The following is a 72,089-nucleotide window of genomic DNA, read 5'->3' as shown; positions in this document are numbered from 1 at the left end:
TCTACCAATCACTCTGCACAGGAAATTGATCCCAAGGCAAATAATGATGGGAGCTTAGAACATATCTCTCAAAATCAGGACTCTGACATAAATGTGCCAGTAGCTGAAGCAACTAGTTTCTGTAACATCAAATCCGAGCAACCCATGACCAAAGCAATAAGAATGGCTATCATTATCACAGTGACTCTAGCTTCAGAGGGCTGCATGGAGTTATCATACCATTCAATAGTACCTCCTTCAAATACAAGAAGTAGAGCCCAAACAATAGAGAAAATCAAATTTGCAGAACCAACCATAAACGATAAGGTTCTGATGTCTAGAAAATTACCTCTGAATGTCAACACTTGGCAAACATCTGTGTTATTGGAATTTGACTTCACCATGGCTTTGGTTTTAAATGCATTGGCAGTGAACCCACTTCCTTTGTTGTCCACAACATAGTCTCACATTGCCCTTCTTTAGTACTAGATTATATGTCTTCCAACTCTTGAGTGGACAGATGTCAGTGGCAAGCCTGGGTGTGAGTGTTCATTTCACTACTTTCTATGATTACATTCCATTTCAATGGGGAAGAGGAGGCAGCATTCCATTTCCACATTTCCACAACTATACTTTTGCTTCGTGACACTAGACCATTAATTATTTATTTATTTTAATTGAAGTTAGTTCTTACAACCATTTTTTCTGTGTTTAGCTTTTGTTGCAGGAGGGAGACTTCCACCACTGACTCCCCTGAAGACCACTGCCAGGAATTTGTGAGTTTCAACTCTACCAATCACTCTGCACAGGAAATTGATCCCAAGGCAAATAATGATGGGAGCTTAGAACATATCTCTCAAAATCAGGACTCTGACATAAATGTGCCAGTAGCTGAAGCAGCGGGTTTCTGTAACATCAAATCCGAGCAACCCATGACCAAAGCAATAAGAATGGTTGTCATTATCAGAGAAACTCTAGCTTCATAGGGCTGCATGGAGTTATCATACCATTCAACAGTACCTCCTTCAAATACAAGAAGCAGAGCCCAAACAATAGAGCAAATCAAATTTGCAAAACCAACCATAAATGATAAGGTTCTGATGTCCAGAAAATTACCTCTGAATGTCAACACTTGGAAAACATCTGTGTTATTGGAATTTGACTTCACCATGGCTTTGGTTAGAAATGCATTGGCAGTGAACCCACTTCCTTTGTTGTCCACAACATAGTCTCGAATTTCCCTTCTTTAGTACTAGATTATATGCCTTCCAACTCTTGAGTGGACAGATGTCGGTGGCAAGCCTGGGTGTGTGTGTTCATTTCACTAATTTCTGTGATTACATTCCGGGGAAGAGGAGGCAGCATTCCATTTCCACAACTATACTTTTTCTTGGTGACACTAGACCATTAATTATTTATTTTAATTGAAGTTAGTCTTTACAACCATTTTTTCCGTGTTTAGCTTTTGTTGCAGGAGATATACGAGGGCTTTCCCTAGATATAGTTTTAGTTAGAGGAGGGATAGTTGTATGTCTAGGAGGGATAGAAAGGGTATGAGGGCTTTCCCTAGATATAGTTTTAGTTAGAGGAGGGATAGTTGTATGTCTAGGAGGGATAGAAAGGGTCCAGGGTGGGGTGGGATTTGGATTTAAAAATTGCCTCAGAGGTGGTGTTGGGTTTTAGATTTAGTTTTACATTGGTTAATGGTATTTTTATGTAGTTTGTAGATTTTAATATATTTTAGAGATTTGACAATTTACTCGTTTTTATCCATTTTTCATTTGCAAACTACATACGATCAAGTCAAAATTTGTTCTTATTTAAAATAGTGAAATGTGGAATGTGTGTGATAGACTACTCTCATGCAAATCAGTGGAATGAATGTGATGGTCTAGTGCAAAATAGTGGAATGAGTATGATAGATTAGTCTGTTGATAACAGTGGAATGAGTATGATAGTTTAGTCTGTTGATATCTATAGTGGAATGAGTGTGACAGTCTAGTGTGTCGATATGATTTTGATAGCAGCATTTTGAGTTGATATTTAGTCTGTATGATCTTGATAGGAGTATTTTATAGTTGAGTATATTATTTTTCCATCTAATATAAAAATTAGATTAATATCAAATCAAAATTTACTTTATATCTAGTCTTGCATGATCTTGATTCTGTTGATTTTGATAGCAACATTTTACAGTATGATGTATTTAACATTAAAGCTATTTGCTTGCTGAAAAAGAAAGAACACTGTACATAAACACTCACAGTGTTACTGTCAGCATTGTGAAAAAAAAAAATACAAACTTGTATTTTGATTGAATGATATTCAATCTTGAACATTCTTAGAAAAGTTAGGCATTCTATGTAGATTGCAGATTTTGGGAATATTCTAGAATTTGATAGTCTCGAAAGGGTAAAAAATTCACTCATTTTCTGATATTTTTCAGCATAAATTCAATTCAACAATAACAACTTAATTCCAGAAGAAAAACTAAGAAAAAAAATCATACTTAGTGATATGGTATACAACCTTGACTATTCATATTTTTCAGCATAAATTCAATTCAACAATAACAAAAAAATCATACTTAGTGATACAGTATACAACCTTGACTGTTCATATTTTTCAGCATAAATTCAATTCAACAATAACAACTCAATTCCAGAAGAAAAACTAAGAAAAAAAAAAATCATACTTAGTGATACGGTATACAACCTTGACTGTTCAAATTGCTGAAAAACTCCTCATGAAGAACACTTATGAAGAGAGTAACCTCCAAAATAGCTTAAGAAAAATAATTTGTTATACCAAATATCATCCAAAACTGTCAGTACATGATACATCTAGATTAAAAGAATTCTGAACTCTACTAGAGTACATCAAAATAAAAATTACTTTTATAGCATACATGTTGCCCTCATAATCACTGACCATCTTATATCCTATAATTGTAAAATGCTTTCATCTTTAACCTACAACGCTATTATCTTGACTTGGAGATGTATTAATGATTGAACCGTAGTAATACTTTGCAGAGGCTTAGCTTTAAAATAACTACACCACATCTTTGATGGCTCACAAACGCACATGATGGTTCTCAGGTGGTAAGATAATGGATGGAGTTTTTTTATGATTACACCAATTGATTCTCGCAGGATAGCGAGTGTAGAAAGTTATGCTTGAAGAAGAAATATTTGGAGAAAGTGCAATTGCCCAATATAATATTGGTTTGGTTTTGGTTTTCAAAGGGAGTTAGTGAGGCTTGCACTTTCTTATTATGCTTGTCACTGGAAAATATATATAATTCAAATCATAATCTACATAATGTAATAAAGACAACCATAAGTGAGGCTTGCACTTTCTTATTATGCTTGCCCACTGGAAAATATATATAATTCAGATCATAATCTACATAATGTAATAAAGACAACCACAAAAATCTGTATTTTATTATTATATCTTATATCATCTAGAAACATGTAAATATCCTAATATCAACATCATGAATCATTTGACAACCTAAATAGCTTAGATGATTTATTAGCAAAGTCCAATATATTCATCATGTCAAAAAAAGTGCAAGTTAGATTTTCCCATTACCATTTCTCGTGCAAATGCTAGTAATATTTAACAATTAGTTTTAAATATTATTATATTAAAATATTGTAGAATATCTTAATAGGAAAGTCATATATATATATATATATATATATATATATATATATCAAACAATTAATCCAACTATATTGGATAATGAAAATCTTACTCGTGATATCCATGTTCGAAACTCATAACTTGGAAGGCCCCCAACAAACCCAACAAGATAAGTTGAGTCTCGAGGACATTCAACGGAATTAGATTCATTACAAGTCCAGCTGTACCATCAGAATGTCTACCTTGGCCGCATGGAAAAACAGCTACAAAGTCTACAACAAAATGAAATTCCAGGGTCGAGTGCAAAGGACCCTATCGCGGTAGCATCGTTTGATGATTCACCACTGGGAAGTCATGGTATTTTTGGAAGTTTCTAATGTCTTTTGTTTTTATGATTTGATTGGATAACATTTATTGTGAGTAGTAAATATAGACAAGTGATAGATATGGTAGCTCATAAATCTTGGATGGACATACTCAAACTGTTTATGTTTTGGATGACTTATGATGTTGATTGGTGGTTAACAGACCTGGTTTCCTTTGGGGAGGTTGAGGCCACTGGGCATATATTATGTAAACTACTTTACATATGATTAATAGAAAGGTACTGCCAAACTTACAAAAAAAAAATAAAAAATCTATGAAAAGAGGGCAGATATCTGCTTCTACTTAACTTCCAACACCATCCCTCTTAAGATTAATAGTGTGATTTTAAATTTCAATCGCCTCTCTAAGCTTCTTTCGATTGAAGTGATCAAGCCTAGTGATGGCCCAAGAATCCTCAATGCAAACACGATGTTTGGATTTCACCGCATGTTTAGCTTCCTGTGATTGAAGTGATCAACACTAGAGATGATCCAAGAGTCCTCAATGCAGACATGGTGTTTTGGATTTCACCGCATGTTTAGCTTCCTATAATTAAGTGATCAACCATAGAGATGAACTGATGGCCCAGCCCCCCAACGTTTACAACCGTGTGGAATTTAATGTGTAGTAGTTGGTAACTGTGTCAAACGTTACAGGCCCTCTCGACCCTTCGGTGATTAACCTTTGGTTAGGTTAGTTGTCGTGTCTATATGTAATGATATTAACCCTCCGTAGATCTTAACTCGTTTGCAATATGTTGGTATTGATTGTTGTCCCTCCTCACCGGTTAAGGGACGCCACCTGTCGGTCTTCTCGGTCTGGTCGCTCCCGCCTTTTGACAACCCTATTCTCGTTTATTGTCACTTTGTTATTTCACCATGCTCGACTCTGAGCTCTGCTCCATTGTGGTTTTCAGGTGGTTCACTGTGCTCGACCCTGAGCTCTGCTCTGTTGTGGTTTGCTGGAGGTTCACTGTGCTCGACTCTGAGCGCTGCTCCGTTGTGGGTTCTGGTGGTTCACTGTGCTCGACTCTGAGCGCTGCTCCGTTGTGGTTTGCTAGTGCCTTCGTGCTTTCTTGGCTCTGTGCGTGAACTTTCTATGAAGGCGATAACCCTGTTGGTTCCCTGCTCTGTGCGATGGTAGGTTTGTTGTTCCTATGGACAATTTCTGTCACATGGGTTGTTTCTCGGCTCTGATAATTAGTTGGCTTGTAACTGTGACAGGGTATCCTCCATTTCTGCGCTTCCGGCTTGGTTCGTTCGTCCTCGCCTCCAAAGGTATGCAATGGTTCTATGCTTTACTCTGCCTTCTCACCTGTTACAGTCTCTTACAGTTCCGCTCCTTGTCTCAGGCTCTGTTCGTCGGGTTCGGTTTTTGCTGAGTCGCCTTATCAACTACAGGTAAGAACTGTTGGGTTTCATGGCTTGTTTCATCCGTTGTTTAAGCTCGTCTTTCGTTCCCGGCTATGCACTAACCCTCATCCACTTCCACTTGCAGGTTGCTAAGGTGGCTGGCCGCCGAGGGTTTGCTCACTCTCAGTCTTTGGTCATCAGTTCGAAACCCACCCAGTCTCATATAACGGGTAGGGTCTTTCCGACCACAATTCAGTTGTTAGGTTATGGAGGGTTCTGATGTTCTGGGTTCTGGTTCCGTTATGATTGCAGTCACTTGAGTCGTAGATGGACTGTGCTCCCTTCTGTCTTTTGTGGCTCGTATAGCCCTGTTCTGTTGTATTAGTTTAAATGGCTACGTTTGTGAAAGAGTTTGTTTTTCGGCGAGTGCTATCTGCTCAGAAAATCTTGTGGTGTGCTCTGGCTTGTAATGGACGGTGATTATTTGATGAATTAAATCAAACTGCTTTTCTCACTTGCTTTCTGTACTTGTATTAACTTATAAATAGAATGAAAGTGTTGTATCTTTGTTACCTGGTCATTCGTTGGCGACGGTTGAATGATTCTTCTCTCCTTGCTGGAATTGGTTACCTGTAGCAACACCTTTGTCTTCTCGTTTCCTGTTACAGCTTGATATCTTGTCGCTTCAAATGCTTTTTAATCACAACAGAAAGAAATATGAAATACTTATGAAATAATTAACAATGGACCATTAGTTGGCAAGGCAAATGTTTTGTTTGTTTTTATTACAGAGGATTGTTTCACTGTTCGTTTCTTCGTGCCGGAGGTTCTCTCTCCCTGTAGCTATTTTTTTCTTTGTTTTTAATACTTGGAAAGCATAACTGCTTCCTTTTTCAGTTGAACTGTTCAACCAGAATTGTCCAACTGCTACCCAGTTTCTTTTTACAAAAATGATAACTATCTGTTAATTATTTCCTAAACTAAAACAATTACAACAGTAATTCTACGATCAATAACGGCCTTTTGGAAAAATGAAGACAAATAATAAAGAAAACAAAAAAAAACGACAAGTCTAATAACCTGTCCAGCTATGCATGTAGTCTTCGGCTTGTTCTTGTTTCTTGTTCTTGTTTTCTTCATGAGACAGTCAACCACCTTCTGTCTCCTCGGAGCTGGATGCTCCTGCATCATGACCCAAGAATCCTTAATGCAGGCATGGTATTTGGATTTCACTGCATGTTCAACTAAAGTTGAAGCTGGATCATTGCCCTTTCTTCGTAAAAAAAAAAAAAATATTATTTTATTTTTTATTTTTTTGTTAATATATATATATATATATATATATATATATATATATATGGTTTAACTTTCCTATTAAAATATTTTCCAATCTTTTAGCATAATAACATTTAAAATTAATTGTTCAATATTATTAATTTTATTTTAAAACTATTTGATACAAAGAAAAATCCTATAACATTTAAAATTAATTGTTCAATATTATTAATTTTATTTTAAAACTATTTGATACAAAGAAAAATCCTATTAAAATATTTTCCAATATGTTAATATAATAACATTTAATCCAATATTTTAATATACTAACATTTAAAATTAATTGATGAATGTTATTAATTTTATTCAAAAACTATTTGATATGAAGAAAAAAGAAAAAGGAGAAAGATTAAACTTATTTTTAATTACGAATATACATTCACAAATATACATTTCTTATTCTATTATTATTAATTTAATTTAATTGATTTGAATTCAATATTATTTTAATTAAAAAATAAAATAAAACAAAACAAAATGATGATAATAATAATAAATATATAAATATATTCAACTAATTTTTGCAGGCTAATTCCTAACAGCTAATTAGATGCATCTCTGTTACTTCTTAATGGTTAACTATGGAACCAAATGTATCTCTGCTATTTAAACATTATGGTTGATTGATTTTTTCACCTTTGTCTGAAAATAAATCACACATTATATTATGGTTGATTGATTTTTTCACCTTTGTCTGAAAATGAATCACACATTATGATTGTTTTTTTCACCTTTGTCTAGGGTGAATCATATTAGATGGTTCGAAACATTATCAAAATCAGTATGGATCACAAAAGTGTAAAATCAAGGATTTTGATGCTTTTTATACTCTAAATTATAGAATAGTATTATAAAATTTTAGTTTTAGTTTTTTTTTTTAAATTAGGAAAATTGATTTTATTATTTATTCTTTATCTTCCTCATTTTAAATAAATTAATTTTCATTTCAAATTAAATATTTGTTTATATTAATATTCTTTTTATGTAGTTAATTATATTAATATTGTAGTAGCTAGGTTAACGAACAATATCTACTTCCTATTTTGATTGTTACATAGTCAAAAATCTCATAACATGGAATTCAAAACGAAATAAGGAGAAAGACCTCAAATAAACCCTACCACGCAATTTACACTCAAATAAATAATTGAAATAAAAAAGTTTTTATATTATAAATAATTATAAAATAAATTTATTTTAATATTTCTTATTTTTTCATTGTATTTTACTTCTCCACATCTTTAACATAAAATAGCTTTAAGTTATTTTATAATATTCTCAATATAATTTATAACGTATATATTTACCGACTTTTAACCTTTTTATTTAATACTTTTGATAACTTATATACTTTTGAATACCAATCTTTTCATCAAAGGCTAATTCCAAATTTTATAAATATTCCTAATTTTTTTAATAATTTTTCTTAAATATCTTTATTAAAAAAAATTCTTTACATTTAATTTAAACTAATACTTTCATTCACATTATTTAAATTAAATAATTTAACAATATATAAAATAAATCTAATTGAAAAGCTCGAACTAAATAAATTTTATAACTATTTAAATTGTTTTTATAATAATTAGAAAATATAAATTTTTCAATAAAATTAGAAATTACTTTATATATCTTTACAATTTTATCTAGCATTTGGACTTTATTATACCTTTGAATGGCAATAGGGCTTAGTCTCGTACTATTAGGTATGGTAATAAGCTCGAATGAGTTGGAAATTAAAAGTGATTCAAACTTAGGGAGCCTTAAACAAGGATTTCAAAACAGAAATTGAGTTGAACTCAAAACAGAAATTGAGTTGAACTCAACCTTTGATATGGAGTAAATTTGTAAACTATTTCTAGTGGGCTAACCATAGTTGGACTTTCTAGAGTATAAAAAGGTTTATAAGGCATTAGTTATCGAGTAAGATAGAGTAGCATATTTAAAGGTATTAAAAATCTGTAATAAACATTGATTAGTTTTTCCTAAAATTTCAATGATCACTCAAGTCATTGTTCTAAATGCAACAATTGTTGGGTGGGGTGGGATGCAAAAGGTTTTTTCTTACATGTGTGTGTGCACACACACAAGTATATTTCATTAAATGAGGGCTCTGAATCTTTATGCTCATTTTCATAGATAGTAGTTTTGCTTATTGCCTCACCCCAATGTTATCATTGTTGGGTGTTTCAATAGGATGTCTTGTGGGCCTTCTTTGGCTTGTAGGTTTTGCTTACTCATTCGCTCTAATGATATCGCCATTAAGGGTTTTGATGTGATTCTTTGTAGGTGCTTTTTGGCATGTTAATGTTATTCAATATAATATTAAAACTTGTAAGTTATCCATTTAATAAAAGAAATCCCTATTCCGAGGAAAAATTTGAAGGATGGAAATCTATTCAAAAGTGTAGAAATGTTGGAAAATCTTGATAATCCTGAATACACAAATTATAAAATGTTGGTGACATTTTTGTAAAAAAATTCAAATTTATCCTTGTTCTATATAGTTTCTATGAAATTTTGGCACTTTTTAAGGTAAAATAATTTGACTAATAGAGTTTTCATGAATAATTTTTAATGAAAATGAAAATTAGTGAATTTTGGTAGGAAAAAACATGGAAATTATCCCATTGACAAAATTTTCCCTACACATTCGACAGTAAGATACTTCCTCTTACATTTTGACAATTTCATGTACTTTAAGGAGATTTAGCATGCAAAATGAACCAACATAATATTATGAAGAATACTCTTAAGGCAAGGAAGCACCTACAAGTACTCCTCAACAAAGGAACCATTTCACAAACAATGTTTATTACAACACAAATTCAACATGCTTAATATAATGATATGCATGCATATATATGCTTTCTCATGCATATTCCTAAAGGCCCATGCCAAATTCTCCTTATTATTATATTTCATAAATTATTACACACCAACCACCTTGTAGAACTTGTTGAACGAGTATGGTCACATTACATTAATCAATGAGTTCACACACCCCATTTAATGTGACTTAATTCAATAAGTATAACCAAGCTATATTAATTAACCTCTCTGACTAATAAATAATTTTCATTTTCCTTTTTAGATTGAGGCTAATATTGTTTTTTTTATTAAAAAATAATGACAGTTTTTGTAGTAGATCAAAATATATGCCTAGTTCATGACAAATACATCATCAAAAGTTCAAATCTTTTAGACTTATGTCTCTTATCCAAAATCAAAAATTTCCTCTCGAGAGTTACATTATTCACACAGACATAGGGGGTTTTGGGAGGTGAATACCTCCCAATGGAACCCTAAATAAAATAAAAATTACAGTACATACACTCTTGGTTTATGGTGCAACTTGATGATGCATGACTTATCATTGGAAATATTACTAAAGAATGAAGGATGACCTTAATTGGACATTAACCATCAATTCATCAAATTTCAGGTTGCATCTCATATTGGCACATCTATCTACTTCCTTATTATTATCCCGTAGTATGTGCTTATAACTCATAATATGGATATCTTTTGTTTCCTTCTTGACAAATTTTAAGAGATTATCCATAAACTTCTCTTGGCGATAACTTTTTTAACCATGTGTTGAATGATAATAAGAAAATCCCAACACAGTGAGAGAGAAAACTTCATTTCTTTAGCAAAAATGATGCTCATAATAAGCCATACCTCATTTTCTTTAGCAAAAAAGATACTTGTAGTACGCCATAATATTTTGCATGATTATTTATCATCTTACCACTCTAGATTTCTTATTAATGCACCTTCAAAACTAAGTATGAAATCAAAAGAAACTTATCTCCAACTTTTGAATTATAATAATGAGAGATGAAGTTTCATGCATCTCTATTCATCCTTTTAGTTATCCTCGATATCTGAGTGCTAATAGAACTAAAAGAAAATTTTGTAAGCCAACCTATCTCCATAGGATCCAGCCTTTGTAGAGGAAGCTTTTAATGAATTTTTTGGATCAGAACTTAGAGAAAAAAATGCAAATCTTTCATTTCTCTTGATTGAGGAAACACTTGAAAATTATTAAAAATACAATTATTTCTGACCAGTCAAACTTTCCAACAAATAATATGAAGATAATATTGTTAAAAAAAAAAAAATTAGAACCGAATAACAACTAAGTAAACTCATTATTTACAGATTAAAAAAATTACAATGTGAATTAGAGAGTCACCTTGCAGATATGTTTATGAAAGTATTAATTTCTTGGATCCACTTTATGATTTAAACATTAGTTTTCTATGAATATGTTCATGAATATTGTTCTATTGGGAGTAAAGCGAACATAACATGGGAAAAAAGCAAAGATTACATGACCTTACTCTGCAAATAATTACGGATTAAAAAAATTACAATGTGAATTACAGAGTCACCTTGCAAATATGTTTATGAAAGTATTAATTTCTTGTGATCCACTTTATGATTTAAACATTAGTTTTCTATGAATATGTTCATGCATATTGTTCTATTAGGAGTAAAGCGAACATAACATGGGAAAAATGCAAAGATTACATGACCTTACTTTGCAAATAATTATGGATTAAAAAAATTACAATGTGAATTAGAGAGTCACCTTGCAAATATGTTTATGAAAGTATTAATTTCTTGTGATCCACTTTATGATTTAAACATTAGTTTTCTATGAATATGTTCATGAATATTGTTCTTTTGGGAGTAAAGCGAACATAACATGGGAAAAAGAGCAAAGATTACATGACCTTACTCTGCAAATAATTACGGATTAAAAAAATTACAATGTGAATTAGAGAGTCACCTTGCAAATATGTTTATGAAAGTATTAATTTCTTAAACATTAGTTTTCTATGAATATGTTCATGAATATTGTTCTTTTGGGAGTAAAGCGAACATAACATGAGAAAAAAGCAAAGATTACATGACCTTACTCTGCAAATAATGTATTAGGTACCAAATAAAAAATTCACGTTTTAAATAAAATGTTTATATTTTGAAATATGTTTATTTATATGTAAATTATTAATAACTAATTAAGAAAAATTTCAAAAAAAAACATATTTATTAAATCTATTATTGTGTAATTGAAAAAACAATAAAGATAACAAAGACAAGTTAATTATTTCTTTTTGGTTTTTTTCAAAGAAAAAAGTTGTATCTATTAATGAGAAGAAAATGTATGCATAGTTTTTCTATCAACTATATTTTTTAGACATATTTGTCTACTGTGGTAAAAAATCACAGATTGTTTTCCAACTGTCCAAAAAAACCAAAAATTTTAAGGGAGTAGTCTCTTGTAATCGCAATTTGAACCTGACATGCAACAAAAAATATTTACTATGGATAAAAAAAAAGGAAAGCTAAAAGGAGAGTTTGATCTCCATTGACTCAATATCTTCACCATTAGAAAATTCATAGTCTCCAATCAAGCCAAAATGTAGTTGGGGAGCTTCACTGGAGATACCATTAGTTTTGACGTTGAGCTCACACAAGATATGACAAAAAATTATGCGATGAATGGTGATTTGAACAATCTTGATGTCTGAGAGAATTATGTCAAGGCCTATAATATTGACTCTAGTCCTATGATTTCCCCAATCTATGACAAGTTTTGAGTGGCCAATCGTCTAGAGACTCAAAAATCCTCTTTTTCGGGCCACTTCCAATAGCACCCATAAGGATGCAAACTCAAATTTATTTTTTGAACCTTTGCAAATAGCATAACGAACATATAAGTAGTGACGCCACACTATCGAGGATGGACCTGGCTATCTCCATCGAAGTGCCCCAAGAGGAATATGAAATCAATATCAGGAAGACATGGGATCTTCAACTTAAATTAAGCAGGCCTCACTTGTATTCCTTAGCTTTAGCTACCACCTTAGCTAAACATGCAACCAAGGGAATAAAATTGTCTTGGAAAACTACTTGGTTCCAAGAGCACCATACACAGGAAATCAACAAGAAAGGTGATCCTTTGTATAAGGAAACTACTTTATCATACCACCACATTCTAAAAGCATTAGAGAGAGTCACAGTTGCCCGTTATGAATTTGGTCTAAAATATCTCCAAATAATCTCACAAACTTGAGAGACATAAATGCATTATAAAAAGAGATGAGAATGAGATTATTCATGTACTTTGCATAAAGGACTTCGATTTGGGCCACACCATCTATGCCTTGTTAGCTTACCCCAAGTGAGAAGTCTATTGCCAAGAGCCAACCAGTTATTGATTTTTCCTTTAGAGGGGCATTGACTCCCAAAATAAACTTCCACTATCAAATTCTATTCTTAGATAAATTGCCTTCAAATAATGCATTGTAACCAAACTTGGAGGTGTAGGCGCCAAAGAGGGTATTTTTTGACCAAACTAGAAAATATTGAATGTTTTTCTCTAATATAAACATGGTTATCAACAAGTAGGTTGATAAATCCTTCCAAGTCGACTACATTTCCTCCTAGGAGTCCCAGGTCCTTAGAAGAAGACTTCCAACATAATGGACCTTTGATTTTTGGAAGTTGTACTTGGGCATCAGCTAGAAAAGAGATGTTGAACCTTTCAAGGTCATGTAAGAGAGAAGCATAGAAACTATATGCATCGCCTACACTATACCATGGATCATGGCTAACTCGAACCTAGATGACATCACCCACAAGCCATAATTCCATTTTCCTATCAAAGGGAAGGCTCTAGCTAGAGATTTCCATATGATCGCACCTTTGGTAGAATTGTTGGGCACTCTGAACCAATCCATGATAGAAATATTAGAAAAATATTTTACTTGCGTAGATTTGAACCACAAGGAAGGTTCCTTCACTAATCTCCATAATTTTTTCACATCCAACGCTTTGGAAAAGAGGGGGATCTATTTTAGATGCCACCCCCCAAGACTCTTTGGGGCTCCAAGATCTTCCCAACTTATCAACACAAAGCCTTTATGGATATTATCTCCCTAGCATAGGAAATGGAAACTTTTCTTTCTAATTAAATTAAGGACTCCTTTGAGTACCACAATAATATAATTCCAATACACATGAATGCTCTTAAGAGCAAACTTTACTAACACTAGATGACCACCCCATGAGAGAAAATGATTGGACTAATGAAAAATGTGACCCTCCACCATCCTTACACTCTAAATCCAATCTTATTTGATATATTTGTTCAACTCGATCTCAAACTCCAAGTATTTTAAACCATCATCCAAATTCTTCACAAGATAGGGAAAGAGATCCCTCACTTGAGAAATAAACTCTAGTATCCACCAAAATACCATTAAAAATAATTCAAGATTTTTGACCATTTATTTCCATCCCTATGACCTAGCAAAAGAGAGAGAGGATATATCTCTCAAGCCTCTCGTTATACAAGCAAGTAAATCATCAACAAATAATAGATGTGATATTGCCACTACATTCAAAACTTTGACTTCATGAAGGACACCCCTTGAACTATAATGATTTATCAGCTTGCTAAAACCATATACCATGATTATAAACAAGAGGGTTGATAGGGGACTGTTTCTGGGAAAACTAGTGTCTTTTTGATCGACTAGCCCTCTAGGTTTGGCAGCTACCCTAGAAACAACAATTTAAAGTAATTCAATGATTTCTTCTATGCACAATAGATAAGAGAAAGATGAGGGGACCAACCTGGAGCTTCCACTTGATCTCTCTCCCCCTTGACAGAGCTTGCAACTCCGCTCCGTACTTATCCCGCTTGGAGAGTACCTGTGGAAACACAGTAACAAAGAACCATCAAAGCATCTTGATCTATTATAACATAAACATTACATAATCAGATATATAATAAACATACAATAGCATTCACAAATGATAAAATTCACGATTGCACAATCATATGGAAGAAAACTTGAAGAACTTTATTATATAGAAGGGAGAATTACAACCCAGTTGTCTGATCCAACATCAAGCCCTCTTCACCTCATGAAATAGCAAGATCACACCAACAATACAATGCTCGTTTCTTCAAATACAAACTATCAACACTTCCTTACAATTCACAATATTCCAGCCTCTCAATCTCTTAGATGAGGGATCCATTTATAGATGTTTGCAAGGGTGTGAGTCATCTCTAGGGTTTTAATTAGTGTCATTCCACTTGTTACAATTGGTTCCACTTGGATATTTCTTGGATCTCTTACTCATCCCTGGGTGAATTCAGAGAGGGAAGTGTCATAGGAGAAGTTTCTAGAAGATTCCATGAGCAACCACCTAGCAAACTGTCTCGGACATTTGTCCATCCTCACCCATCGCACCCTATAGAAGGCCCAAATAGTATGCATTGCACCTGGCCAGTGTAATACTCAGTATGCATCGCACCTTGCCAGTGGTGCAGTCAGTATGGTTCAGTTTAGGCCATTTCTGGATGGTTTTTCATGTGGAACTTCTGGGGAATGATGTAATCAGATGACCGTGTTCTTTTAGGGTACAAAACAACTCTTTTAGGGGTTGAAGAGCCCTAGTTTATCGACATATAAGTTTGGGTTGAAATGCCCAAATATGTCTATAACAGCTGCCCCATAAAACATGAAGTTGTAAATTTTGGTGTCGGGTGAAATTCTTTATCATGAGGATCCGAGGTTTCGAACTGGAAGGTGGCCTGCATAAGTTACAATACAATACATCATCATAATATAATTTTCATGATCTAGCTAAGGCGGGCATTCCCATGCTCAACTTTATAAATTCATTTCATGTACATAGATCAGATGGTCGTCTGTGGATGCAGATTGGTGATTCTTCAGATGTAGAGTCATCATCCTTAGTTCAGATGACCATCTGTGCAGCGCCTTTGTACATTTGATGTTTTAATATCCCTAAATATATCGCATCCCGGATGGATGAAACTAGATCCTAGGTCTTCAAACTCGTTCAATCTTCACTCGATGTACAAGTCAATCCATGTGAAGAGATGTTCTGAAGTCGAACATGGAAAGACATCACCTGATTACCAGCCAATAATGTGAGTTGTTAACAAGCACGAGAGGAATCACCGATAATGATAATGACCCTCAAGGTACTACAGTACAATTCACGTGGTGTGAATATATGATCCAATGTCGAACACCACGCGAAATATTTCAGTCGAAGGCCATTGATGTCAACCTGTCGCTGGAAGTGAGAAACTTTCCATTGAGGCATGCAAGCTTCAAAGCACTGAAAGGGGTGTTTCTAAGTCAACTTCTTGGATAATGAGCTGATGTCGACAAGAAGTGACTCATCGTAGGAGGGCCTTGATGTATCCCACATCTACGACATGAAATGAAGCAAATGATTTCTGGAGGTGAAAACGATCTGACAACAAAAGGTTCAGGAATGGCGGTCATGAAAAAATGAAGGTTGGAGGTATTGCAGTGGATGAGGCATTAATTAGATTGTGGTTTCTCAATTGAATGACTTCTCTTGAAGATTTCGGTGACATTGATATGGATTGGTAGCGTTAACCCCAAAATATGGATGGTGTAAAATACCAATGGTGAGATGATCGGTGAACGGAATAACCCAACCCAAGCTAATAATGGTGATGGAGTGAAAGTATCATGTTCAAGAGCAACCTTCTACCATAAATTTCTTCAAGTTTCTTCCCTTTTCCCCCAGTTTTTTCTGACGAGTACCTCTTTATTTTTGTCAAGCTTGAAGAGGATAACATATGCTTGTTCTATAATTTGCCCTTCGGGCAAACCTGTCGCTATGTTTTAATGAGTCTAGCGACAGTGAAACTTGTTCTTGTCTAGAATGGACAAGTTTGTCTCTATTGTTTTAACGAGTTTAACGACAAGGATAACTCGGTCCTTTTCATGTTTAGAGAGTTTAAAAAGGGATGAAAATAAAACTCTAGAAGTTCTTTTTCATAGAATAATCGTCCGAAAAGGGATAAAATAATACAAAAGGGATGACTTTTCCGATCACTTTAACGTGCTGAAAAAGACAAGCGCTCGAAATTTTTCGTGAGATAATCCCTTAGGTCCGAAAAAGATTAGAATATAAAAGAGGGATGACATTTCCAATCACTTTAACGAGCTGGAAAGGCTGGTGCTCGACAATCTTTTCATATTTAACGAGTCTGAAAGGGTTTAAAGGAGACTCGATTGAGGAACGAGTGGTGTTTAGGGTAGCAACCGGTTCCGGGTAAGCTTGGAACTTCGCAAAACATGGCGGTTTCTGTGAAGAGGTTGGCTAATAAGACCAATCGTCACAATCGTTCCTAAAAAAGAGTAAACAACCAAGTGGAAGCATATGATCGGCCAAGAGATGGAGGTGATGAGAGGTACACAATCAAGGCTCAAAAGGCTGATGGAAAGGCAATCACGAAGGTTATTTACTAAAGGTAGGTTCATTTTTTAACGAGCTTGAACCATGGGGGAACTATGCTCGGTTTTGGTTTCATTTTTATGCAAGCTTGAAATGACAAAACCAAAAAGCTAGAAATGTCAAATCTAAAAATTGAAAATGGGAAAAAAGGTTTGCATGCCCCTAGCATGATGAAAAGGAGAGTCTCATGTAACCATATGGAAACTACTGTGGTTAGGAAGGATGGTTTCATTCAGAAGACAAAACCCTTCCTTGGCTTCATCCAAGATAGACAAAGGTGAATGGTGTGTGAGACCAATCACATAACCTACAGGAAAACTTATCTTTTCTACTAGGTTCATCCGTAGAATAGACAAGGGTGCAAGCCCCCTAAGCTTTGTTACATTCACTAGACTACTCATGGTAATCAGGTGGATGGAATGAAGGTTCTTTTATGAGATCAAGTGAAAGACTCCCTTTTACGAGATCTAATCAGAGACTCAACTTTAAACTTGGGACCTTGTTTCGTTTTTAAAAGAGCTTGACACAAGACAAGGAATTATGCTTGGATCGTTGGTTTCATTTTTTAACGAGGTTGACACAAGACAATGAACTATCCTCCGACCCTTGGTTTCATTTTTTAATGAGGTTGACAAAAGACAACGAACTATCCTCGGACCCTTGGTTTCATTTTTTAACGAGGTTGACACAAGACAACAAACTATCCTTAGACCCTTGGTTTCATTTTTTAACGAGGTTGACACAAGACAACGAACTATCCTCGGACCCTTGGTTTCATTTTTTAACGAGGTTGACACAAGACAACGAACTATCCTCAGACTCCTTGTTCAGAACTCATAAGTGGTCATGAAGGAGAGATCTGGTTCTAATGCCCCCAGTACATAATGTACAACATCATTGAATTGATCGTCAATCGATGTAGGTATGGAACAGGTTGCCACATAATTAACCCATGGCGGGGATGATACCATTGGTATAAATGGACCATTTAGGGATGATGGTTGACTAGGAGCTATATTTGGACCAAGAAATGAAAGCTAGTGAACGGTGACAATCCTACCTTCATGTGGGAAACAAATCACTCGAAAGAGTGTTGAAACAATAGATCCCATGTGATAAACATAGTCACGCCCAAGAAGTAAACTGTAATCTAAAGGTCCTAGGACTACCATCATGTTCAGATAAACGGTTTTTTCTCCCAAAGTGATAGGTAACTAAGGAAGGATCCTTAACGGTTGACTGGTTCATCTATTAAAACCCAACAGATTTTGTGTAACAGGTACAAGCGGTGGCGAACCGAGCGCTTGCCAAGCAGTTGAGGAAAGGATACTCACTGATGCACCTTCGTCTATAATAGTGCCAGATACAATCATTTTACAAACTTGTACTATGAACTAGAAAGGCACATAAGAAGGAAGGCGATATCCTGCCAGTCGATTCCAATCAAAGGAAGTGACTAGACTACTTGGAGGGGGTACCGTAAGAATGGGAGGATTAACCCCTTGGGTTACGAGAACTGGAGGATTTTCCTCCTGTCTTAATGGAACAGGTGGACTTCCCCCAAGCTCATTTGAATCAGAGGTAACAAAAATAACTTGAGTGGTATCATTTTCACTCTCTTCGAAAAAGGTACGATTTGTTGAAGGTGAAATCAGGTCAACTTTTACCTCAACCTGTTGATTTGGGTCAGGTATAGACTCTTTGGATTCACTTTCAGAGAGAGTGGTTTTGACTGACGATTGATTTTGGTCAGTTGGCTTATCAAATAGTGAAGGATTTAGGGAGAGTTTCCTGTAACTAGATGGAAGTTGCTGCGGTGAAGCAGGACGGTTATCCAACGCTCTTTTGGCTTCATCCAAAAATGGACAAAGGTGAAAGGAATGATTACCTTCACATAACCTACATGGAATCCCAACTTTACTATCATTAGTTTATGGTGTGTTACCAACATGAACTCCAGAGGTTGATGACACGGGATGGTGTGAACGGGAAGACCATTCTTCCAAGATCCTAGGAAAGTAAGGACGATTTCGATGAAGATGGTCTTCCGCACAAATTATGCATGGATATTTGACTTTGTGAGGCTTAATGGGTGGATTTTCATCAGATGTTGCATTCAAAGCAATGGTTGCTTGGTTGCCACCTTGTTGAATTGGCTTCTTATTCCCTTCCTTCTTCTTCTTAGCCACCTGGTTACTAGTACCAATACTTTTACCAAGCGAAGACGAAGAGGAGGAGGGAGAAAAAAACAAGGAAGAAGGCAAAGGGTCAACTTTAGGATCAACTAGAGGTTGATTTTGTCCAGTTGGAGGTGTACTTGATTTCAGAGAAGGCTCAACATTTTGAACCAAGGAGGTTGAAAACAACCATAAGGGCAAGCCTATGGTAAATCTCGAAAGAGACAATGTAGCCATATAAGGAGCACCAATATTTCCAAAAGAAGGAAAAGGACAAGGATTCCCGTCAAAAGTAATTCCTTGATCGGTGGGCTTCAGTTTTGTCGCCATATGTCTCAACCTAAGATAAACTAAGGAACAGGGATGTTATTCCGAATTCAATTTATTTTAATGACACTTTGACACAACTTTGCTTTTTCAGTTTTTAAGAGTCGAGAAAAAGCTAAAGATGACTCTAGTCCCCTTCGATTTTTAATGGGCCTGAAGTGACAAGTGCTCAGATGGACCTTTTCTTTTAAAGAGTCGAAAAGAAAAGAAAGTGACTACTCTGGAAAATCTAGACAGAGGAATTACCAAACCAATCAGAAAACTGCAATATACACCTTGGTGATAAATTAAAGAGAAATTACCAAGGACTTATGTACGGCAGTCAATCTTCCCGAATGTTGTGTTTAATGCATTGTGATCAATAAGGCGGAAAACTTGGCTTCCTATGGATAAAAGATATAAGCCTATTGTGTTCTCCCAATATTTACGTGATGGTACGGGGAGCACAAGTCTGTGCTAGCACTTGTCATGTCAAGGAGGAGGAATCACCCAATGTTCAATGAAAACGATAGTTACTAGTTTTTACGATGCCGGAAAACGTCTCTAGCCTAGACCTCTAGATGTGTTGCATTAAGTTCCAAAGCATTGTTAGGTTCATTGAAAATTATTTAAGAGTTGATCTTGTTTAAAGTTTGCCTTTCAATGGTTCACCGCATGATGTTGATTTGAAATTCCTAAAATGCAATCTACAATGATAAACAATCTTTGTTTATTTTGAGCAATGAAAATCCTAGCTACTATGGAAAGAAGATTACAATTCTTTCAAACAAAGAGCAAATAGCACACACTAGTGCATTTTCCTAAATAATTTTTCACACACAAACTAAATGCAAATGCAAATTCATGTATTTTTTTTCATTCCCCTTAATGTGAAAAATGCCAAAAAGGAAAACTGAATGTAACAAAGATCTAAAATATTTTACTCAAAGTGACATTTTCGACGATTTCTTCTTCAAAAGAGAAAGGAAGACTAAACGACACTTTTCAATTTCGATAAAAAATTATTTTGACACTTCGAATAAAAAAAATCAAACCAAATACATGACGATAAATTTCAATCGACTATCCAGGGAAGGAAGAATCCACGACACTTCTCTTTTTGACACAAAATGACAGTTATGACACTTTTTGTACCAAAGCGACAGATCGATTTAAGCAAATTTTCGACAAAGGATTGTAAATGATGGACAAATACATAGAAACATTTACTAATCCTAACCAAATGGAGGCTGATCTATGTGATGCAAGCATGCTTCAGTAAGGAAGTATTGTTCATGAGCATCAAAACAACTAAACAATACTGAAGACAAGGACAAAAACCCCAAATTTCTAGAATGGAAATAGGTTCAGTCAATCATCGCACCTGGGCTTCACAGAAACAGGGATGTATCACACTTTACACACTCGGGAGGTGCGATGCATACTGGTTTACAGTGACAAACAGTGCGATGGGCCAGGGAGTGCAACTGAAGTGGGTTTTGATGTGCAATTGTTTTCAGTGAGTTAAGCTAAGCTATGATGGATAGTAAAGAGCAAAGTACAGAAGCAAGTCTTGAGAGGTTACTGAGCTACCAAAAGGGCATCTAGAATGCTTGTAAGTCAAATGTTTAATTTATAAACTAAACTAGAGATTGACTGAAGCAGCATTCATCTACTATGCAATTGCAAAGCAAGAGTAGTTCGAAGGCTACCTGGCTGACTTTAGGCTCTGTCTATAGTTTATAAAACAAACAATAACAACCAACAAATATTTATTCTTCCCCAGCAGAGTCGCCAATTTTTTTCTGGGAAAACTAGTGTCTTTTCGATCGATTAGCTCTCTAGGTTTGGCAGCTACCCTAGAAACAACAGTTTAAAGTAATTCAACGATTTCTTCTATGCACAATAGATAAGAGAAAGTTGAGGGGACCAACCTAGAGCTTCCGCTTGATCTCTCTCCCCCTTGACAGAGCTTGCAACTCCTCTTCGTACTTATCCTGCTTGGAGAGTACCTGTGGAAACATAGTAACAAAGAACCATCAAAGCATCTTGATCTATTATAGCATAAACATTACATAATCAGATATATAATAAACATACAATAGCATTCACAAATGATAACATTCACGATTGCAAAATCATATGCAAGAAAACTTGAAGAACTTTATTAAATAGAAGGGAGAATTACAACCCAGTTTTCTGATCCAGCATCACCCTCCCAGCATCAATCCCTCTTCACCTCATGAAATAGCAAGATCACACCAACAATACAATGCTCTTTTCTTTGAATACAAACTATTAGCACTTCCTTACAATTCACAATATTCCAGCCTCTGGATCTCTTAGATGAGGGATCCATTTGTAGATGTCTGCAAGGGTGTGAGTCATCTCTAGGGTTTTGATTAGTGTCATTCCAATTGTTACAATTGGTTCCACTTGGATATTTCTTGGATCTCTTACTCATCCCTGGGCGAATTCAGAGAGACAAGTGTCATAGGAGAAGTTTCTAGAAGATTCCATGAGCAACCACCTAGCAAACTGTCTCGGACATTTGTCCATCCTCTCCCATCGCACCCTATAGAAGGCCCAAATAGTATGCATTGCACCTGGCTAGTGTAATACTCAGTATGCATCGCACCTTGCCAGTAGTGTAGTCAGTATGGTTCAGTTTAGGCCATTTCTGGATGGTTTTTCATGTGGAACTTCTGGGGAATGATGTAATCAAATGACCATGTTCTTTTAGGGTATAAAACAACTCTTTTAGGGTTTGAAGAGCCCTAGTTTATCTACATATAAGTTTGGGGTTGAAGTGCCCAAATATGTCTATAACAGGGACAACCTTGTCAAATTCCACACGATGTTTGAAAAAAAATGGAGGGTGCTCTATTAATTTAAACCACAAAGAAGGAAATTTGAATGCATCCCATTATCTAATTAACAGACTAAAGATAAAAACCCATTTGGATAACCACAAGACATAAGAATGTCTAATCCACCCTGTCATATGTCTTAGATAGATACAATTTAAGAATTGTTACTTTTTGGTTAGATATCATTAGCAAATGAAATACCTTCTGTGTGACTACCATTGTATCATGGATGTTATTATGATGCAAGAACGCAAATTTTTATTCAAAGGTATAGGAATTGAGAGAAAACTTAATATTCATAACGATAAACTTATATATCAATTTATAAAATAGATTGAAACAGGTGATAGGCCTAAAATTAGGAAAGGAGGTACCCTCCTTTGATTTAGGAATAATATATAAAAATATTGAATTAAAGGAGTCCAAGATATTTCCCATGGATTGGGATTCTCTGATGGTTTTGAGAAAATCATATTTGATCAAATTGAAGAACCCAAAATAAAATTCAACCAAAAATTTGTCTAGTTCAGGGCTCTTTCACTTCTGCGTACAATGAAGAGTGACCAATACTTCATGATCTGAAACTTCCTTCAGCCAGAAGGCATTCATTTCTTCAAAAATAACCTTGGGAATTTTTTTCATGACTTGCAGAATGTCCTAAATAGGGTATCCTTGAGAGTCCTTAAAGATATTCTTAAAAAATAGACCCCTTCACTTTTTCTATAAATGGGTGAAAAAAGGATCCATTGGAATCAATGATACTCCAAATAGAGTTGACCTGCTTCCTCCCATTAGCATATTGATGAAATAAATTTGAATTTTCACAACCTAAAGAAATCCAAATGGCCCTGTTCTTTAGAAGAAAACAATCTTCTTCCTCCAGAAGTAAGGTATGCCTTTATGCTTCTAGGGTTGTTACAAACCAAATGCTCAACGAAGATAACATTTGAGTCAAATTGAGAGAAGGAATCAACAATCCATTCGTCAACTTTCGACAACCTTCTCTGATTTTTTTCATAATATTACTTTTCCTAGATCCTCAAAGCTTGTTTAACAAAGGCTATTCATTTTTCAAATTTATCCATAAAGAAAAAAAGAAGCCATTGGAGCTTAAATTACTCCAAAGACTAGGTACCAGGAATTCATACTCTTCCACATCCAATCATGATGGATTGAAACAAAAGGGTATCACCTTGAGCCCATCATTACATGAAAATTGCAGAAGAATGACCCTATGATATGAATTCCCACGAACTTCTATTAAGGAATTAAAATAAAAAACCAAGGACAAATACAACTCAGAAATTAGGAATCTATCTAGCTACTTGGAGACTTCACTTCCACCTAACTGGCCATTCATCCACGTAGGATAAATCTTGATAGGCTCCAAATCCATTAGATGAGTTTTGATAAGAAAACATAAGAGTAACTGATGGAGAGGGTCCAAGTGGGGGCTAGGACCCCAAACTTCCTAAAGACATAGTGTAAAATTCAAATCACCTCGCACAATAGTGTTTGGATATGCGAAGGCTTTTGTAGTAGCTAAGTCTTCTCGATACAATTCTTGGTCAACATAAGGGCAATATACATTTAAAATAGAAATAGGAAATTGAAGATATTTGGAAGACATCTTAACCAAAAGAGAAGATGGAAAAGAAGAAGAAGAGAGGGCCTTGCAATCAGGGTTCTATAATGTGATCAACTCCCCAAAGAAACCATCTGAGTAAACGTCATAGAATGAAAAGTTCTTTAACATAGCTATAAGAATATTTTACACTTTGAGGCTTAAGCACATAATTTCCTTGATCATAATTGTGTCTAATTTTTTTGGACTCCAATAGTCCTTTGAGGGAAAAAAAAATTCCAATACCCCCAATGCCCCTAGCATTGAAGGAAAGGAAGATCATGAGGCCCCAAGGGAAAGGGATGCAAATGCTTTAAGTGCCCTATCTAATGATCTGATAATCACCTTATGAGTGATCTCAGTTAAGAATTATTAAATGGAGGTATTACAGACTCATGTGCTAGTGTGTGTCTAGGTTATTTAAGCAACGGATTGATCAGATTGTAAATACATAGACACTTGAAATGGAAGACAGCAGAGAAATACAGTAAGAAAATATAAGAACACGAGAAGTTAATAAGGAGTTCACCCTATCCTCCAGGGCTACATCTCCGGTCTAGCTTTCAATGGCAGCCTTTTTTATTGTGTCTTAAAGTAGAGAATTACAAAGAAGGAGCTCAATATGAGTCTCTTGTCATAGGATAGCTTGGCAGGGTGGTTCTTGGATTTCCCAAGCCACTAGAGTACACAGACTCTTGGCCTTACCAACATTTTGACCTCTCGGGTCTATAATGGAAGGAGCCCAATGTGGTGCTCAGTCCTGACAGATCCCCTTCAAGGATGGCTCAAATTTATCAAGCCTTCTGGTGCTCGATGCTGCCTTTCGTCAGCTCGGCCCTCTATCTTCTCACTGCTTTTTTTTTTGCTCTCTCTGTTTGCTTTCTCTGTTCTTCTGTATGTGTGTGTGGGTGCTCTCTTTTTGCTAGTCTGTGCATGGCTTTAAAGCTACTTGAGCTCATGGCTGTTCGATTCCTCTTCCAACTCCGTTAATCGCCTGTGACAGCTTCTCTTGGAGTTCCTTGTCTCGGCGTCATCATTAGACTCACAGGGAGCGGCCACTTGTCCTCCCACGAACTGCGTCAGCTTGCTTCGTTGGTTCGGTTCTTCAGTTACATCATCGAATGAGTCATCTGCCACCTTGGCGGTCAAAGCCAGGGAAAATTTTAAGAACCCCCCTAAATTTATAAGTATAATAAATGGGCGAATCTCCATGGTATATAGGAAAAATGGAAGGCGATTTTATCAATAATATAATATGTATATATAATTTTTTGGCGAATCTCTCACCAGGCATGGCGAATATTTTACTCAATTATAAAATCTTGTAACATCTTGGTATTACCATGGGTTATCATAAACGTGGAGCTTAAAAATTACTATTAGTAATTTATAAAAATTAATAAAATTAATAGTTGATTTTTATTTTATTTTTTATTTCAACCAAGCTAAAATGTTTAACATACATTAAATTACAACATCCATTTTTACTCTTGATCCCCCGAGAGGGATCAAATATTTTTTCACTCTATGCTAGTTTGCATATCACAATATTTGATACCTCTCGGCGGTTAGTAGATCCAGAGTAAAGATGGATCTATGCTGGTTTAATTCCCCCATTTAAATAGGCTACATTATACCATGGGTCAATACCATGTGCCATTTTGGTGAATACCATGGGTCAATACCATGTGCCATTTTTATTTTTATTAATACTAATATTAGGGTTAATAATGTTGTTTTGCATGGTATTAACAACAATCTAGTCCATGGTATTTGTCACATAGTATTTTGCCCATAGGTTTCACCTAAATATAAAGCATTTTTTGAGTGTTCGTAAATATAAGGTGACTTATGGAGTAAATATAAAAAAATGTTTTATTTGTTTACCATACCTCTCGTTTATTTATAATTTTTATTAATTTACCATACCTCTTTTACAAATATGGTATTTGGCCCATAGGATTCACTTAAATAAAACCTCTTTCTTGAGCCTTCATAAATAGAACGAGGGTTATGGACTAAATATAAAAAGAGGTTTTATTTATTTACCATACGTCTAGTTTATTTATATTTTTATTTATTTACCATACCTTTTGAGTAAGTATAAAAAGACATTTTATTTATTTACCATACCTCCACATTACTTATATTTTTATTTGTTTACACCCTTGCATGTATATAAGGTGACTTATGGAGTAAATATAAAAAATGTTTTATTTATTTACCATACTTCTCATTTATTTATATTTTTATTAATTTACCATACCTCTTTTATAAATATGGTATTTGGCCCATAGAATTCACTTAAATAAAACCTATTCTTGAAAATGGGCGAATGGATTCACTTAAATAAAACCTATTCTTGAAAATGGGCGAATGGAAGGTTGTAGCTCCTAATTTCAAGGGCTAAATTTACCTTTTTTACCCTCTCCCTTAAAAGAAGGTGGGCTATTTGACGTGATTTGTAAAAATGTACTATGATACAAAATAATCGCCCACTAAAAATTTAAAACCCCTTAATTTCGCCAAAGGGCGAACATTCGCCCCTAAAATCACCCCTAGTCAAAGCGGACCTCAAATTCTTTTAAATCACGGATTAATCCCTCATTACCTCCAGTCTTACTATCGGGTGCAATATCAGTCGTTAGATCTGGATCCCCCAGATCCAACGCCATCCGCTCATTTCACGTGGTTGACTTGCTCGACTGTTAACACACAATGAGTGGTGGTTTTCTCTCTCCTCTGTTTGCCACGCGTCGGGCACTGAGTGGAATCGCTCCGTTTTCACCGAATCTGCTTACCGCCCAAGGGTGCCTCGGATGAATACCTCCGGTTTTTAGAGCGCAGGTCCCGCCTTAGCCTGTATCCTTTTTCCCCACGATTTTCCTGGCTCCCATGTGACCAAGTGCTCGGGGCCCCTCCATTTCAAGGGTTTTTTCCCAGCGATGCACGATTCGCGCATCAAAAACTCCCTCTGTTTCCCGATCCGGGCTTCCCAGGGGCTAGTTTTGCCTCCTGCACAGTCTCCATGGGCCTCGGTTAGCGTGCTTTAACTGAGGTCCTCATCGTTCCACGCTGGCTACCAACTGCCACTATTTTAGAGTTGCTTTTGATCGTTGCTCTTAATTCTTTGCGGTCTGTCCTGCCCTGGTACAACCATGGTTCTTTTGATTATTCTTTATGGATCCAATTTGGATCACAGCCTCCCCACTAAAAAGCTTTTGGACCACCAAAAGTTGGTTTTTCAAGCATAGACTAAGTGAGGATATTGTTGTCTCACTTGCCTAATCTCAATCCACTTTGCACTGCTTGGCTTCAAACCTTTGAGTCTGATTCTGAGGTACTCAACATTTCCTCTGCGCATTGTCCTCACCTTCCTGTCCAAGACTGTGTCTTCCTGCAATTCATTCAAATATCCAAGTAGCAGGTCATCAATAGAAGGGAATTGACTTTGCTCTTCAGGATCCTCAATCATTGAAGGTTCAAACAATCTCAAGCAATCTGCATTTATGACTGAGTAGATGTGCATGTAAGCTGGTAGATCAAGGCAAAAAGCATTTTCACCAATATTCTCAAGTATCCTAAAAGGTCCATACCTGATAGGCTTTAGCTTTTTACCTTCACCTTGCATCATGTCCTTGCTGATATACAGCCAAACCTAGTCACCAACTCGGAAACTATGCTCCACCTGATGCTTGTCATGCCTTGCCTTGTGTTTGGCTTGGCTCCTTTCCAGTTGTTCCTGTACTGCCTGGTGGATCTCCTGGATCTGTTCAATGAACCTAGTTTCCTTGTACACATCACTGTGTCCATCAACGGTGGTATCTTTACCAAAGACAAAATCCAAAGAAGACCTTGGTGTGAAACCAAAACAGGTTTCAAAAGGAGACCTCTGTGTAGAAGAATGTTTTGCTCTGTTGTAAGCATGACGCACATAACACAAGTGTTCATCCCAAATATTAGGATGTTTGTTGTAATATCCTCTTAGTAGTTGGATCACTGTCCTGTTAACTACTTCTATTTGGCCATCGATTTGTGGATGAAAAATTGTGCTTTTCTTCAGTTGGGTGTCCATCAGCTCCCACAGATTTGACCAAAACTTCCCCACAAATCGAGTGTCTCGATCATATACAATAGAAGTGGGTAGCCCAAAATGAACCCATACATGTTCAAAGAATAGTTTTGCAATTTGTTCAGCTGTAATCTTCTTATTACAAGGTATCAAAATGCACATTTTGTTGAACCTATCCACAACCACATACAGATAATCATGACCTTTTCTAGACTTAGGCAGTCCCCCAACAAAATCCATGGAAACACTTTCCCAAGGGTGAGAAGGAACTGGTAATGGAGTGTACAGGCCTAGTTTTCTATTGTTGGGCTTGCTTTTGGCACACATAGTACACCCTCTCACATATCTAGAAATTGTCTCATTCATTTTTGGCCAATAACAAAATCTTTGCAGTTGTGCAACTGTTTTACTTACCCCAAAGTGACCTAATATCAGAGAAGTGTGTGCCTCTCTGATTATCTTTACTCTCTATGTTTGTGGAATGTAGAGTTTCCCACAATGATACAAGAGTCGGTCCTTCACATGATAATCCAATTCTTCTACCCTTTTGCCTTAACTCAAAGTTTCATATACATCTTTAAAGTCTATATCTTGAGCATATTGTTCAATGTAGCTTTCATGTAGTATAGAATTATGCTTAAGTATAGTAGATGCATTTATAATGGGTCTAGATAACATCTCTGCAACTTTGTTATGTATGCCCTTTTTATATATGACGACTAAATGAAACTGTTGTAGAAAACCCATCCACCTGTAATGTCTTGATTGCTACAATTTAGTTTGGGAGTGTAGATATTGAAGTGGTTGATGATCAGTATGTATTACTGTCTCTTTTCCCATTAATTAATGTTTCCACTTTTTCACACTCTGAACTAATGCATACAATTCTTTATCATATGTAGGATAGTTAAATACTGCAGAATTAAAAGTCTCAGAATGATAACATATGGGTTTATCGTGCTATGTCAACACTGATCCCATGGCATAGTCACTGGCATCTGTTTGGATCTCAAATGGCCTTTGTAGATCAAGCAATGCTAGTACAGGTGTTGTACTAATCTTTTCCTTCAATGTGTCGAAGGCTTTTTGATGTTTGCCTCCCCACTGAAACACCTTGTTCAATCCTGTTAAAGCACGTAAGGGAGCTGCAATTGAGGAAAAGTTAGAGATGAACTTCCTCCAATATTGTGCTGCTCCTAAGAAGCTTCTCACTTCTGTAGCAGACTTGGGTTTAGGCCAGTTTACAATGACTGCCACTTTAGAGGGATCTATTTTCAATTCACCACCCCCTACTATATGACCCAAATAATTTAGAGAGGTTTTGCCAAATTCACATTTGGAGAGTTTAACATAAAGTTTTTCTCTTTTCAAAACATCTAATGTCTGCTTAACATGCTTTAAGTGTTCCTCCCACGTTTTACTAAAAATCAGAATGTCATCCAGATACACAATAACAAAATCATCAAGAAAAGGTCTAAGTACATCATTCATTAATCTCATGAAAGTAGCAAGGGCATTGGTTAAGCCAAAAGGCATAACCAGCCACTCATACAATCCCTGCTTTGTTTTGAAAGAAGTCTTCCATGCATCTTTCTCTGCAACTCTGACCTGATGGTATCCACTATGAAAATCCAGCTTGGTGAAATAAACAGCTTCCTTTAATTGATCTAAAATATCATATATGCGAGGAAGAGGATAACGATTTTTTATTGTTATCTTATTCAGTGCTCGGTAGTCAATGCACATTCTCCACGAGCCATCTTTCTTTCTCACAAAAAATATTGGTGACCCACATGGTGATGTGCTAGGCCTGATAAACCCCTTCTCGAGCAACTCTTGCACCTACTTCTTGATCTCAACATTCTTTAAAGCAGAAAACTTGTACATTCCAATATTAGGCAATGGAACATCTTTCTGCAAAATAATATCATGTACTATTTCCTTTTTGGGTGGTATACCTTTAGGTTCTTGGAACAAAACATCATACTCTGAAACAATCTTTTCTATATCAGATTGCTGCTTAGCATTACAGCCCTCAAATACATTGGTTTTATCGGGTTTCTTTTCCTTTACAACCATTAGTAAGAGTTATTTGCACGAATTTATCATTCTTTTCATCTGCCCTGAGTTTATGAGAGTATAATTATTCTTGAGCTTATGAGCTCTTACAAATTATTCGATTCCATCTTTAACAAGTAGATACTTGTTCTCAGCCCTATAGAAAATAGCCTTTCTATCATACAAGTAAGGACTCCCTAAAACAATTCCACATATATCCAAAGGAATTATGTCTAACTCAACCTCATCTACAAATGTTGACCCAAAAGAAAACTTAAGTTTGCACTGTCTAGTCACTTGTAGTTGTGCTTTATCATTCAACCATCCTAATGGGTATGGTTTCTTGTGAAGTGTAGCTGCTAATCCCAATTTCTTTACAATTTCTTCAGAAATAAAATTTACTTGTGAGCCACTATCAAACAAAGTATCAATCTTTTGATGTTTGGAAACAACTCAAATATGGAAAAGCTCATGTCTTTTTCTCTCATGTTCTTCATCAATAATAGATTGAGCAGAATTACTAGTAGATGCTTTAGAACTCATACCTTTTATACCTGTGGCTGCAATGATTGTTTCATCTCCCGAGTCTAACTCCAAATCTTTCTGAATAGCTGCAGCATTCTTCTTCTTCTTGCCCTCAGACTTCTTAGGTCTCAGCTCTGGATGCAGAATCCAACAGTGTTCATCATCATGCCCATCCTTTTTACAATGAGTGCATGAAGCTTTGCTTTTCTATGCAGTGTTAGCCTTCCTTTCTTTCCACTTCTGCTTTCTTTTCTCCTTACTCTTGCTTGCAGTGGATTGGGATGGTCCCCCAACTTCTGGATTTCCATTCTTTCCTCTAGCCTCTAGATGAGTAGCTTGTACACATACCTCATCTATACTAGTGGGATTAGACATGAGGATGGTATGCCTCATGTAGTTGTGTAGACCACAAATATACTTCAAAAGAGTCTCTGGTGAGTCTAATGAAATTCCTAGAATCAATGCCCTCTTTCTAAATTCTTGAGTGTACCCTTGCACACTTTTCCCTTTCAAATGCCAAAGAGTTTTCTAGCTCATCATGGCTTGTTGCATGTAGGCCAATGGATAGAATTGCTTCTTGATGGCAGAAACAAATTCACTCCAGACAGAGATAGTCTTACCATGTCTTTTCATGTCAGCTTGGGTTCTGCCTTCCCACCAAACCAAGGTAGTGCCTCCTAGGTGTAGGCTTGCCAGCTAAATTTTTCTCTTGTCTGAGTCGATGTTCTACACTCTGCAATACACATCAATTTGTCTAATCCAATTGTCCAACTTTTTAGAATTTAGCTCTCCATCATATATAGGAAAATCGAATTTAACATCTAGCTTGATCAAATATGCTTTCTTATTATGCACAGGGCTATTAGGAGGTGTGAGAAAGTTTCCTCTTTCCCTTTTCCTTTTGAGTGGTCATGGGAATGAGATTCATCTTCTTCTTTATCTTGTTTAGAGCCTGATGAATCTTCATCCTTATGCTTTCTAAAGTCCGTATACATTTCTTCTACCATAGACTTTATAGCTAGGAAAATCTCTATGAATTGAGGGGCTAGCCCCACAGAACCTTCCTCTCACATGGTCTTCCGAGGATAGACTCTCCCAATCTCAGGATTAGTTTCAACCAACTCTCCTTCTCCTAATTTGAGCTTTGATCTAGTAAGCATTCAACAGCTAAACCAACACAAGCTTGTCTAACCTTACACCCTAAAGCTCTGATACCACTTGATCTGATAGTCACCCTATGAGTGATCTCAGTTAAGAATTATTAAATGGAGGTATTACAGACTCATGTGTTGGTTTGTGCCTAGGTTATTTAAGCAATGAATGGATCAGATTGAAAATACATAGACACTTGAAATGGAAGACAGTAGAGAAATATAGTAAGCAAATATAAGAACACAAGAGGTTAATAAGGAGTTCACCCTATCCTCTAGGGCTACATCTCCGGTCCAGCATTCATTGGTGGCCTTCTTTATTGTGTCTTAAAGTAGAGAATTACAAAGATGGAGCTCAATATTAGTCTCCTGTCACAAGATAGCTTGGCAAGGTGGTTCTTGGATTTCCCAAGCCACTAGAGTACATAGACTCTTGGCCTTACCAGCTTTTTGACCTCTTAGGTCTATAATAGAAGGAGCCCAATGTGGTGCTCGGTCCTGATAGATCCCCTTCAGGGATGGATCAAATTTCTCAAGCCCTCTGATGCTCAATGTTGCCTTTGGTCAGCTCAGCCCTCTGTCTTCTCACTGCTTTTTTTTTTTTTCTCTCTCTGTCTGCTTTCTCTGTTCTTCCATATGTGTGTGTGGGTGATCTCTTTTTGTTGGTCTGTGCATGGCTTTAAAGCTACTCGAGCTCATGGTTGTTCAATTCCTCTTCCAACTCTGTCAATCGCCTGTGACAGCTTCTCTTGGAGTTCCTTGTCTCGGCGTCATCATTAGACTCACAGGGAGCGGCCACTTGTCCTCTCGTGAACTACGCCAACTTGCTTCGTCAGTTCAGTTCTTCAGTTACATCGTGGAATAAGTCATCCATCACCTTAGCAGTCAAAGTGAACCTCAAATTCTTTTAAATCACGGCTTAATCCCTCATTACCTCTGGTCTTACTATTGCGTGCGATATCAACCATTAGATCTGGATCCCCCAGATCCAACGCCATCTGCTCATTTCGCGCGGTTGACTTGCTCGACCATTAGTGCGCGATAAGCGGTGGTTTTCTCTCTCCACTATTTGCCACACGTTGGGCGCTGAGTGGAATCGCTCCGTTTTCACCGAATCTTCTTACTGCCCAAGGGTGCCTCCGATGAATACCACCGGTTTTTAGAGCGCAGGTCCCACCTTAGCCTTTAGCCTTTTTCCCCACGGTTTTCCCGGCTCCCATGTGACCAAGCACTCGGGGCCCCTCCATTTTGAGGGTTTTTTCCCAACAATGGGCGATTCGTGTTAAGCGCGAATCACGCATCAAAAACTCCCTCAGTTTCCTGACTCGGGCTTCCCATGGGTTAGTTTCGCCTCCTGCGCAATCTCCATGGATCTCGGTCAGCGCGCTTTGACCGAGGTCCTCATCATTCCACACTGGCTACCAACTACCACTGTTTTAGAGGTGTTTTTGATCACTGCTCTTAATTCTTTGCAGTCTGTCCCGCCCTGGTACAGCCATGGTTCTTTTGATTATTATTTATGGATCCAATTTGGATCATCTAAGGAGGTTTATCTACCTTTCTTGATTTCAATATTTTCTTTCTCTTGAGCCTTATGCAAGTTCGATTTCCTTCCCACTAGACTTAAATTTTTTGCATCCAATTTGAGGCCCGGTATCTCTTTGAGATTCCTCCACAAGCATAGAGCATAATACCTTTTCTCATCTTGAGAGGAAGAAGTGGGAGAGGATGGGAAATACAAATTTGAAGGGGGAGGAGCAGGAGTACAACCAGTAGGGGCCACAAATTCCATAGCCTTGCCTCTATGAGGGGAGAAAGCCACTATACGGGGCAAGAATAAGGGCTCAGTGGATGAAGGGGGATAAAAAACCATTGAAAATAAATTGGGTATACAAGAAGAAGAAGGGGGAGGGGAAGAAAACTTCCTAAAGGAAAGTTCATTGTTCACACTCATTGAATGTGAAGGGACTTATGATTCCAAGCCATTCTGTTAAACCTCTAAACCAAATCTAGAAGAAATAATGCCTAGGGATTCCAAAAACAAAGAGGCAAACCAAGCATAATTACTTATACCTTGAGATCTTCCACATTCTTCTTTATTGAATCAAAGGAGTTCACATACCAAATCTTGATAAAATTCTCATCTTTCCCCCACCTCCAATTTTGAGAAGAGATGCGTGAATAGCTGGCCTCTGCCTAAAAAATGAAGGCCATCCAAACTCTCGCCAAGACATATAAAGTGGGATTTTACCCTAAGAGCGACTACCATGCTGAGGATACACAATTCCTTAAAGATGTCATTGAGCATGACTTAACCCCAAATCCTCCAACCAAATTTTTGCCCTCAAAATCCATAATCCTGACCACTTCGATATCCTTGCCCATAGTGAGGCACACTGCATGACTTCTCTTATGTATGCATTGACCCTTTATGTGCAATGCCACATAGTATAATTGATGCAAAGGGGGCGAGGATTCATAGGATGAGGGGAGGAATCACTATGTTCGAACCAAGGAAAGATAGGGAAGAAGGGGAAATAGGAGGAGAAAAAAGGAGTGAGGGCTGAGGGAAAGAGGAAAAAAACCCCAAGAAATTATCATGCAAAACACCACTTGTCACAATTGAAAAAGATGTAGAAGGGTCTAGAAATCCATCTGGGATAGAAGCCGATGACATAGTCACCTAGAGTGGGTATTTATTATGCCGCCGAAAAATATGGCTATGGACAAGACTATCCTCATAATCTAATAGATCCACCATATTGCTATCCATCTGACATAATAATAAAGAAACACTTTTCGTAGAGGAGAGGGTCAATAATAAAGGGATGTGTGAGACGACAAAGGGGAAAGGAGGATGATGCACTAGGGACCCTCGTAATATTGTAGAGATGGATCCCGACCTACTAACTGGGAGGCCCAATCAAATCAAAGAAAGAGTGTATCCTAGATGAATAGCAAAAAATCTCAAAAACCTTCATGTGGCCTTTTTGCGTCACAACTTCGTATCCATCTTGCCACAATTAATGTTACTATTCTACTATCTCTTTTTGTTATTTATATATAAGTTTTTAATATAAAAGATTTGTATCCCCAAAAAATATATATAACAAAAAAAAAAAAAATTAGCTAATTCAACCCAATCTAATTTCATGCACACTTTACTTTCATACATATATTATATTTAAGAAAATATTTGGTTTGATATGTGTTTCTTGTATTTTCTCTTTGTGTTCAATATACACTATGGCACACCCTTCTTTAAATCTTGAGCAAAATGCAATGTATCTCATGGTAAAGATCTTTCTTACAATGTGAATAAAGAGTAGTTCACAAAGAGAAGAGCTTGGGAGAATGCCACTTGTTACACGGAGAATATATTCTGCAGGATGCATCCGAGGGAAAATAATTTTGTCACAACTAAATGTATCACATCGAAAACAAGTTTGTATGCGACACGCCAAAAAGGAGAAAACTTAGTGCCATACAAAAAAGCTTTTTTAGTTGATGCAAACTCTCACCAAGAAAAAAAAAAATTAAAGCTATGATGTATTGCAACAAAAAGATCTTTGTTAGGATCTAATCTACCATGAGGAAAAAAACATTAAAGAAATTAAAAAAGAAAGAGAATAAATAAAATTTTCTATTTGAAAAGGGAAATAACTTCTTTTTATCACGGTAAAGGAAAATTTTCATTACATTGAAAGGAAAATTTCCCTTTGGTGTTTGTGTTTGTTGTGTCTATGTCCTTGTAGAGGACTCACTTTCCTAAATATACTTCAAATTTGATGTCTAATTCAGGTAATTTTTCATTCTCACCTCTTTTGAATTCATTAGACAAGAACATAACTAAATGTTCATGTCCCTAACAACATTTAGGCTAGAAAACTACATTTTCCTATTAGGCACCTTCAAACTCTCACAAAAGTTCTTTGAGCAATCCTTTCCATATGCCCATTTCAGCAACATGTGGCAAATGAAAGAAATGAATTCTCCGTAATTGCTTCAAACACACAAATGAACCTTTTGATAGTATTAGCAGGGTATTCAAACACATCATTAGTTGAAAAGTGTTGTGATAAGTTTAGGTGCATCATCCAAATAAGAATATTAGTAAAAAAGAGTATTAGCAAAGTAGGAGGGTTGAAATTTTGGAACCAAGATTTTATACAAAACCTTGTGTTTTCCAAAAACCAAGGGCGCTCCTCAAAACTTAGTAATGAGTATTTTTTAAGAAAACATATGTTAATAAGCATTTTCCAAAGAAGCGTTTTGGTGTTGAAAATAGCAACAAGAAATGCTCTGTTATATGTGTTCTAATTGATCTTGCTCAAAATCGATTAAGCTTCTACAAGTTTGTTTGTAGAAGTAGATTAAGTATTTTTCTTTAGTATATTTCATTATCAGGTGATCTACAATGAGAATTTCTACATGGTATCAGAGCAAAGGTGATCAAAGAAAATAACAGTATACAAAGAAGGGAGAAGTTCGAAGTTTGAAGTTCCTGATTATAGAAATCGAATTCTTATCACATCTCAAATTCACCAATGGCGTTCAACGGTTTGAGACTCGAGTATGCCCTTGATGGCAACTCAAGTTATATAGCATGGAAGGATCACATGGAAGTAGTATTAGAGGACAAATGGTCTAAAGGACTTCATTGATCAAGAAGTCCCCAAGCAGGCAGCTGCTAATGCCCAAGAATTGGCGGAATGGAAGAAATGTGTGGCTAGAGCGAGGAGGATCCTCTCGGAGGGAGTTCGAGACCACATTGTCTCGATCCTCCATGGGAAGGAGACACTGTTTTTCATTCTGGAAAACATTGAAGGATCTATATCAGAATAGCTACGATCAGAGGAATCTGGCACTAAAAGACAAGCTTTGGAAAATCAAGTGTGAAAAGGGCAACACGATCTCTACATATCTGAACAAGCTCACCACCTGCAGGGATGAGCTTGGAAGTGTAGGGATCACAACTACCGATGATGACATGGTGAGTCTTGCTCTCTTCGATCTTCCTAAGAGCTGGCATAGCTACCAAGACTCGGTAAATGGAAGAGAGAAACTGCCAGATTTGGAATGACTTTGGTCGGGTCTGATGCAAGAGGAGACAAGAAGAAGCACCAAAGATAGATTTTCATCAAAGCAAGATGATGAAGAAAATTTAGCCTTAGCGGGTAAGTCTAGGAAAGGGAAAGGGAAGGCATCCCATTCCAAATCGAGTTCTTCCCATGGTGGGAAGAAGTTTGACAAATCAAAAGTTTGATGCTTTCATTGTCAAGAGGTGGGCCATTATGCTACGAATTGTCCACAGAAGAAATCCAAGAAGGGATCCTCGAAGGGATCAGATGGTGAGGAACTGGCCTCACAGATTGAGTTGGACTTCTCCCTCATCGCATGCATGGTTTCATCGATGGTGGGATGTGTTTGTTACCTAGACAGCGGAGCCACATTTCACATGATCGACGACAAGAATCTATTCAGTGCCTTGGAGGATAAGGATATCCAGATGCGCATCGATATGGGCGATGATGGAAAGTACCGTGTTTCAGGTGAAGGTACGGTTGTGCTTCAGAGGGAGCATGGAGCTCCTCTCACCCTAACTGATGTAAAGTATGTTCCTCGTCTGAAGAAGAATCTTGTGTCTGTCACTATGTTGGAAGATAAAGGCTATGATGTAGTCTTTAGTAAAGGAAAGGTATTCCTTAGGCATATCGACACTGGACAGACGAAGAGGATTGGGATTCGAGTAAAGAATCTCTACAAGCTGGAGGTAGATGAATGTGTTGCATTGAGTTCCAAAGCAGAGTTGGTCCAGAGCCAAGATGTTGGTGAGCTATGGCATAGAAGATTGGGCTACTTTCATCATGGGGCCTTGAAGATCATGCAGCATATTTCTATCAGACTTCCCAAGGGAAAACTGGAGCAAGTGGGTACATGCAAAGGTTGTATCTTGTGTAAGTATGCAAAATATTCATTTTAAGATTGAGACAGTAGATCTGGAGCAATCTTGGAGCAAGTTCATACAGATGTGTGTGGACCATTCTCTACAGCCTCCACCGCTAAACAAAGGTACTATGTTATTTTATTGATGATTTTTCTTGTAGATATTGGATCTACTTTGTGAAAGAGAAGATCAGACCCTCTCAAGGTTTTGTGAGTTCAAAGCCTTGGCAGAGAAAGAATCTGGAAAGAAAATAAGGGCCTTGCAAAGTGACAATGGTGGAGAGTATGTGTCCCAACAGTTTAAGGACTTCTGTGTAGCAGAAGGAATTAAATGGGAGTTGACGGCACCCCATAACCCATAGAAAAATGTGGTGGCCTAAAGGAAAAATAGATCGACTGTGGGAGTAGCTCAGGCGATGTTGCATGACCAAAGCCTACCACTTCATTTGTGGGCTGAGGCATACAATACAGCAGTATACTTGCTGAATAGAATCCCACATCGTATACTGGGGATGATTGTTGGAAATAATACTGAGAGGGGGGGTGAACCAGTATTATCTAGCAATTTAACAAATCTTCCTTATTTGATCTTTTGAATTATTCTTGCATATCAGTACCATAAAATAATGAGCATGAACAAAGAAAATAGACAGTCACACCAAAGAACACAAGATGTAAGGTGGAAACCCAATGTGGGAGAAAACCACCTGCTGCAATATGTCTCTATCTTCTTTCAATTTAGAAATTCTTTTACAATAATTTTGTACTGGTGCAGTCCTTTACTAGTACGCAGGCTGCAACCTGCAGAGAGCTACAACTCTCTCTCGTTTTCCAGTCTCTCCTGGAAGGGAGCTACAACCCCCTACTTCTTTTCATGAAGAATCAAGTGATCAACAATTATACAACAGTTACAGTCCACTACAGTTATCAGATCAGTAATCACTGAACTAACCCAGAACACCTTATGAACAGAAAAATACAGTCAACAGATCATCTTAAGACAGGGACGCAATTTTTCCTTCTGTGGCCTGCGACTGGACGCAGTTTACCTTCTGCTGCTCTGCGTGCCGACGCACTGTTCCTTTAAACTGCTCTGCGTACCGGCGCACCCAACAATACTATCGCGCCGCGTCTTTTGCTTCAGAGACGCATCCAATAATATTATCGCGCCGCGTCTTTCGCTTCAGAGACGCACCTGAGCCTTTACTGTACTGCGTCTCGGCGCACTTGCCCTTCACTGAACCTACGTCCCTTCAGATATAAAAGATATGAAGACTTCAGAACTAGCCCAAACATTCAGATCTGCAGATCTGATCATGCGCCATAGAGATCACAGTCCATTAGAAGATTTGCCCTCATAGATCTGGACTAGATCTCACCAAAAGATATTCAACCAAAGACCATGATCAATCCAAATGAACTCCTTTGCTTTATATAGGCAAGCTCCTCCCCAAAACATGGAACAATACCACGAGCCGACACCATAGAAACACAAAACCGTCGGCTAGATACCACACAAGAAACCCCCACGTGCTTTTCTCTGTCTTGAAATGTGTGCACTGGGTGGACGCACCCCCTGAACGGCTGGCCTGCATCCCTGGACGCGGGTTCTTCATGGTATACCTGCGGGGACGCACTTTCTGAACAGATTGCCTGCGTCCTTCTTATAAATAGAGAGCTGATCATCAAGAATAGTGATCTACCACCTGAATGGGTTGCCATCAAGGACAACACCTGAATCATAATGCCAACAATGATTACACCAATGGAGGCCTTTTTTGGGAAGCAACTAGATGTGAGTCACTTCAAGATCTTTGGATCATCGGTTTATTGCCATGTGACCAAAGATGCCCGGAAGAAGCTAGATCCAACAGCTGAATTGGATATACTTGTGGGGTACACTGATACATCCCACAACTATTGGGTGTTCTTGCCTACCATTCAGAGGATAGTGGTACACAAAGATTTGAAGTTCGACGAGCAGAAAGCCATGCGAGTGTCCCTTGAGAGGGAGCTCAAGTTGCATGCAGAGGAGGAACTTTTAGTTCCAAAGGAGGAGGAGCCTCAGACTGATGTGGAGTAGCCGCATGCAGAGGATCCAGGAGTGGAGACATCCACTCATGCAGAGTCTTCCAGAGTGGGTGAAAATGCTCAAGGGAAGTTGACAAATTGGTGATGGATGTGAGATAGAATGTGGGACAGCCATCCTCTCAGCACAAACATAGGAGATCACCCAAATAGTACACTGGTTAGATGGCCCTGGTTGGGGAGTGTGTAGATACCGAACCATCTTCCTTCGAGGAAGTAGTGTTGCAGCCACTCTGAGTTGATGCTATGGTAGAGGAGTATGACTCTATCATTCAGAACAGTGTTTGGGATGCTGTCCCAAGATCGAAGGACAAGTCAGTGGTGAGTTCCCAATGGCTTTACAAGGTAAAGCAAGCAGCTAATGGCAGTGTTGAGAAACATAAGGCAAGGTTTGTTTCTGGTGGTTTCTCTCAGGCCGAGGGGATCGACTACGATGAGACTTTTTCTCCTGTAGCAAGATACCCATCTATCAGATCGATGTTGGAACTATCAGCTCAGATGGGTTGTAATATCCATCAAATGGATGTGAAGACTGCATTCCTCAATGGCAAGATTGAGGAACAGATGTAAATTGAGTAGCTGGAAGGATTTGGGACCTTCGATCGTGAGTCGCATGTGTGCCGACTCAAGAGAGCTTTGTACTGGCTGAAGCAAGCACCTCGTGCTTGGTACACCAGCATCGACAACTATTTCACCGGGTTGGGCTTCACAAAGAGTGAAGCATATGCGAACCTTTACCATATCATGGTAGAAGGTAAGCCATTGATCATTGTTCTTTATGTTGATGATCTGATATTGACAGATGATGATCAGTTGATCAAGTCTTGCAAGGAGGAACTTGCAAGAGAGTTCGAGATGAAAGACATGGGTCTTATGCACTACTTTCTAGGCACGGAAGTGTGGCAGAAGGATGGGGAAGTGTTTGTGTCTCAAGGCAAGTATGCCAATGAGATACTCAGGCGATTCCACATGGAGAAGTGCAAGCCCATGTAGACTCCTCTAGTTGGTAACTGGAGGAAGGAGGATGCTACTTCAGGTGAGGTAGTAACTACTACTATTTATTGGTAGCTTGTGGGTTCATTGATGTATCTAGTGAACACACAACCATATTTGTGCTTTGCGGTGAACCAACTAAGTCAAGCTATGGTTTAGCCTACCAAGATGTTTTGGAAGGTAGCGAAGCATGTATTGAGATACCTCAGAGGCACATCTCAGTATGGATTATGGTACAGATGGACAGAAGGAGTGAAGCTTTAGGGCTTCATAGATGCAGATTGGGAAGGGAGTCCATCAGACCAAAAGAGCACTTTAGGAGGAATCTTCAACCTTGGTTCAGCTACAGTTTCTTGGTACAACAGGAAACAGAGGTCAGTTGCACTTAGCTCAGCAGAGGCTAAATATGTGGCTGCCAGTCAGGCAGCATGCGAGGCCATTTGGATGCGGAAGATTCTAGTCGGATTGTTTGGTCAGAGGATGGATCCAACAGTGATCTATTACGATAAATAGAGTTTTATCAAACTCTCAGAGAATCCAGTATTTCACGATAGTTCGAAGCACATTGATATTTGGTATCATCATCTTCGAGATTGTGTGGCGAAGAGGATCATGTTGTTGTTGTATGTTTCAACTGAGGAACAGGATGCAGATATTTTGACTAAGGCATTGTCAAAATACAAATTTGAGTTCCACAAAGACAAGATTGGGGTGACTGATAATCCCTTTCTTGCTGAGAGGGAGTGTTGAAAATAGAAACAAGAAATTTTAAATATAGAAGTGCTAAAAATAGCATTGCTATAAATAGCATTTTGGGATACATTCCAAATTTAGTTAGTCCCTTAACTAAAATTGAGAATTAAAATTCGAATTTGATCTTAGTAGTTGTTTATAAAAAAATTAATTAATGCATATTGAGTTAATTAGTTGGAGAAAATCAAACATGAAGTCTATGTGAGGACATGCAACAGTTATCCCTTTGATTGAGCAAGGTATCCTTTATTTAAAGTGATCAGGATGAGTTGTACTTTGAGTTGTAATTAGTTATCTCAATTAACTGAGTTAAGTCCGGTCATATTAGTTCCAACAGTTTGAGGAACTAATTGTGAGTTCAGTTAGTTAATGCATGCATGCATGTAACTACTGCAATTCAGATAATTGAATATTCTCTCATAAGTAACTCATGCATGTCAGTTCTGTTAGAGACCTAGTTGAGATCAGATGATGGGACAGTGTACTATCAGTTGCAGGAATATTCCATTGAGGATATCTCTTGCATGCAGAAGGAATTCATTCCTTGAGGATTGCGCAATTATTTCTAAGTTTGGTGAGTTGTGTGAGGTGAGAATTCACACAGGTGGCAGCCAATGGACCCAGGAGAAACTGCGCAAGGAAATAGGAGGCTTGGAGGAATGAAGGAAGGCATATGTTGTGTCTATTCAGTCTGTGATATGGAATGAGGGATTGTACTAAGAGCTGGATAGCTTATGAGCTAAAGCTTTGTGTAATCCGGAGATATTTCCACTTGTATGATAATACAGAGATCGGGGTTTTTATCCGAGGCTTTCCCCAAAGTATTCTTCTATGTTCATGTGTGATTGATTTCTAATTCTCTGTTATATGTGTTCTAATTGATCTTGCTCAAAATCGATTAAGCTTCCGCAAGTTTGTTGTAGAAGTAGATCAAGTATTTTGCTTTAGTATTTTGCATTATCAGGTGATCTATAGTGAGAATTTATACAGAAGGTACTATGTGTAAGATCCCAGCCTAGGGTCCTCTATTAGATCTAAATTCTTACAATTTTCAACGCAGTAAAAGGAAAATGATTTATTTTTTGACAAGACATTTATGATAATAATTTACCATTTGGATTTCTTATTCCTATAATTTAAAAAATGAACATTTCAAATCAATAACTTATATGTGTAATTTGTGCATTTAGGAATACCTGTATCGATAGCCAGGTGAAGATGCCTTTGAGCTGTTGATTCTGCTGGAACGCTCCTCCTAACTGACGATTGTATTTACCTCCCAGCCAACTAGGATGTTATCCTAGCCCAAGAAACCTCCACGGGTTTCCTAGCCCTCCGAGCCCAAGTCCAACTAGATGTAGTGTGTCCCAAACAAAACAATTATCTCCTCCTCTTTCTCAAACGATTCCTCCAAAATCACTACCAAATCCACCAAAGCAAGGCCAAGAGATCCCCCCTCTCTCTCCTTCCCCTTTTATGCCTCTTCCCTTCTCCACCTCAACCACCTCTCATTAATGTCATAACCACCTCGTCTTCCTTACAGTTGACTTATCTTCCCCCAAGATATGAGAGGACATTTTGGGGATGAGATATGAATATATATAATTTGGTAATTAAGGAGAAAGGACTATGTTTTCCCCCAAGTAAACATTTGGGGATGAGATATGATTATAGTTGGTAATTAATGGGAAAGGACCATGTCTTCCCCCAAGTAAACATAAGAGGAAAATGTGGGGATGAGATATGATTATATAATTGGTATAAATGGGAGGAACCCATATCCATCAAAATGTAAATTTGAGGTGGTAAGTTGTGAATTGAATAAGAACAAAACTTACATCAGTAATAAATCTGCAGTTTCACCCAAATAGGTATGTACCAATATTTCTTGATAATAGTATTAAGCCAATATTATAAGGAAATTTAAACACTTATTAAAATTTGTAGGATAAGATTAAACAGGGCATTACATACACTCCCCCTTCAAAAAACTTCGTCCAGAAGTTAGAGTGCAAAAGATACAAGAGTTGAAGAAGTTTGGAAATAAGGAATAACAAAATGGAGAGAGAGTTATAGTAGTAAAATTTGATAAGTCAAGCAATGTCCTTACTTCCCATCAAGAGTGTCCATCTGATCTATATCCGCCTATCCTTCCTGACCTACTTCCATTCCTGCTCTATACGTCCTCTGCTACTATATCCGGTGGCATCGGCTATACCGATCTAACCCCTGATAAAACCAACATGGCGGAAGCATCGACTATATCGACCTAAATTCCCCAGCAGGCAACTAGAAATTGTCATCACACGTCTAGGGGAGCGTGTCCACCACTTCCCTCCCACGATTCCAGGTTTGGAGGTTACATGGTGGGAAATGTCTCCACCCCTCCTCATAACTAGGGTCAACGCCCTAATATGGACCACACTACAGCGTTGGTTGGACTTGTCATTGAATAATCTAGTCAGGCAGTCTTGTCACCTACCATTCATATTTACTCATGTCAAAAGAGTGCATAGCCAGTAGGTACAACATGTAATAGAACAATGTACATAATACCTTTCCTCATGAGAGGTCTCGATCTTTCCCAATGGAAGAGTAGATCCTGGCTATCATATAGTTCCTTCCAATCTGTGGGTTAGCTCTTATTTATGCAGTTATATAACAACAATATGTATGTGTGTGTGCCCCGGATGCGGGTGATGGCACGTCAGACAGGGACGAGCCACATGCCCAGCATGTGTCGCCCCGTGCTAACGATGCATAGTAATGGTTCACTGCCGCCGAGGTTTAATGTTCAACCGCCTGAGCTCTTGGCAGTCAATGCTACGCAGGGTGAAGCGATGTGGATGCAGGAAGCAGTTATGGAGGGCTCTTATCGAGGGAATGTTGCGAGATTTCACAGGGAAGGCGGATCACTGCAGGCTCATTTGCATGGTAAGGCCTGGGTGGTGCAGGCTTGGAAGGATTCTGGACGGGCGGGCGCTCTCCTCCCTCAAAACGCAGCCACTGCAATCCGTCATTGCGACTCTGGTGAATGCCTCAGGTGGGAACAGAGCTCCAAGAGCAATTGGAGTGAATTTGAGGCGAAAATTGAAGACACTCACTCGGGCAAAGTCCGCTCCGTGTTTGTTATTCCTGTGCATGGTCTTTGGGTAGTTGAGTTCTGCTCTGTATCAATCCGGGTACTGCAATCCTTTGGCAGTCACAGCGGGGACTTCAAGCCCACGAGCTCGGTCCTGGAACAAGTTGAAGGAGACGTGGAGTCTATGGCACGATTGCAGGAAAGACAACCGAGCAGAAGGGGACCGGGGCGAGGTGCATCTTCACGCCCCCCTGCAGCAGATGTGTACCATCACTGCTGCTGCTGCTACTACCACAGGAGGGCGAGAGGCACCCCAATTCAGGCCAGTCAGTTCATGAAGGTCGGCAGCTCCAGTGGAGGAGAGCCCGTGCTTCCAGCATTCGGCTCAATCGTTTTCACCTTGGGCAGCTCGAAGGATAATGCAGGCATCAGTGCACATATCTCAGTTCTCTTTACTAAGGTTCCTGAGGAGAATGAAGATGGAAAGCTACCAGTTTCGGATGAGCTACTTCCAGAAGGCAATCGTGAGGAAAGTCCAGTGCTGCACCCACCAATTGAAGAAGGAACTTCTAGGAAAGAGCCCAAGCAAGCCCCTCCCCAACCTCCAGAGCAGGAACCTCTGGCCACTGCAAAGGATCCTATGGCAATGTGGGCAGGCATCCCTGAAGGCCAAGGCTGGAGCTACATCATTGAGGAAGAGCCTAAAGATTAATCCCCAGAGGCACTCTCCGTCTTTCTCTTCTCTCTCTCGGCTATGGTCTAAGTCAAAGGTCTCGGCGGGTATTTGGATTATGCTACGTTACTGTGTATGTATATTTTCAGTTCTTAATCATGTCATGTGTATGGCGGTCATGCGTCTGGGCAAGGTTTGCCGTGAGTTTTTTGTTGGAAGCCCCTGCGTGGGCCGTATCGCTATTGTCTGAGCTCAATACTGCTTTATGTTCTGGTATAGCTGTGTCATTACTGTCTTATGTTTTGGTATGTTCTGGAAGTGTTTTGGTATGTTCTGGAGGTGCTGTCCTTGCGAGGGAGCATTTTGTGTCAAGCTAAGCTATCCAAGGTGCCACAGTTGGCCCTGGACGGCTTGTCTCTCTGCATGTAAAGTTTACTTGTAAATATAATATAATAGACTAGCTAGTTTTACCGAGAAAAAAAAAATATGTATGTGTGTGTGTGTGTGTGTGTGTGTGTGTGTGTATATATATATATATATATATATATATATATATATATATATATATATATATATATATATATATATATATATATATAGACAGATATGTGATCTTAAGCATCATGTTATTAAGTCTAGTACACTTGTGTCAATCTTGTAGTTCATACCGGAATTAATTCGTAATTTTACTGAGTCATTCATTGAATAATTAATATCCACTTGAGCCATGTATGAAACAACAATAATTCTTATAAGTTATGCACCAAATAATTCATCATCAAGTAAGTCATACATTAGGCCATACATCAGACATTTCTATCATCAATATCAAATCCATCTAATGATTCATATAAATACTTTTACATTTCCAGCTAACTGCATCAATATTCATTTGCATTCATAAAAATAAAAAATAACATGGAACTGTAAGTAGAACCTCAGCATAGATATTTGTCTAAGTCAAAAATAGACATCACGGATGCTCAAAGAGTCAGAGGTAGTCACGACGTATAGTTTTTTCATCCTCCCAGGTAGCAAATCTTGGGCTATACTTGTCCCACTGGACCTTAACTTGGTCCACCATGTGACGTCTGAGCTATCGAACCCTACAGTCCAATATGCGTAATGGTTTGACCATTGTGGTTCTCATGTCCGAGACCTGCAATCCCCTCGAATCCAGTTTCTAAGATTCATCAGAAACATAATGTCGTAAGATAGATACATGAAAAACATCGTGGGTTTTATGCAAATGGGGTGGCATACGAGACGATAGGCAACTGATCCAATCTTTTCCTTGATCCTAAAAGGTCCTACAAACCGAGGTGACAACTTCGTCCCCTTACCAAACTTAATGGTGCTTTTGTTGGGTCGGATACGAATAAAAACTTGGTCCCTTACTTCATAACTACGGTCAATCCTATGGGAATCAACATAACTCTTTTGTCTATCTTGCGCTTCCTTTAACCTTTGTCGAATCTGCTTTACTTGTTCCTCCATTTCCTGTACTAATTCTGGCCCAACTATTACTCGATCCTCCAACTTTTCCCAACTCAGCGATGTCATACATGGCCTCCCATATAGAGCTTGATAAGGAGGCATCCCTATCAAACTGTGGTAACTGTTAGTATAGGAAAACTCCACCAATGGTAAGTACCTTTCCCACTGGGTCTGATTATCCATGGCGTACATCCTAAGCATGTCCTCCATAACCTGATTTACTCTTTCAGCCTACCCATATTTTTCTGGATGATATGTAGTGCTCAAGTTCAACTGAGTCCCTAGAGCTGGCTGCAAACTTTTTCAAAACCTAGATGTAAATCAAGAGTCTCTATCAGAAACTATCTTTGTGGGTATCCCGTGTAGTTGAACAACTTCACTTATAAACACTCGTGCTACATCAGTAACATCGTAAGTGTCTCTTACTGGAATGAAATGGGCACTTTTGGTAAATTTATCCACTATAACCAATATAGCATTGTGCCTCTGAGAAGTGACTGGCAAACCCACAACAAAATCCATGGAAACGACCTCCCACTTAGACATAGGGATGTCATGTGGTTGTAGGAGTCCCGTTGGATGGCGATGGTCAGCCCTTACGCGCTGGCGTTCAAGACATTTGGCAACAAACTGAACTATGTTGTGCTTCATTCCTACCCAAAGAAGAGTTTTTTCATGTCCACATACATCTTCTTTACTCCAGGATGTGCACAATAGAGTGCTCTATGTGACTCCTCGAGGATTGCCCTTCTTATACCCCCTTCCTTAGTTATGTACATTCTCCCTTGAAATCTCAATAGTCCATCTAGTTCAAGGATATATCCTTCAAACGTTGGTTCTATCTGCTTCCCATTCTAGAGTGATGAGACAACCTTTAGATACCAACTATCTTCAAAGAGTTTCTCTAACACACGTTCTCTCAAATTCACCTTTAAGGCTACTAGGGAGAAAGTTTGTGGTCTCCTTCTTAGTGCATCAACCACCACATTCTCCTTTCCTTTGATGTACGAGATCTCAAAGTCATATTCACTCATGAATTCGCTCCATTGCCTTTATCTAGCATTCAAATCCCTTTGAGTGAAGATATGATTTCGGATTTGATGATCTGTTCTTAGCTCAAATCGTCTCCCAACAAGGTAGTGTCTCCACAGTTTCAAAGATAACATCACCGCTGCTAATTCTAAATCATGGGTGGCATACAACTCTTCATGTCTCTTTAATTTTCTAGATGCGTAGGCTATTACTCTACCTTCTTGCATCAATACTGCACTCAATCCTTGCTTTGAAGCATTGGTGTAGACAGTGAAGTCTTTTCCCATGTCTGGTACTCAAAGGATCAGTACACTAGTTAGTAATCTCTTTAGTTCTGTGAATGCAGTGTCACATTCATATGCCCATTTATACCTGACTCTCTTCGCTGTAATGTGGTGATGGGTTTTGCAATTCTTGAAAACCCTTCCACAAACCTGCGATAATACCCTGCTATCCCCATAAAACTACATATCTCATGGGAATTTTTTTGTACTAGCCAATCCATTATGGCCTTCACCTTTTCTGGGTCAACTGAAACTCCTTTTCCTGAAATGATGTGCCCAAGGTAATGAAATTTCTTCTGAAATAAGGAACATTTTGATAATTTTCCATACAATTGATTTTCCCTTAAGCAAGTCAATACAACCCTTAGGTGCCTTTCATGCTCCTTTTCATTCTTGGAATACACAAGAATGTCATCCAGAAAGACTTGCACAAATTGGTCCAAATACTTCCTGAACACACCATTCATGAGGCTCATGAATACTATTGTTGCATTGGTCAAACCTGTTAGCCTCCTATTGCAATACGTTTCATATTTCATGATTGACTGTTTTACATGCCAAATATGTCATCCTTTCATGCTGCAAGGTTCCATATTTCCAAGAAGTTCCATTTTTGAAGAATAATACCATTTTTTAAGAGTTTCACAGTTAAGGGAAAGTCGAACAGCTTAATCTTGGCTTCCCTAGGTTTAAATTGCTTGTTTTATAAGATAGAGAATGAATATTTGTCCAAACTGTTTAATCTTGGCATATTTTAGCTAGGTAGAGAAACAAGGGTGCTCAACAGCTTAATCTGAGCCCCTGGAAGCTATAAGGGAAGATTTAGATAGGAGAATAGCCAAAAGAAAAGTTGAAAAGCTAGGTTTGCTAGTTCAAGTGCACCCAAACCAAAAAGAAGAGAAAATGCTAAGTAAGTAGGCTAGGTAGGTAGTTTTGAGGTTGCAGAATCAATGATTGTGATCAGTTTTGTGTTTTCAAGAGTTAAATTTATTCAAATCACAATTGCAAGGCAAAAATCCATTTGGAGCATCTCAAGCGAGGCATGTCTAACTTCCCCTTCTTCCTTGTCCCAAAATCATTCACTAACTTCCCCTAAAGAGGTCAAGATCTACTTGACATCTCTTAGTTTCATCATGTTCCATAACATTTGCCTAAGTAAAGCTCTGCCTTACTTAGGATTACTCATATCTCATTCTATAAGTCCTATTTCCCCTTTTAAGCCTAAGATTTTTATCCTTAGTGATTTTCTGATCAAATCCATATTAACTTCTAACATTATTATATAAATCCCATGAATTCTCCCTTCCCCTTACTAAAATATGTATAAAATTCCCCTATTTACATATCCCCTCCCCTGGTTGAAAAATAAACATAAACATTCCCTTGGGAATTACTAAGTTTATTTGAAACTTAGTAAGAACCCTATTTTCCTCTTTAACCATCTTCCAAATGCTTTGTACCCCTTCCAAAAGCATAATTCCCCTTTATCATTTCATAAAAACCTTCTTTTTATACTTTTGGACCCCTTCCAAAAGCTTTAACAACCCTCCTTTTGCACATAAAAACCCCTCCGATGTATAAAATCCCTTCATTAACCTTGTTGTTATCTTTTTCAAGGCAAAAACCCTCCTCCAATCGGAGAGGCTTTCCCCCAATCACAATATCCCTTGGCCGATTGCATATACATTCCTCCAATCCCTTTGGATCCCCCTCCGACGCGATATCGCAGTCGGAGGTCTCAATGGTAATGTTGCCCCTTTATAGTTCTCCCTGATGGATGCTCTGCCGATGCGATTTCGCAATCAGCGTATTGCAATGTTGTATGCCCCATATATATGCCCCTTCCCCTTTCCGTCGATGCAATATCGCTATCGGGAGCCCTCCATACCACATATCTCATATATGCCGCATATCTCTGCTCTATCGTTAATGGCCCTTTATCGTTTAAACTTAAGTTTTTTATAAAACTTAAAGTTTTAACGTAAAACCCGCATTTCTCAAAAATATCGCATCGGCATTCATATACATATAAAGCCCCACCCCCCGGGTTTCCCCGATTGCGAAACTGCGACTTAATCGCAGCCTTCCATCGCCCCCGCTCATCCAATGGCTCAGATCATTTCGGCGATCGCCCCATTTCGGCAATCGCATATATATAAAGCACCACTCCCATGCCCCCACCGATAGCGAAATGCCGATTTAATCACAGCCACCCATTCAGGCCCTCAGATCAACGGTCCACATTATGTCGCATCGCTCCCATATATAGCTCCGACTGGCCAGAGCCGAAATACCATAAAGTGCAGCATATAAAAATTTCGGGTCCGAAAGGAGCCTTTGTACAACAAAGTGGGAGAGCTCCGATATTCCGGAGCCGAAGTATTTTAGAGTGGAGCTTAATGTGCGTCGGGTCCGCAAGGGTTGGTACTGTACGCTCCATATTCCGAATCCGAAAAATTATGAAGAGCAGTGTTAAAGGGATTTCGGGTCCGCAGACCCATTTCGTTACAAATCCGCAGATAAGGGACCGCTGATAGGCCGGACCCAATATCCATAAAAAGAGAGCCTATAGCCCGTCGGGTCCGCGGGATTCATCGCACATCGGAGGCATTGTGGTTTGGGGATCCGCCGATCGTCGATTGCATGCCAACCATTGGATCTGCCTTCGCGCGATTCAACGGCCCAGATTTAATTTCTGCTACAGTGTCACTCCCGCCCTGTTTTTCACCAAATTTCACGTTTAAGGTGGTTTTTCGCCTTATAAAGGAAAAAGGCTATTTCTTCATGGTTTTGTTCGGTGCCAGCGTGCGCTTCAGCTCCAAGGGAAGCTTGATCATTCTGCATCAATTTCGGATCGCTCCATCACAAATTGGCTCTAAACAGCAGGGTTTTTGCCTCAGCAGGCTATCAGCGTCCATTCCTCCTCTTTTTTGCAATATTTCTTCAGTTTTGATAATTTTTTGATCGTCCAAGCACCGAAACAGTTCTAAAGGCCACGGAAAGCATTTGGAGCAGTTATTTTTTCCTTGAAAGGGCAGAAAAGGGGCGATTTGACAGTTTCAAGCATATCAAGGGAGAGAAAGTGGCCCGATTCAAGTGTTAAAGAGTATCAGAGGAAAGATAAAGCCCAGATTCAATTAAAGAGTATCAGTGAAGCAGCAAAGAGTATCAGATCGGAAATATCAATGCAGGTGAACATTAAAAGCCTCCATCAAAGTCAAAGAAAGCGGCAAAATTCGTTCAAGGCTCTCAGATCAGTGATTAAAGCATTTAAAGCCACATAAACAGCAATGGATCAGAGACCAATGCGCAGTTATGGCTAAATTAACAGCACAGGGCCATAAGGATAGATTTCAACTCGTTTTTTAGGTGCTGCCTAGCGCAGCAGTTAGATAGATATTTTATGCATTAATTTCAGAATAAGATTAGATTAAAGAACTCATTTTCCCTCAGATCTGCTTAAGATCTGCTGTAACAGATATTTTTGGATATTTTCTCTATATAAACCACCCTGATTCATTGTTTAAAGGGTTGGTTGGTTGATAATCCTCATTCTAGACTTGTGTTGTATACTTTGAGAGCTCTATAATCAAAGACTGCTGGAATGCTTTGGATGAAGAACTGTCTGTTGTGTTATTTAATGGCTGAAGAGTGACTATGGAATTCCTGTGCTACTACATGGCTCAATAAGTGTTTTCTTACCTCTGTTTACAATTTATATATGTTTATGCCACCATTGTGTTACCATCTAAATAGCAAGAAAGAAGAATAGCTTAGGCTTTGCTTGACTGCACTCTATGCTCAGTTCTTGTTATTTCTATATGTTTTCTTCAGAAATGGTTATGAATATGCATACTTAAATGATCATGTTTACACTGTTTCTTTCACATATGACTGTTATTTAGGAATTCTTGACTGCTCCTAGATAAACTTTCATTCACCTTCCCTCTCTGTTAGCTAATGAAAGATTCTTAGTTTCCTTTCATCTTTGACCTTCATTCCATCTTTATTCTAGCTTGATATTGTTCTATGTGTAGCTATCATGCTATGTATTCCTCTTGTGACCAAGAAAACACAATAGCAAGCCCTAATCCGTGACTCCATGCCCAATGGTTTGAACTTCTCACGCTATGCATCCCAACTCTACTTGAAAACATCATCCTTCCCACCAAAATCAAAACAAAACCCATGTACACCATAACTAGCCTAAAATCATACCAAAACAAAGCTAAATTATAAAGAGAGAGCTCTCTCTCATTGTAGGTAGGCTAGGACCTGCAGTCCAAAGATTGGTTTGTGGTTATCTCGACCGTATCCCTTAAGGAGCCAAGGGACAACCTGAGTGATAACAAAACCAAATGGAACAACTATGAACTCATAGTGCCCAAACCAAGTTCGAAATGCGGTTTTTGAGATGTCCTCTTCCTTAATCCTCAATTGGTGGTATCTAGATCATAGATCGATCTTTGAGAATATTGTTGCTCCCTTCATTTGATTAAACAGGTCATCTATTCAAGGTATCGTGTACCTATTCTTTATTGTAGCTCTATTCAAGTCCCTATAATCTATGCATAGCTGTAAGGAACCATCCTTCTTCTTGACAAAAATCACTCGTGCACCCCAAGGGGAAATACTAGGTCTGATATATCCCAAGTCTAAGAGCTCTTTTAACTGCATCTGCAACTCGCAAAGTTATGGAGTTGTAATCCTATAGGGTGTCTTAGATATTGGCTCTGCACCATGCTTTAGGTCGATTGTGAAATCAATCTCCCTTACAGGGGGTAATCCAGGCAACTCCTTAGGAAAAACATCCTTGAATTCTGACAAGATTATATGTTGATCTAGGGAGAGTCCTTTCTGGTCACTTACAGCCTCGACCATATATATCTTGCAACCTTGTCATAGACAGCGTTTTACCTTCATCATGGATATGAATCACAGCGACACTCCTCTCCTAATTCTGACAATCTCAATTGGCCTACCTTCATCATCTAAACAAATCACCTTCTTCTTGAAATATTATACCAAAGCTCGATGAGCTTCTAGCCAATTCATTCCAATAATTACATCATACTTTCCTAATATTGTGATGTATGCCTTCAACTTAGTCATACACACCCTGAGATTTACCTGACATTGGTCAACACTAGGTCCTACTGCTTGTTTTATCCCAGAAGCCATCTCAACTTGTTTAAAGTCATCGTGCTCATAGGCTGCCAACCCACATTTTTCTAATGCAACTGGTGAAATGAAACTATCTGTAGCACCAGAATCAAACAAAATTTTAACTTTTACATTGTTTATCATACTTGAGGTTTCTACTACAGTGGATTGGTGTTCAACTTGTTGGTTATCAACTGCTGCATAGATTCGATGGTGGCTATTGGCTCCTCCCATTGGTGCTTTTCCCTCTCTACGGTTGTTACCAGCTTGCAACTCAGGGCAGTCACGCTGGTAATGAGGTCCCCCGCACCCCCAACAAGTGAGGTGCAGTGGACCTTGAACTGAATGTTACAGAGTTCTTTGGAAGGAGTTCCTCCCTTGGGAACCCGAGCCCCTACTTGTTTCTCCTCGCGTATTACTTTGATTAGTATGTTCCCTTGAAGTTGCAGGTGAAGTTACATTAGTAACCATTGAAGTTGCAGGGGAAGGTGCGAGGGGCCTTCCTCATAAACCTTGTTTGGTGTGGAAAAATGGTTTTGTTTCCACCTTTTAAGTCTAAGTGTTCTTTGACATAACGAGCTTGTTCCACAGCTTCTGCAACTGAGGTTGGTTTCCACATCTGCATCATTGCCCTGATCTTAGGGTTCAATCCATAAATAAAACGATCTGCTTGGCGTTGGTCAGTATCCATGTAGGAGACATACTTGACCAATTCCATGAATCATATTTCATATTCTTCCACTGTAAGATTTCCCTTTACTAGGGCATGGAAGGCCCCTACCTATTGTTCTTCATAATATGATGGCAGGTACTTTTTCCTGAATCTTTCCTTGAATAATTCCCAAGTAACTATGTCCGGAGTGAGGTGTAGTTGACGTTCTAAGTTACCCCACCAATTCAGAGCATTATCTATGAGTTGGAATATTGTTATTTTATCTTTTGAATTGAAATTATAATCCCTTAGCGCAAAGCACCTTTTCATTCCTTCTAACCAGGCTTCTGCTTGTTCGCTGGCACGATCTTCAACAAAATCTGGGAGCTTAATATTTGGAGCTCCCTGGTAATGTCCTCGATTAGAGGTCCCCTATCAGATTCCCTTGATCCCTCGTTGCGGGGTGCTCGGCTTCTACTTATATTACCTGATGCCCTTTTAAGGTCTCATTTATTGCTTCTAGGGAATGCAAGATGAGGTTCAACTCCAGTGAAGGTAACGGGTCATTGGTAGGCGGTCCTTGTGATGACCCTCCTTGACCTTGATTTCTTCACGTCCCCACCATGTTGACCTGTTCCAATATCTGTATGATATTAAGGACTCATTAATCTATCCTAGGACTTGTTTACTCTTAGCGACATCATATACATCATTTATTTAACTATTTGTAGAGAGCACCTAGGTTACATAATATGATGGAATTTGTACCACATTGTTATAGACATTTTTGTGCCTTACAGTTATAAGCATGAAATGTCCATAATCTAAGGGATCCAAAGTCCCTAAACACATTGTTCCTACCCCTAGAGGAACAAGGCTAACAAACCACAGCAATTCACAGAATTTCTCCACCAGAAACTGCTCAAAAACAAGTCAATTCAGGATCAATTCAGAGCCTCCACTAGCTTTTTGCGCTGAAATGCAAAGTCTGCACTGGCTACTTGCACTACAACGCAGGTAGAAGCACTACCAGGGTGCGCTGAGTGAGAGTTGACAAATGGCAAGTTCATTCCACAAGGTGTCAAGACCCAGGAAGCTTCCAGAATCTTCCTCAATGACACCTGCCTCAGTGAATTCGACCAGTGATGAGTAAGAGGTTCTCAATCTCCAAGTGGAAGCAAGAACCTCCAAGTGGAAGCAAGAACTAACAGAGGGAGAGGACACTAGTCAGATCTCAAGCTGACTCATCCTCTCTCCAAACATCTATATATGGATCTCTCCTCCATGAGATCTGAGAGGCTGGAATTTTGTTATTGCAAAGAATTGCTGTTGGTTTGAGACTGGAATCATTGGGTGCTTAATGCTTTGAAGGGAGGTGAAGATAGGAATTTCATTTCCCCAGCGGAGTCGCCAATTTGTTGTGGGGAAAAATTCCTATGCAAGACGATCCTATCCACCTAAGGTGTGACAGTGCCTTAGCAACAAACAGAGAAAGCTATTCTAATCAAAGCAAAAGAAACCAATCAACCAGGAAGCAAGAAGAAACAAAACAAAGGGACGAAGAAGAAACAGGGTGAGTCATCTCCCAGAAAAACTTCTTCAAACCCTCCTGGGAAAGGGAAACCAAGAAGTCCATGTCTTATATGTGACGAGGATCATTGGACAGTCGATTGTCCATACAAAGCTGAGCTTAAAAGGTTCTTCAAAAGTTCGCAAACCTCAGCTACGTTAACCGATCCGTTTCCAAATCCAGGTCAAAATCTGGTTGATAGTGGAAATGCTTCCCCGTCGCAAGTGCTAATGTTGTCGATCTCCAAGAAACAAAATGATGCTTTGATTTCAACAAGGAACAAAGATTACGGGAATCCGCAGTTGTCGAACGACAAAGGTAAAGATCAACCAAGTAGTTCGACAACAACTTTGATAGAAGTTGTACCGCCCATCATTCCTGAATTAACAATAAAACCGCCAAAGGGAGTAGTACACAAGTTGACATTTAATCCTCGCGCCAGAGCGACGCAGCATTATAACATAGTGGAAGATTTGGCCCAATCGCCATCCGCTATGTTGACTCTTGAAGTACTACAAAATTGTCCATCCCAAAGGCAGGCGTTGTTATCGGCTATTGGTGGGGTTGATCCTAAGGATTCCAATCTTGTATCCTTCGACCACAAAGGATACGATCCTCAGTTACCAGCTCAACTAGCTTTCCTTATTCAAGTGAAAGCCCTCAACAAAACTGTTCACTGAACAATTATTGATGACGGGGCATCTACATGTATTATGTCGATGAGTTGCTGGAAAACTTTAGGATCTCCAACCTTGTCGCGATCTTCGATGACATTAAAAGCATTCGACGGAAGGACATATACCCCGTACGGTATCCTAAATAACTTGAAGGTTGAACTAGGGGGAAAAACAGTAGAAATAGATGTTGAAGTCATCGATGGGAATCTTGATTACAACATCCTACTGGGAAGACCGTGGATATATGCCATGGCAGCTGTACTATCGACCTATTTTAGAAAGATCGCATTCCCTTTTCAAGGAGGGATTACGATCGTCGACCAACAAAACTTCCTCCCCAATGGTTCACAAGTTACAGGAAGCATTCCCATGATCCATGGAAGCCCCCATTCACTTCAAGATATCGGAGTAGGCCTACTAAAAGACCCCACATTAATGGGAACTTTCGCACTTCCACCTCCAATCTATATAGGAGAAGTAGCGTTGGTAGGAGCCTGCAATATGATATCTTCCACAAAGATCTCAGAAGACGATATCAACATGGATCAAGCAATGGTTTTTCCCCCAAGCCCAATAGAAATATTGTAACAATCAATGTTTCGGGCATGGGAGGCGAACCCAAATCAACGCTCATCAAGCGTTTGGGTAGATAGGTCTAGAGAATATGGTACCCCATTAGATCCTTGGTCGAGAGTGCATAGAACCGACGAAGGAATCCTACAATCAATGTTGATTGAGGGGGCACCGTGGAATGATTGCCACCATCGTTCCCTTCTTCCAGATTATGAAGAAGATACTCAACGTGACCTTTATCACCCTTCAGTTTTTTAATTCCTATCAAATATTGTAAATACGGTGGATTCCGAGCGAAACTTATCCAATATTTAAGAGACTATAGCCATAAATATCTCGACTAAAACAAATGTTGTAGAAAATATTTATGTCGGCAAAGGTTGTTCTCCTTCAGAACTAGAATTATATAACGCTCTTTTTCGCGAATTCAGAGATGTCTTTGCTTGGTCATATGATGAAATGCCAGGCATTGAATCAAGTATCGTTGAACACGAAATTAAGATGTATCCTGATGTCAAACCAGTAAGACAACGGCTCAGGCAGGTGCACCCCAAGAAAGCCGTTGCCATTAAGGCAGAAGTTGAAAAGCTTCTCCATGCTGGTTTCATCTACCCGGTTCCTCTAACCGATTGGGTATCGAATATTGTCCCTGTTATGAAGAAACAAGGGAAAATTAGAATGTGTGTCGATTATAGGGATGTAAACCAAGCTTGTCCGAAAGACAACTACCCTACACCCTTCATCGACCAGATAATTGATGAATGCGCCGGATGTGAAATCTTTTCATTCATGGATGGATTTTCCAGGTATAATCAAATAAATATCCGCCCACAGGACCAGTCAAAGACTGCATTCATTTGTCCGTGGGGCACATTCGCTTATCGAAAATTACCCTTTGGTTTAAAGAATGCAGGGGCGACATTTCAGAGGGCAATGAATTATTCCTTCCATGACATCAAGAACATCGTTCAACCATACCTCGATGACCTTCCGGCTCATTCGCGAAAGCGGACTGATCATCCACAGCATTTAAGAGCGATATTTCTACATTGCGGACACTACAAGATAAGACTCAATCCGCACAAATGTGTATTTTGCGTCGGTTCTGGTCGTTTACTTGGCTTTGTAGTCTCTAAGGATGGGATTCGTCTCGACCCTTGCAAGGTCCAGGCAATCATTAATTTGCCTCCACCTTCAAATTTGCTTCAGATTCAGAAACTCCAAGGGAAAGCAAACTTTCTGAGGAGGTTCATTCCAAATTACGCAGAACTTGCTAAAGGTTATACTCGTCTTTTGAAAAAGGATGTACCTTTTGTCTGGGATCAGGTGGCGCAAGCTTCCTTTGATGCTCTGAAAGATTCTCTAGTAAAAGCATCATTAATGTATGCCCCGGACTATCAAAGAGATTTTAACCTGTATCTAGCTGCAGCGGATACAACCATTGCGATGGTTTTAGTTCAAGAAGTCGACGGAATTGAACATCCTATATATTATTTAAGTAAAAACTTGAATGATACAGAAAGAAAATATTCTTATGTTGAAAAACTAGCCCTTGCAGCTGTTCAAGCGATTCAAAGATTTCGACATTATGTCCTCTTTCGGAAAACTACCATTTTATCAAATTGCAACCCCATGACTTATATATTGTCGCGACAGTTGCTGGGGGGAAAATATTCAAAATGGATAGCGATCCTTCAAGAGTTTGATCTGGAATTTGTAAAATCCAAATCAAAGAAAGCTCTAGTTTTCGCAGAATTATTGTGCGATCTCCCATCGTCGTCCAACGATGAAACATCCAAAGAATCAATCGTGGACGAGAATTTGTTTATGATATCTACAAGCAATGAGCGGTATGGAGATATAATAATTTATCTCCAAACCCAAAAGTTCAGGCCTAACACCTCTCACTCTAAATAGAAACGTATACGGTACCAAGAAAAATACTACATGATCGTCGGTGATACGCTTTACCGTTGCGGTATCGATACAGTTCTGAGGAGGCCGAAAAAGCCCTGAATGAGTGTCATTCGGGCGCGTGTGGGGGGCATCAATCTAGATATGCAACAACACAAAAAATATTACGAGCAGGATACTTCTGGCCAACCATGTTCAAAGATTCCATAACCGTAGTCAGAAATTTCCATGCTTGTCAAATTTTTGATAGCAAAACCAGAAGACCACCCGCACCTTTACAGCTAATAGTTGTTGTTGGGCCTTTCGCCAAATGGGGCATCAATTTCATGACATGTAACCCCACCTCGACCGGGGGGCATGGGTATATCATAGTCGACGTTGACTATTTTACCAAATGGGCCGAGGCGATGCCTACATTAGATAACACTGGTGAAACAGCTGCCCTTTTCTTTTTCAATCATGTAGTCTCCAGGTTCGGCGTACCACAGGCTATAGTTACAGATCATGGATCACATTTTCGCAATCACATGATGGTTGAATTAGCTGCCAAGCTAGGGCTATCTCACGACAGCTCTACCCCGTATTATCCGCAAGCCAACGGACAAGTTGAAGCGATCAACAAGCTCCTGAAGCGTATGTTGCAAAGGATGATCGGAGTTCACAAAAGAAGGTGGCACCTAATCCTGTACTCAGCCTTGTGGGCTTACCGAACATCGGTAAGGAATGCGACCAGGTTCACACCTTTCCAACTGGTGTATGGCCTGGAGGCAGTCTTGCCAGTCCAGTGCGAAATTTCGTCTCTTAAACTCGCAATCGAGCTCCTCCCCGGAACTTCAAAAGAAGAGGCTCGTTTCTTGGAATTAATCCAATTGGATGAAACTCGTCGTGACGCCGCTTTGGCTAACGAAGCCCATAAGAAACGAGTCAAGGCGCAGTTCGACAAAAATGTCAAACCCCGTGTCTTCTCAGAAGGTGACTTGGTCTTGCTTTACGACCAAGAATCCGACAAATTGGGAGCAGGTAAATTTAATTCTTTATGGATGGGCCCCTATATTGTTAAATGAGTGTTAGCAAAAGGAGCCTACGAGTTAATGGATTATGACGGAATTCCACTGGCGCAACCTCGCAATGGGTTGTACCTTAAGTGTTACTATGCTTAAATAGTAACCAATGTGCTTTTGTTTTATTTTGTTTTCGCTAAAGTGTTTTTTTTGGTCGAGTAATCCACCTTTTTACATTTATTGAAGATGTCAAACCTTTTGGAGACATGTGTTGGATATGCCGACGGAGCGAGTCGTAGTTCACGGAACCTGTCCTCCGTAGCTTGGGCCATTTTTGATCCAAGCGGCGAGTTAGTAAGTTTCAGAGGTGTGTGTATTGGGCAATCAACGAATAACATCGCTGAGTATAGCGCGTTGATAGAACTACTCTCTGATGCCATCACCCATGGTATACGCTGACTAATCGTCAGGCTAGACTCACAACTCGTAATACTACAGCTCAATGGTATATATTCTGTCCGCAATCCAGCTATTTATCGTATGTTTCTAAGGGTTAAGATTTTGGAAAGACAGTTTGATTTACTTCAATACCAGCATATTTCCAGAAACTTAAACACATTAACCGACTCATTAGCAAACTATGTGTTAGACAGACATTTGCGACATTTATAAAAAGAAACACATCATCAATGTTGTACATATGGATCATATAACTCAACCAGAATAAACCCCGAAAATCAAAATATATATATATATAAGTTGTTTATCGTTTACATATAATGTTCTGTAACCAAGACAAAATTGGTCGCGTGACCCAAAAAACTCAAAAATGCTAGGGGGCACCCTAGCCTAGTGATGCTCATGATAGCATGTCACGGCCTGTGCAATCATGCGTAAGAGACGAGTCCATCGTCTAGGCACACCAATAGTATGCCGCTGCAACTGTAGAGGTAACTCGTCGATCCGCACATCCGGAATGCCAAGAGTAAGGCTCTCAACCTGCTCCTGCATAGTTGTGAGGGTCTCGGACACATCAAGGTCGCGAAGAATAACCCTCCCAGCAGTCTCCCCTGCTGGGGCAGCAGCTGGCGCTCTCGGGCGAACTGCTGGACGAACAGGAACAACATCTGCATGCACACATGAGTTTGATTAAAGCCTTGATAGAATAAAGCACAAGGACATTATAAATAAAAACAGTAAACAGTGATATGGTTGAAGATTTTACCAATAGCGCCCCACTGTTCGCCATCCGGCAGTACCAAATCCGGATCACCTCGGAAATCCATGCCAACATATGGATACTCGGAATAGACCATCTCCTGACACTCGAACCACCTGAAGAAGGTATCAGTGAAAGAAATCTGAGATTGACCAGCATGCCTAGACATGTGATCAACCCATCTCTGCATGCGTGGCTCGGTAGGAGAAGGCAAGTCGAGTGCAATGTACTGAGGATGCATCAATGGTATCTTCTCCAAGGCAAAGGCAGTCAAAATAGAACCAAATCCAAAGTTCTTCAACTTCCCGTCCTTTACCTTGGTCAACTGACTTTTCATCTGAAGAAGTACTGCATCACACCAGTTGAATATTTTTGGTTGGAGGCACTCCAAGGCGTGCTGCACATAGGATCTGTTGGCAACATGAAGAGATGCACTACCGGCCATCCTACCAATAGTATATAGAATGGACCTGAGAGACCTGTCAGTAATCTCACGGATAACGATCTTGTCGTCTCTTCTCGGCTGAGATCCTTCCCTGCCAATACTGGCGGACATAATCTCTCACAGAGTCATTCCCTCGGGCCGAACCTGACAAAGAAATGGGGGCACCCCGCCTCAAAAAACCAGTCAAGAAGTAAATGTCTACTACGGTCAAGGGGATAGATTTGCCTCTAATCTGAAATACTTGGTTGATAGGATCCCAAGCATCAAGCATATACTGCAGTAGGGAGATCTGCGCTCTCATACTAGAGATACGGAAGAACTTCAGCAGACCACAGTTCCGCAGCACGTTCACCGTGACAGGATCATGTAAGGCAATCATGTCCTCTTCTTCATGTTCTCGTTCTCGCCATGTAAGGGTCATTTTGTTCCAATAATCTCTGAAAAACAAACATGAGAGGAGTTAGATCCTGAATTTGATGAGAAACTGGCAAAATTTTCATCAAAAACTATGCAACAAAACCACTTTTCCATGCTCAGCGCAACTAGCCAGTGTTCCACCTACATTGAAGGTCAAACTGCCTTCATGCAGCTTGACATTCAGCGCAGGTTTCGAGTGAACCAAGTGCGTTGATGGCAGAGCGACCCAATGAAACCCCAGGGGCTCAGGAAAACAGGAAAACAGGCACAGAATGGAAAAAGGAAACCATGAAAAGAAAGAGCTAGGGTTTAGCTCCTACCTGGTCCAGACGGCGCCGCGAATCGTCCACAGAATCTCCCGAAATCAGCTGGTGAAAATCAAGGGGGAAGAGGCACCTCCAAAGCTCCAACAAACCAAGTTCAAATGAAATGGTAAAATGAGAGGTAAAAACACTTTTTAATTGCTTTTTACGTAGTTCAAAGCGAAATATTAGGGTTTTAATCTCATTTTCAAGCAAATGTTATTCATTTCTAACTAGTTTGATGCAGCAATTGAGGATACAGTACTATCTTTGAAAAGGGCAAAGCTAGTTATGGTAAAAAATCAAAATTAGACCATGTTATCGAGCAGTTTTAGCACACAGTTCATGCTCGTTAAAAAATAAACGCAAGATCTGAGCAGTTTTAGCACATAGTTCATGCTCGTTAAAAAATAAACATAAGATCAAGCAGTTTTAGTCCATAGTTCATGCTCGTTAAAAAATAAACAGATCCGAGCAGTTTTAGCCCATAGTTCATGCTCGTTAAAAAATAAACAGATGCGAGCAAACGTTTCAACCCGCGTTTAAGCTCGTTAAAATATGAACTATCCCGGTAAATAACCACCGTGAATGTAGTATTATCAGCCATTAAAGCCTTGGTCGTGTTTGCCCATCACCTCCACTTTTCCATTGGCCGATCATTCACCTCCATATGATTGTTTACCCATTTTGAGGAACAGCTGCGAAGAGTGATTTCACTAGCCATCCTTGTGACACTGCTGTGATTGGAAAATTCCAACCTGTACCTGGAATCAGCTGCTAACCCGTTTCATCACTCGTTCCTCAAAAGACGAGTCTTCTTTAAGCTCTTTTCATCTGACTCGTAAAATATGAAAAGATTGCCGAGTTTTGGCCTTCCAGCTCGTTAAAGCGACCGGAAGTGCTATCCCTCCTCTAGATTTTAATCTTTTTGGACCTGAGGGATTATTGCACAAAAAGATCGAGCGCTTGTTTTGTTCGGCTCGTTAAAACTATCGAAAACTCATCCCTTCTGTATTGTTTTATACTTTTTTGGACTTAAGGGATTAGATGACGAAAAATGACTTCCGGAGTTGACTTTATGTACCTTTTCAGACTCTCTAAAAATGAAAAGGACCGAGTTATCTTTGTCGTTAGACTCGTTAAAATCATTAAATAGCGACAAACTTGTCTTTAGAGGAGAACGAGTTTCACTATCGCTAGGCTCGTTAAAACATAGCGATGCGCTTGCCCGAAGGGCAAGTTATAGAACAAGCATATGTTATCCTCCTAAAGCTTGACAAAAATAAAGAGGTACTGGTCAGCAATGACTGGGGAAAATTGGGAGAAACTCAAGAAAACTTTGATGGTAGCAATTCGCTCTTGAACATGACACTTTTCCTCCGTACCACAATCGGGTTGGGTTGTTTCATTCACCGGTCACATCACCATGGTCTCGCCATACCATCCATATTTGGAGTAATGCTACCGATCCATCGCATCAGTGTCGCCATATGTTCAAGAGAAGTCATTCAGAGAAGTCAACCGTGTCCCATCCACTGGCGTACATTATCCTTCATCCTTTCATGACCGCCACCCTGAATCATATGTCATCAGATCGTTTTCACCTCCATCAAAATCATTAGCTCCGTTCTGTGTCATTGATGTGGGATTCATTAAGGCCCTCCTTTGACGGATCGCTTCTTGTCGACATCAGCTCATTATCCAAGAAGTGGATCTAGGAACAAACCCTTCAATACTTTGAAGCTTGCATGCCTCAATGGCAAGTTTCTCACTTCCGGCGACAGGTATACATCAATGACCTTCGACCGAAAGATTTTGCGTGGTGTTCGACGCCAAGTCCTTTATTCACACCACGTGAATTGTACTGCAGTACCTTGAGGGTCATTATCATTATCGGTGATTCCTCTCACGCTTGTTAACGGTTTACCTCATTGACCGGTAATCAAGCGATGTCTTTCCATGTTCGACTTCAGAACATTTCTCACATGGATCGACTTGTACTTAGAGTGAAGATGGAACGAGTTTGAAGACCCTGGATCTAGTTTCATCCATCCGGGCTGCGATATATATTCAGGAAAGATAAAGACATTGACATGTACATCATTGCAGCAGATAATCATCCTACCCAAAGGATGATAATTTCATCAAAATTATCAGTCTACCATCAGACAATTGTCTGTTCTATGTACAGAAAATGAATTTATAAATCTGAGCATGGGAATGCCCACCTCAGCTAGATCATGAAAGCAGTATGAAAAATAATGTATTGTATTGTATCTTATTACAGGTCTCCTCCCAGCATTGGATGAACTTTGGATCCTCCTGATAAAGCATTTCACCTGATAAACGGCCTCATACTTTGGGGGCAACTGTTATAGACATTTTTGTGCCTTACAGTTATAAGCATGAAATGTCCATAATCTAAGGGATCCAAAGTCCCTAAACATGTTGTTCCTACCCCTAGAGGAACAAGGCTAACAAACCACAGCAATTCACAGAAGTTCTCCACCAGAAACTGCTCAAAAACAAGTCAATTCAGGATCAATTCAGAGGCTCCACTAGGTGTCTGCGCTGAAATGCAAAGTCTGCACTGGCTACCTGCACTGCAACACAGGTAGAAGCACTACCAGGGTGCGCTGAGCGAAGAGTTGACATATGGCAAGTTCATTCCACAAGGTGTCAAGACCCAGGAAGCTTCCAGAATCTTCCTCAATGACACTTGCCTCAGTGAATTCGACTAGTGATGAGTAAGAGGTTCTCAATCTCCAAGTGGAAGCAAGAACCTCCAAGTGGAAGCAAGAACTGACAGAGGGAGAGGACACTAGTCAGATCTCAAGCTGACTCATCCTCTCTCCAAACATCTATATATGGATCTCTCCTCCATGAGATCTGAGAGGCTGGAATTTTGTTATTGCAAAGAATTGTTGTTGGTTTGAGACTAGAATCATTGGGTGCTTAATGCTTTGAAGGGAGGTGAAGATAGGAATTCCATTTGCTAGGAAGGAGATGCTGGATTGGAGCCTTCTTGGTTGTATCTCTTCCTGAACCTTGTTATTCATCAATAAAGTTATCTTGGTTTCTCCTATATACTGATGTATCTTTGATGTATGATTGCATTAGTATGTTTAGTTTATTTCTAATCCTGAACTAGTTATGAATATGAATCTATGTCTTTGTGTAGTCTTCTCTTCTTGGGATCTTGCAGAGACCTGTTGAAGCTGGGCGAGCGAGAAGGCAAGTAGCTGAGAACTCTCAAAGAGAAGAGAAACCGGATCGAGGGACAAACGGAAGACACCGGTTAGTCCATCCATCTCTCTTCATTCTTAATTCATAAAGGAAGAATACTAGAATAGCTGTCTCTGTTTGTTGCTAAGGCACTGTCACACCTTAGGTGGATATGATCGTCCTGCATAGGCATTTTTCCCCACAACACACATGTTTCATTTGTTATCACATTTAATATCCAATTATAGGCTCATTTCCATATTTATTAAGTACTAACTTTTAATACCCAACTTGAACAAGGTTGGTCAGTGCAATTCGGAAAGAATTTACCTTCAATTTATTCTTGTTAAACACCAAATAATGGCAATGATTTTAGGTGCATGTTGTTCCATGTCTCCTTACTTTTACCGAATATCTTGATAATCATGTTTTAGCTGGTTAAAAATAGGTTCTGCAACTGTTCCTTGTCTAAATCACAATAATTGAAAAACCCATATCCTACACATATAGAAGACATATCTCACTGGTACAGAGGCTCTCTACTTGTTGATTGATGCTAGTGATGACTGAGCATCAGGGATTTAAGGCTTGGTTACTGCTAAGGTCAATTCTCGTGTATATATCAACAAGCAGAAATTTTCTATTGTTCATTCAGGAGATATTTGTTTCAACTAAGAGCTCCAATATCACTTTCAGGAAGAGGGCTTGGATGAGGAAGTGATATAAAACTGTTAGGTTGTTTTTAAAATAGTGTTTGAGTTTGTTAAGCACAATTGAGGTAGGATTTGATTGATAAACAGAAGAAAAAAAATGTAATATAATGGCTGTAATTGAGCCAAAGGGTCTAGACTCTTTAAACATTATTGTAATTAATAATTGATGTCGTGTGATTATATGGTGATGCTGTGAATTTCTCGTTTTACCTCTGTTTATTTATTTTTGGGAGAAAACACGTATTTCTCTACTTTTATGCTTTATACTATAAAGCTCAGAGTTCACGGAATCAATGTTCTTAGAAAACTTGCTCCTAAGGTTGAAATGCCTTACGTGTAATCTAATCATGTATAGTATAACTATGTGTGGAATTCGTGTATCTATGTACATTTGTGTTGATGAGTTAAATCTTGTGTTTGTGGGATTGATGATCGACCATCGATCACTATTGGATCGATGGTGATCCAAATAATAATTATATATCATAATTAATTGTTATATGGTGTTGTGGTTGCATGGACAGAGATGGCAGAGAACTTTTGTTTAAACATAAATTCTCCCAAGAACCGAGAAGTTCAATGGTGTAGGAAGCTTAGAATGGTAGCCGTCGGATCTTATAAATCAACGATGGACATTAAGGATCAATGGTGGACCCTGTTGATGCGGGCTAAGGATTGAAGGAAGATGTGCCCCTATCTTCTTACTCGGGTCTAACCCTCCCCCTCACTAAATAAGTCACTTGGGATGTGCCCTCTGATGCCCCGGTATGCCTTGCCTTGGTTCATATGTGAGATGCCCCTCTCTCTTGGTATGGATGGTCGAATTTCTCACCCTCTCAAATATGCTATGCACCCTCGGTATGCCTTGCCTCGGTTCATAGGTTATGTTATCAAGATAGACCAAAGGTTTATATACGAGAGCCTTCATAGCCAGTTCAGGACCTAGAGTATAGCCACAAAAGCTAGGTCCTTTCCCATAGAATCTGTCAGTCTGTCTATGGGATAACCGAGTACCGATGCGCCCCACCTACCTATTTCGGGGACACGGTGAACACATAGGGACGAGAAGGAGCACGTATGCGAGTCAAAGGCCTCAATCGAGACTGCTTATTTGGTGGGTTATGCCAATAGATACCATTTAGTCCTCACATCCAAGAGTCTGATGAAGAAGCGCGCCAGACAGTGATCACAAAAGCTGCTTCCCTTATATTGAACTACTAGCACCGAGATACTGGGGGTTATTAGTCAAAGCTGCAGTGAAATAATTCACGATTGCCAAGCCGCTTATCATCCTCTCTTCTGCTCACCAGGGTTGGAGAAACGCTTAACATTCCATGTGAGCTTCTAATTCAACAAATCTATATCTACCCGACCCGGAACCAGCTTCAATCAACTAAAGATTGATAGGGGATTCAAAGACAGAATTAGTAGCATTTCTCCCCATAGCATGGGATCTTCAAAAACGACTTCTTGGATTGATTCTATACAACCAGAACTTATTAGACACGGCTGGATTGTCAGATCTAAAGATCGACAGATATCAATTCAGAAGTTGCACACCAGTTATCTTAAGGATCGGATCCGAACTTTATTAAATCAGGTTTATAAATCGATATCGGGTCCAAAAGCTCCATTAAGGGTCGTGTAAGTTTGCCACCCGATATCGTTATCATCCATGGGATCTAGCACGCAATTAATCGACGGTGGAGGATCAACGGACTATTTTGTTGATCGGGTTGAGTCAAGACCGTTGGATCTGGGAGAAGAGATCTACAACACAGAGTGATCCCGATGGGTTTTGTTGATCGGGTGGAGCATTGACTGTCGGATCTAATAGGAAGAGATCAACAACGGAGATTGAACCCAACTGATTTTGGTAAAGGGACGGACCCAAAACGTTATGAACGTGGCTTTATTTTATTTAAGATCTGCCTTGGCATTCAGGTCAGGTTTTCTTGTGTATTCCGATAAATTATATAGTTCAGGTTTTTAGGGCAAGGCACCTATAAACCGCTTCCGATGTAAATCGTGGGCCCAGGTAGGGTTAATACATGTTTGTGTTATTAATGTAATGTTCATAATAATTATATACGAAAACTTGTAAAACATGATAAACCATGATATACTATAAAGATGGGAAATATATACATATATGTATATATGAACCATAACAGCCTTTTTCTATTTAGACATGTGTTATACATGATATCTTTGAACAAGACTAAGTATTGTGACTATAACCTTCATAACCATGTTATAGTATAAAGGAAGGGAACCTAGATTCATATATGTATAAAGGAATTACAAAAGAGCCTTTTCTATTTGAAATTATTCATAAAATTCAAGACTCTATGCATTTCTTGCGCACATATCAGATACATTTACACCCCTCCCCCACCCCCGAATTATTAAAACTCCAAACCTACCCATTTTCGAAGGTCGTGTATTATTAATAAATAGGAATTTCAGCCTCTGGACCACCTAAAATGCATAAATTTATATTCATTGTCTAACCTAACCCATTGTCTAAAGTGCATGCAGGTTCGAGTGGCGCGACCGAGGGATAGTACAATAGGTTCATCAGGACGTGTTTCTGGGAAACAACAAGCCTGTAGGTTAGCTCAAGGCTCAACCCCCGCAGTTGACCATGACATCAGCACCTCTGACTGAGATCTACGACCTAGAATTACTGCGGGGGTTCCAACCCAATTAAGCCCCCGTACAGTTTTTACCCCCACGGTGGGCCTCCTACCATTTATTTAAGATTTCGGACCCGCAGGATTTGTTTAGTTAGCATTGCATTTTCATGTCGGATCCGTGGAAAATCCCAAAAGGCAATAGGTTGTAATGTAATGCGTTGAGGTCCAGGCCAATCTCAGCCATCCATCTGAAAGGACAGGATCCAACGGATATTGGACGGAGAAATGATCGAGTTCTAGAGCTAAAGTCAGACCCGATAGACTATTAACTGGTGGTATATATTTCTCATCGGGTCCGTATGGGAGTCAACGCAGCATTGAACAAGCGGACGTGATAAGGTTTATTTCAAACGAATTTACAATCTCGTAAGTTCCGAAGAATCAGACCCTTGATTGAGAGAATGATCGGATGGCTCACGCATAGCTAAGGCAGACTCGATGGGTTTATGAATCAAAATGTTAAGTCTTTTCAGTTCCGCAGCAAACTAATGTTTCACGTAAAATAGTCTGTTCCGCCATTTAAGTGAGATAATCAAAATTAGCGGTGGATGACTAAAACTTCAAGAAGGGTGATTGGTCGGGTTTTCTCATGTTTTTACCAATCAAAACGCGCCCGATAACATACGTGAGCCCAGGTCCACACATGAGGTTTCACTGGAACAGTTTAATCAATATTAAAGCATCTACAGAGGAACTCAACAATTATTATTCTTTTTATATAAGTGAGGCCATTGGGTGGGCTCCAAGGTCTAGATTTTGAAACAGGCTCTGATACCATGTGTAAGATCCCAGCCTAGGGTCCTCTATCAAATCTAAATTCTTATATTTTTAAACGCAATAAAAGGGAGATGATTTATTTTCTAACAAGACATTTACAGTAATAATTTACCATTTGGATTTCTTATTCCTATAATTTAAACAACGAACATTTCAAATCAATAAGTTATATGAGTAATCTATGCATTTAGGAATACCTATACCGATAGCCTGGTGAAGATGGCTTTGATTTGTTGATTCTGCTGAAACGCTCCTCCTGACTGCCAACTGGATTTACCTCCCAGCCAACTAGGATGTCATCCTAGCCCAGGAAACCTCCACAGGTTCCCTAGCCCTCCAAGCCCAAGTCCAACTAGATGTGGTGTGTCCTAAACAAAACAATTCTCTCCTCCTCTTTCTCAAACGATTCCTCTAAAATCACTACCAAATCCACCAAAGCAAGACCAAGAGATCTCCCCTCATCCTTCCCCTTTTATGACCCCTTCCCTTCTCCACCTCAACCATCTCTCATTAATGTCATAACCACCCCCTCTTCCTTACAGTTGACTTATCTTCCCCCAAAATATGAGAGGACATTTTTGGGATGAGATATGAATATATATAATTTGGTAATTAAGGAGAAAGGACTATGTTTTCCCCCAAGTAAACATTTGGGGATGAGATATGATTATATAATTGGTATAAATGGGAGGAACCCATATCCCATCAAAATGCAAATTTGAGGTGGTGAATTGTGAATTGAATAAGAACAAAACTTACATCAGTGATAAATCTGTAGTTTCACCTATGTAGGTATGTACTAATATTTCTTGATAATAGTATTAAGCCAATATTATAAGGAAATTTAAACACTTAGTAATATTTGTAGGATAAGATTAAACAGAACATTACACTATGTAGGGTTGTAAGTGAGATTTTTTTTTTTATAGGAAGAGAAGAGAATGAAGTGCAAACCATCATTCCTAATTCATAATTCTTTATTTTTCAAAATTGAAATTTGAAATATGAAAACTCCTTGCCAATTGTAGATATGCCATTAAAGTAGCAGATTAGGTCAAAGTTGGACAAGTTTAACTCACATGTATCAAGATTGGACAATCGAACTTGCGGGGGTTTCACTATGGAGTTAATGCATAAGGATTTTTTCACAATCATAATAATCAAAACAAACTGTTCTGGCTGAAATGCTGGTTTTTGGAATAATTGGGTGGTTATCAAGATTGGACAATCGAACTTGCGGGGGTTTCACTATGGAGTTAATGCATAAGGCTTTTTTCACAATCATAATAATCAGAACAAACTGTCCTGGCTGAAATGATTTTTGGAATAATTGGGTGGTTGAACCAGCTAACATCTGAACTGGCCGATTTGGGTACAAATTGGTCAATTTCATACTGAATAGGTTGGTTTTCATGAAGAAAAACTAAAAAGAAAATCGGTGTCCTTTTTAAAATTGTATTTTATCTCTGATATTAATTTAAGTAGGTCCTCATTTTAACATATTTTTTATTGAATCATGTGTATCTAACATGGAAAATAGATTACGTTGTTTTCCTGGTTTCAACTCTCACCATATTTTTCTGAATAGTAACATATCATTAAAAAAAAAATCTTATAGCTTTCCTCTTGCCCAGTTATGTTATAAACAGTAGGATTTTAAAATTGAAACTTAAGAAGGAAATGGGTTGCTCAAAAACGCTAACTAATTAGTGTTAACTGACTTGAAATATTCAACGATGGCAGGGTAACAACAAAGATTGAAATATTCATGAAACCTTACATTGGCCAATGGCATTAACTGATTTGGAACATTCACTGATAACAGTAATTGAAACATTCATGAAAACAAAATAAAACCTCACTCCCTGAAACTCAAGGTAGTAAGATTTATGAAATTTGGTTATGAAAGAGTGTTTTTTTTTAATCTTAGAGATCATTAAAAAAAACTTTGCATTTTTCATGTTTAACAGTTAGTTTTATATTGATTTAAATGAATATATTTTTTAAATTTATTGATTTAAATGAATATATTTTTTAAATTTAAACTTTAATATTGTATATAATTTTCTTTTGATAAGTTTTTACAATAAAAATGTTTCCATAATTGACTTTACACTAATATATCAAAATATATTTTTTCCCAACTGAATTTTGAATTTTTATAAAATTTTAAGTAGTTCAAACCCACTCTGATTCAGGTCCAGTTTATCATTTAACTGATTACACTGGTTTTTATAAATCTGTTCACACTCGACAGAAAGTCATAGCCCACATCAAAGTTCAAACCTACAACTCTGATAGTCATAGTACTCTCTTGACTGAGACTTGGAAATGACTGTTAAATTTAATGATGCAGCAGATATTGTGCATTATAGCATTAATTCAATGAAGCAACCTCAACCAGATTCAGTTCAATCAAGAAATACTCAATAGATTCACATAACATGGGGTTGAAGAATTTGTATCACTTAATAGCAATACAAGTTGCTTACGTCTCAATCCACAAGTAATGTCCATATTTAGATTTCCAAATTGATGTTTCATCTTCCATAGCTTTTGAAACTACATTCTTCGTGTCACTCTCTTT

Source organism: Pinus tabuliformis, chromosome X (genome assembly GCF_031772625.1).
Source record: "Pinus tabuliformis cultivar Carrire ecotype Pingquan chromosome X, CPIR1, whole genome shotgun sequence".
NCBI lineage: Eukaryota > Viridiplantae > Streptophyta > Pinopsida > Pinales > Pinaceae > Pinus > Pinus tabuliformis.
This window is presented reverse-complemented; position numbering follows the sequence as displayed.